Consider the following 72,089-nt stretch of genomic DNA (forward strand, 5'->3'; position numbering starts at 1 on the left):
GACATGTTCCTGCCTGCAGACAGGTGTTTTATGACCCCATTCCCTGACCCAAACCAGTTACAATGCAGCTCTAGCCAGGACAAGGGCACACAATGAAATGAACTTTGGCTAACTAAAGGGAAGATTTCAGTGTCTGAAAAGTCTGAGGGATGCACACCTGACAGGGCCTGTGACATTGTTGCATGTGCCATATTACACAACATTGCCAAAAAAAAAAAAACACTTTTCATTAAATGTTTAATAAAAGACAAATATGCTTAGTTCCTTGAGTTTTACTTCAATTGTTCTTTGTAAAGAAAAGCCAGTGGTCAAGTGCCTGCAACAAGAGATATTAGACACATACCTCATGCAACAAATAAAAAGGAAAAGTTGTCTATACACTGCCCACCTGTAGGCCTATGTCTCCTCTGTCTGTGCAGACTCTTCTGTAGGCCTTTCTGTAGATGTGGAATCCTGCAACTTATATTGCAGCCATAAAGCATACAAGTATAAATTAAAGGTATAGCGGAGGATGTTTTACTTCCTGGTGGGTAGTCTAAACTATTGGTCCTCCTAATTGTCAATCATTCTGGTGAATCAATCAAACTTTTCAAAAAGTGGATAGGGCGGGTCTTATCTAAAATTTGGAAAGATCCTCCGCTATACCTTTAAGTAAAGTTATTTATACACTTGCAGGTAGGCTAGTTCCTCCATATGACAGTTATCTGAGAGGGTTTATTCACTGTCCAGTGCAATGGAAACAAATGGACATTACAAAGTCTTATACTTTCTTTCCTTTGGAAAGTTAGAAAATGTCCACTTACTGCACATATTTCAGCCACCACTTTGGGAACAGATACAAGTGTTGGTGTATTGTGTAAAAGTGCACAAAAGAGGAAAACACAATGTCATTACAATGAACTACACTGGGGAAAAATGTGATCAATAACTCATGGCAAAATATTTTTACATTAACATAAGTTTATCAGTTTTCACTTTCACAAGTCAAAGCAATTCATCATTACTCAAGATTTAACAGTTGAAATGACTATACGGCCTTAATTTAATGCAGCAAAAATTATTTTACAGTGTAGGCTACTAAGATCTTTTCTATTTTTTTCTCAGCCTTTTTCTTGGTTGCTTTTATAAACAGAACACCATTTAACAGTGCCTTTTATAAAAGAGACGATAATATAACAAAAAATTACCATTATGTAGAATATTTTTGTACTTCACTTTTATTTGTTCCCATGTTCTAGTGTGGTGAATGACATTACAATGAACAAAGTAATTATGCAATTATTAAAATACAAAAATATAGGCTAATAAGTGATAAAAACATCTAACATGGCCACTTCTAACGGATTTAAATTGTCTGCTACTTTTTGCCAGCCCTCTCTCCTGGCTTTTGCAGACTTTGAGGTGTTCCTGGCGTTTTGATAAAACATTAAAATTCCGAATAAACTTCGACTATTAGTTCTTGCTCTGCTGAGGAGAAAAACTGAGTGCGTTCTTTGGCCACGCTGAGCAGCCAATAGCAGCGTTGCTGATCAATGTTTCTACTATCGATACATATCCCCTTTTAACCAGCGCATGAACGCGCAATTATCTCAGATAACTCAATCCAGCGATACTAATCATATCCGGCAAGTGTGTTCGAAGAACCGAGTTAGCCAGATCATGATTCGCACGATGATATCATCTTGGATGTGTCATTTGATCTCGGATGTAATAAGCAACGTACGAAGAACGGCCCCCTGGCCCACCCACTAAGCAAAATGATGTCCGAAAGACGTCTTTTCAATGTCTTTGTTACAAAAATCGGACGTTGAAATGACGTCCACTGAGGAGCCAGAATGAAAGTTTTTATGACGTCTTTTTTTGACGTGTTCTGCACATCCGATATAGACGTTCATCGAACCTTCGTACAAGTTTAAAAACTAGTTCAAGTGTGGGCATTGTGGACATATTTCAACATCATTTATGGTCTCATTTAGACATAATTACTTTGACTATTGCTGTCAGATGATCTAAGTGAGAATTAACAGAGGTTTAGATGTTGATATTTGTTTAATTTGAAGTGTCACCATTGTGGTGATCAGTGTTTGCTTTAGTTGGTCTCTTGGTCCCCTTTCTTTATACTTTAACTTTCCTTTGGCTGCTGTAACAGTGTGTTTGTGTAACACAATTGTTGTGGCAGAGAAAGCCTAGAAAAAGTTTGAGGTGTTATCAGCTCAATGTTGATGATGACATAATCATCGCAAAATGGACCTATAATATTGTGTTTAAAGTTTTGTGTTTGTATTTGGCATTAACCCTTTCACGCGTAAGTTTAAAATATTCTGACTGACCCCCCAGCGACCGTTATTTAGAATGTGTCACTTTATGGTTTCCGTGGTGACGCGTCATTGCTTGTCACGTGACACACCGCAGCAACAACAGAGCTGAATGAATGATGATCTGCTTTTATGTCATTTTTCCTTTTTTATTCAAAATATTCACAAATTTGTTAGATATGGCATGAAATATCTGATATTCCGGTTGTCAAATATATGCAAGTGGAAGTGTTTTGTTGTTTAAACACATTTATAACGATCGCGGACCGCAGCAAACGAACCCAGTGGAAAAACGCCCTGAGTGTGGACTCATATAAACACTGAGAGTGTTAATTTAACACTGGGGATTTTGCTGTGTCAGCCAGAGATGGGTCATGTGTGGCAATGATGGCACAACATGATCACGGCAATACACATGAGGGACAAATGCTGGTGGGAGGAGTGTGGCCCAGATCAGTCCATTGATTATCTGTCCCAAATCAGGTTTGTGACCATGCACTGTAAAAAAAATTTAATCTTACAATAAAAAAACAGTCAATGACTGTCAGCTACGGCTGCCAAACAAAACACTTAAAAATAAAGTAAAATATCCTCATTTAAATTGTGCAAAAGACTATTACAGAAATCTTCATTAAACTTTTTAACAGAAACACAGTTATTCACATATATTTCCTGAATTTTTCCTAACAAACACATTTACTGTAAAAAGTGAATCTCTTGCAGTGACCGACATGCATGATTTACTGTGAATATACGTCACTGCATCAGCAACTACACAGTTACTGTCTGTCAGATAAAGCAACACACAGCATAACATCAGTGTTTCTCTGCTCAGCCTGGACTGAAGCACAGGCTCTACTCTTCAGCACAATGATGACTCACAAAAGAAGTTGATGTTTTATTGAAAATAATAAAGCACCATTTTGGAGATCAGTGTTTGCTTTAGTTGGGCTCTTCACCCTTCAGATTTTTTTCATTACTTTTTCTCTGGCTGCTTTAACTGTGTCATCACGTAGTGGTCTGATATATTGAAACCATATGAAATCTAATTACATTGTAAAATATTTTACATGCCAATATTGGAGTGGAACACCCGGCAGTACTGTGATACTTTTATGAAGATTTTATGAAGTCATTATACAAAAAATATGTTTTGATAGGATCATATAGACTCACAAAGACATCAAGAATCACTGTGAATCGCAAAAATGGTGACAAAGAAAAAAAATACTGATCACCTCTGAACTACTAAGTCACAAAAAGGCTTTTTTGATTGTCACCATTGTTGAAATTCATATGTTGATTCTGGATATCTCTATATTCCTAAAGAAAAGAAAAATTAAGCTCAAAACATTTTCTGTTTAATACATTTATATTTTTTTTAATAAAAGAAGTATACAATGTAGCTAAAAGATAACAATGCTGTTTTGGGACTGGGCTAGATTAGGCTCAGTTGTGGCTCTGTTTTAGTTATTATTTAAGGCTGAGAATTGCAAGAATAAAACCTGTTCTGTCTCAGAGCAGGGCCAGTTGTGGGTTATTAAATGATGAGGGTCTGGTTAAAAGCTGGTGTTGATATGGTTTATTAATAGCTGAGAATTGGTGCCACTATTAAAACCAGTTCTGGACCAGTTCAGGCCCTGTTATGGTTATTAAATAGCTGAGACTTGGGCTAGTGTTGACCGATGTGTGGTCCATGTCTTCAGTCTGGATCTGAGCCACTACAGGGCCGTCATTCTTTGCAGTATGTGGGTTTCTGTGGAGCTGGGCCAGATAAAATTTGCTATGTGGGAAAATGCCTCCTACCTTAAGGGCTGTTTACACGACACTGTTTTCAACTAAACATTTTTTTATGCGTTTTGGCCGTTCTTTTACACGACAGCAGCGTTTTGGGTGCCTGAAAATGCAAACTTTTGAAAACGGGTTTCAATGTTTTTTTTAAAATTATTATTATTATTATTATTTTTTATTTTTAATCGGTCTCTGCGTAAACAACAAAAACGTGACTCTTTGAAGACGATGATGTCATGCACATGCGTATTACGTGTTCAGTCTAGAGTGTTTCATCGCCATCTACTGGCCTGGCAGCAGAATACAGCGTTTTTTTTGTCGTTTTTGCAGATCCGTGTGAATGGGGATCATTTTGACAATGGTGTCGTCTGTACGCGGAAAAGTCAATGGAAAAACGTCTGTTTTAAACCTATCGTTGTCGTGTAAATGTACCCTTAGAATGCATCCTCTGAAGGCAACGTTTATCTGTTTTTAGACACAGCCGCTGTATTTCTCCCTCACTCTGCTTGCCTTTTAGTGAATTAGACACAGCTGAAACCCCTATAAGGAGAACACTGCTTTAGGGAGATTCACGTCTCCCCTGCACCAGACTTGTGTGTTGCAAAAGTTATTGAGGGTGGAAACTTGTGTGCTGTCTTTTGAATTGCAATTAGTATGCAGACTTTGTGGTTGTGCGCTCATGTGACTTAGTGTCATCAGTGCCTTTTTTCTATCAGGTATAGTAACTTTTCTTTTGATCATTCTATCGGTATCTCTTATGAGTTCTGCTTTTGTTTTATCGGAAGCTGTGGAGAGATGGTGGCATTTTCTTTTGAAATACTAAATGTTTATCCCTGTTTTTTTTTTTTGTTGTTTTTTTAGTTAGGGAGTAATGTTAGAGGGAAGCCTTTTTTGTTTATTTCTTTGTTTTCTTTTTATTGGCCATTTAGTTCCCTTAGTTGTTAGTAACCACTCTGTTTGTTGTTTTGGCCAGGCTCCATCCTGAAGACATTGATCGCTTCCATTTTCTTTTTCTAATAAAAAATAATATTTTTTACTTGTTACAAGTGGTGGGGGGAATCTTAACTAATGTAAAGTTATAGTTTCCTCTTTTCTGAGGCAAAGCAGTCAGTTGGAATATTATGACAGACAGCAGACGTGATGCATGCTTATAGTTTATTATGTAGATGTACAGTATATCCCATTTTCATTGAGGATAAAGAAGACACACAGAGGACGAGAACAGTCTCATGCCCCGGCAGCAGTCAGATGTGAGTCACGGTCCAACAGGTCCATGAGAGAGCGTTTGCCTGCCCTGTTCTCTGGTTCCTTTACAATATGTTTACGTAAATGTTCTGGTAACCTGGTTCCTCTCTGTCAATGGGAGAAACCAAAGACAGATGTTTTTTTTTTTGTTTTTTGTTTTTTTCATTGGTCAGTTAGAGTAGATGATTTATTTCAATATCTAAACTGGTCTCTCACAATCACAGTAACATCAACCCTGTACAAAAATGCAACTTAAAATATCACATTCACACCAGCCAAAGCAAGCACTGCATGACAGTTACACACATTACAAATAACAAACACATTCTAATTGACCGAATATTAATTACCTGTTCACAGTTTTGAAATCCGTAGAGAATTGAAGTGGCTACATGCTCACAGTTATGCGAAAATGGCCACCACTATCCACACTTCTTATGTAAGTCATTCATTTTCTTTATCATTTCTTCTCTACTTTTGACATCATGCCCATTCCCATTTTCGTCTTTGTCAAGGTAGTTGGACTTGACATATTCTTCATCTCCCTTTTTACCAAATACACAATCAGAGACCTTGATATCTGGGACCCCTATTGAGGTAGAACAGATGGTTAAGAAATATTTCAATTTGTGAGTACATTAATGTTCAATTAAATAATAATGATTTTGGCACAGTTTTACATTGATTGTCTAGTTCTAAATGTAATCATACACAATTTTTTTACACTATTTTTTCAAACTTTTTGATGCAGGTACTCCCAAATATCATGATCCCCTCGTGAGGCTCTCTCTTCCTAAAATATATTTTTTCATGTATAAAGTGACCAATTAATACTGTCTGAGAAAAGTTGTGGTATTTTAACAACTCAGTAATGTTAAATGTGTAAACCAATTATTCTTCTTTGACTGCCCTAAAAATGCATTTTGTAAAATCTTTCTTTATCTCTCAGATTATCCACAGAGAACCCCATTGTGAGCTTCTGGGTGTCCCTGCCTGGACTACAGTTTGAAAACATGCTTTACACTGGTGACAATGAAATGATGCAGTCATGAATATGTTGGCTTACTATTTATATGGAAAATGTCTTCGTCATCTTCTTTCCCATTCAGGCCTTCAACATGACCTTTCCCCACGTATATAGCCCAGTGGGTGTAATAAGGTATTTCTTCTTTGTTTTTGCGTCTACCAACTGCAATGATATCCCCAAATTCAAACTGAGAAACAGAAAAAAAAAAAAAACATATTATATCAGGCAAAATGATGAATACAAATGTATATCTCAAGGATTTTAACAGCTAATTATTGCACACATTTATGTTAGAATTCAAAGATATGTGTGTATATGTGTGGTCCAGAGTTTCCGCTAGAAAAAAATGGCGGAGGTCAAAGTGACCGGCAGAGGTTTCGTTTTCCGGACATTTTGATGATATGCCGGTCAAATATCGCCTCTTAATTAGTCAAGTTGAGGAAAACTGGAGGCAGGCTATGTAACTTAAAAAATGACATAATCAGGCCGAATGCAAGTTTCTTTGGTCTCCACTGCGCGCGCCGGGTCTTTCTTGAAATTAAGCATTTCAGGGTAAAAAAACACCATACAGCTGATAATACTGTATATGTCGCTGTGTGTCATCCACACAAGTCACGAAAGAAAAAAACTGTAACAAAAAGCCTTTGTTGCTTCAAATATACAGCATGACTTGCTGAATTCACCTTACAATAAAACAAGGTTGGTCGCGAATTAAAGAGCTCTGTATCTGCTAAATTGAAATTGTGTGCGTAAAACCTTTAAATACAATCAATAAAACTACAATATTTATAATTTAATAAGATATAGGGCCTACATATGGACTTTTGGAGATTTTGAGATTAATCCTTAAAATAATTTTGCCTTTGCCTGCTCATCAGGCTGGCTATCCGACACTCTCCATATGAAAGACGGAACATTAACACCTCTTATATATATATATATATATATATGTGTTTTTGTTTTTATGTTAATGTTTTTATATTATATATCATATTTTACATAAAAAGGGGCTTACAGTTTTAACATTTACTTTGCTTAAATTCAATACATTTATTTTCAGTAAGGCATAATAAATTTGTAGGGCTGTAATTTCAGCATGCTTTACCAACGCTATGTATTCAATTAAAGTCCCAAGAGGTCTGGTCTGTATATTTCCTTCCCAGCGAACACTAATATGCAAGTGCACAGCAAAAATCACAACTTGTGCTTAGTTATTTAAGGTGTCACAACTGTACACAGTCTACAGTGTGAATTCGTTTAACTACAAGGTTTCATGAAATTAAATTAATGTGCAGCAGTTTGTACAAGAGGCCCACCATACTGTTGTAGCCATTAAATAAGCTCATTTAGTTTCATATTTGTTAAAATATTATAATGTTATTTTTTTTCCATCTATGTTGAATATGAAAAGTGAACAGCACGAGTAAGATAGGATGCGCAATTTATCGAGAGACATGGAGTTGGACAGACATGATTTTGACCACTTCATTAAGTTTTGTTTTGCAGAAAGCCTTTCTTTAAAGTGAATTTCGTTTTCTAAAAATGTTATCTTAATTTTAATCAATTTTTCGTCAACCAATTGCCTGGATTTAATAAATAAGAAGCAAACAGACAATTTATAATCATGGAGGCGCCCGCGCGGTCACTTGCATTGCACGTCAGCTGGAGCGCATCTCATCCTAACTTTAAAAAACTCAGCGTATGCCTCACACAGACATGAGAAATACATCAAATACACCAGCTTGAAATGTCTTTAAACAAAATAATTCAAAACGAAAAAAGTCAACACTGTCAGAAAACACTTCTGTTTCTATTAATAAAAATCGATGCACGCATCCCCGGATTTACATCTTGCTTGTTGCACGCACACATATTATGTCTAAATAACGAGATATTATGTTGAAATAACATTATTAATAATCAATCTTTTAGAATATTTGATTGAATGCTGAATGTTGCGCTTTTTCAATTTAATAAAATTAAAACTTTAATTGTGATAATTAAAATAATTGAATATTAAATATTTAGTGGCCAAGTTTTGCTCATTTATTAATAGTAGCCTATAGCCTATTATATGCCTAAGTAGGTCATATTAAGACAAGGCCTATATTAAGTTATTTTAGCTGTTATGAGAAAAATAAATCTAACGAAATCTAAAATCTAAATCTAATAAATCTAAAAAATTTCTAACGCCAATTCAACATGCAAGAAAAAAACCTGATTTTTGAACAATACGTGACGTCACTCGGCCTGGTGTGCCAAAACACTAAATTTTAAACTTCAATATTTAATTCAAAACAATCTCAAAACGCGTTGTGACATTTTTTTTTTTAAAGCAGTAGCCTATATACATTAAGGGCATTGAAACTAGGATCTAGGATCTTAACTAAAACGCGCTCCGCGTAATCTCTAAAAAATTATTTCTGTAGGCTATATGGTAGGGCTATAGGCCTACCCCATGTAGTTTTTTTTTTTTTTTTTACAGGACTTCTTTTGAAATCACTATAAATTACAATGCAAAATGAGTCTGAGTCTGTGCAGTAGTGATCTCGGGACCTGAGTCTGCGCAGTAGTGATCTCGGGATCTGAGTCTGCGCAGTAGTGATCTCGGGACCTTCTCGGGACCTGAGTCTGTGCAGTAGCGATCTCGGGACCTGAGTCTGCGCGGTAGTGATCTCGGGACCTGAGTCTGTGCAGTAGCAATCTCGGGACCTGAGTCTGCGCAGTAGCGATCCCGGGACCTGAGTCTGAGCAGTAGCGATCTCGGGACCTGAGTCTGCGCAGTAGCGATCTCAGGGATCTGAGTCTGCGCAGTAGTGATCTCGGGACCTTCTCGGGACCTGAGTCTGTGCAGTAGTGATCTCGGGACCTGAGTCTGTGCAGTAGCGATCTCGGGACCTGAGTCTGCGCAGTAGTGATCTCGGGATCTGAGTCTGCGCAGTAGTGATCTCGGGACCTTCTCGGGACCTGAGTCTGTGCAGTAGCGATCTCGGGACCTGAGTCTGCGCGGTAGTGATCTCGGGACCTGAGTCTGTGCAGTAGCAATCTCGGGACCTGAGTCTGCGCAGTAGCGATCTCAGGACTTGAGTCTGAGCAGTAGCGATCTCGGGACCTGAGTCTGCGCAGTAGCGATCTCAGGACTTGAGTCTGAGCAGTAGCGATCTCGGGACCTGAGTCTGCGCAGTAGCGATCTCGGGATCTGAGTCTGTGCAGTAGTGATCTCGGGACCTTCTCGGGACCTGAGTCTGTGCAGTAGCGATCTCGGGACCTGAGTCTGCGCGGTAGTGATCTCGGGACCTGAGTCTGTGCAGTAGCAATCTCGGGACCTGAGTCTGCGCAGTAGCGATCTCAGGACTTGAGTCTGAGCAGTAGCGATCTCGGGACCTGAGTCTGCGCAGTAGCGATCTCAGGACTTGAGTCTGAGCAGTAGCGATCTCGGGACCTGAGTCTGCGCAGTAGCGATCTCGGGATCTGAGTCTGTGCAGTAGTGATCTCGGGACCTTCTCGGGACCTGAGTCTGTGCAGTAGCGATCTCGGGACCTGAGTCTGTGCAGTAGCAATCTCGGGACCTGAGTCTGCGCAGTAGCGATCTCGGGACCTGAGTCTGCGCTGTAGTGATCTCGGGATCTGAGTCTGCGCAGTAGTGATCACGGGACCTGAGTCTGTGCAGTAGCGATCTCGGGACCTGAGTCTGTGCAATAGCGATCTCGGGACATGAGTCTGGGCAGTAGCGATCTCGGGACCTGAGTTTGAGCAGTAGCGATCTCGGGACCTGAGTCTGCGCAGTAGCGATCTCGGGACCTGAGTTTGAGCAGTAGCAATCTCGGGACCTGAGTCTGCACAGTAGCGATCTCGGGACCTGAGTCTGCGCAGTAGCAATCTCGGGACCTGAGTCTGCGCAGTAGCGTTCTCGGGACCTGAAGCTGCGCAGTAGCGATCTCGGGACCTGCCAATTTACTTTATAAACTAATATTTATAATGTGAGCATTTTATTATTGTGAACATTTCATTTGAGTCCACAAAAAAAGTTTGTCCCTCAGGTTGTGTTCGGGTCATTTTGACCCAGATAAAATTTTCTTTTTCCCGAAAATACTAGTTAATGTTATCGCATTGGACTAAAACTTAGTGAATTTATTCACAAAGGGTTTAACTTCTTCTCAAATCTTTTTTGAGAATTTTCGTGCTTTTTTAAAGGGGGTTTTGTCACCTTGTTACACTTGTTGTGTTCCCGGTGAAAAATGACCTTTTTCTTTGTTTAATTTGCACACTGAACATGGGCTGGAGGTCTTAACTTTCTAAGTGCACCAGATTAATTAATTTATCTTTAAAATGTTAAGACATTCTTCCGGGGGAGCATGTGTAACAAGGTTAAAAAGGGTATTTAATTGAAAGAGTTTTGATGTGTGAATTTCATAAAATAAGCATTTGGTTATATTCATTGGTGTTCGAAGGCTCCCCTCCTGTGGCTATTAATGGTACTGCAGACAGTGTATTTTGTCGCTCTTCTCTTGCCGTACCGCAGCAGATTCGAGTGTCGCTGCTGTGGGCATAGATATCATATATAAACGCTAGATGTCTTATGGCGCAGTCACTTCCGGCATCACCGTTCGGCCATCTTACCGCAGTGAAGCTGTGCATTAGGTGAGTGATCAGCATGCACACAAATCCTCATATCTCGCTGAAATATTGACGGATTTACAAACGGTTTGGTTTCTTACAAACGTTATTAACGTGGCTATTATTCCAAATGCTTGAACATGTATTTTATAATTATTCATATGTATGCAGTGTATGTATGTAGTGTCATAACTACATCTCTGACGTTTATAACAAACCAAACCGTTTGAAAATCTGTAGAAAATTTAGCAAGTTATGGTTATTTAAAAGTATATGCACCATTAAAGAGTGAGCGAGCACACTGTGGCAAGATGGCCGCCACGTGCGGACGTCGACCTCCATTGGCCAGCAGCACGCACGAGACATCTAGCCTTTATATATGATATCTATGGCTGTGGGTACTAGCAGAGTCCGTCTACGGAGAGCCTGCCCACTCCCTATTAAGTCCTATTGTACCGAATTTTGGTTGTAGTTCCACCAGAGTTCCACTGGGGGCGATCGCCCATGAGTGCTAAATGAATGGGAGTCTATGGTGCTAGACGGCTAAATTTGTCTCTTTCACCCGATTGCCATTGAGAAATCTTAGATTTGATTGTAGGTTTTGCAAGTTCAACATGGGTTATAGGTCGAAAGTTGAATGAACAAGTACTTATGTCCTTTCGATTTCTTACAGGTTGAGTTGTTGTTGCCCATAACACGCTAGCATTCTGCTAATGAATGCTGATTGGTCAGTGATTGACTGATTATGACCAGAGATACCGCTTGATGCCATCATGTGTGTGTGTGTGTGTATTTTCGCATGGTCTTTTAAAACAACAAAACAAAACAACTGTGTCTGCTGTGTTGTCGATGCCTCGAGAGAAAAGAAAGTGCAGAGCGTGAAAGCACCAAAGTGACTGAAGGATTGGCGTAAAGCAGTATCTCTGGTTGCATGATGTGTATGACGTCATTGACATTTTTAAAAGACTTTTTAAAGCAAATTATTCTAAAAAAAGTGACTCTAAAAAATCTAACACCCAGTAATGTGTAATTTCTTTGCATCTCCTTTCGAATACAACATTCAAATTAGACAAAAAAATATATCCTGAGAAAAGTGGATTTTGATGTGTATAGCGCCATAGACCTCCATTCATTCTGAACTCGTCCTGTGAGCGCCCTCGTATGGAACCAGAGTGGAACTGCAACCAGTTCAGAAGCCGGAAGTTTACTGAGTTAACTCATTAACAGATTAATTGTGATAATAATATGTTTTAAGTGAATCTTTTCGATGCAATTTCTTTCATACATGTATTTAAACGTATACTTAATTAATTTAACGCTTTAACATGATTGTTGAGTATGGAAGTAGAATAATGTCAAATGTTTTTGAAATAAAAAGCCTGTTGAATTGCACTACTTGAAAAAAAAATAGGCATTGCATTAACCATGCTTGCATTTTAATGCATTGTATTTTTAGTGCTTACATTTTTATGGGCTGAAATTCAACATGGTTGAATATTTAAGCTGTGAATATTTCAATTAAAAACATTTCAAACACCTTTTCATTATTAAAAATTTAATAATCCATATTCACCTTTCATATTTCACTTCCAAAATATTCAAACTGTTTAAAAATACAACCAATAATATTTAACAGGCAATTTTCGGTCCATTTTATTTCGCTTTGCAAATTCACTTCCACAAATTCAGTGGTTAAAATTCGACAGTAAATTCAACATTGACGTCCAGGAACTGCAGGAAAAGCAGTAGATTGCCGAGCATACTCTCCATCTGCTGTTAGTCGACCTCACCATCAGATGGTGCAAAAGCGCTTGTTGCTGACGAAGACATTCATTCATAAAATGAAAATGATTATCTGTGTCAGTATATGCGGAAAAGATGATAAACACACAAAAGCTGTGTTTATGTTTCATTCAATAACTTCATTGTTACTTTCCCTGTGTATTCTACATGTCATCAGCTTTCTCTACCATGAACAGGATTATAATCGGTTTCCCTCAATACCTCATACTCAAGGATTTCCCTTCCGTTGATAGTGATATGAAAGACCAATCTTGCACCTTATTAGGGAAGTAGGCTGTAGGCTATTATATAGGCTACAGGCAAGAAGATGGACTCAGAATATGAACTTAACGCGCAAAGTTTCATGCTGAGCGTTTCGTGATATACTGCCATAAAATCAACACATACATAGTATGCATACGTGTATTGCATTAGCTTAAACTGTCACAGCACTTGCATATTGTCCTCCTATTGTTAGTTTAACTGTAAATCGCTTTGGATAAAATCGTCTGCTAAATGACTAAATGTAAAAATTGGCTTGATATTGGACATTAGCACATTTAGGGACCGTCTCTAAAGTTGCATACAACATTGGCATACACGTTTCTAACTTCAATAGCAAACTTAAATTTATTTGAATAAATATAAAAAATCCAAAGGGTGCGCATTATGCCTGACACTAAATGAACACTTTACAGTTGGTTTTATGACTGTAAGTCGTTCTATTCAAATGCGATCGGAGTTAGAAACGTGTATACCAAAGTCGTATACACTTTAGAGACGGTCCCTAAATGTGCGAATGTCCAACATCAAGCCATCTGTATGCCAATCTATCACTGGGAAACGCTCAGCATTAAGCTTTGCGCGTTATTCTGAGTCCATCTGCTTGCTTGCGAGTTTGGTCTTTTACATCACTGTAGTCCATTAAGCTACGTTAAGAGTTGTATATGTCCAGCAGGGGAATCCTTAAGTAATGAGGGAAACCCTAATAGCCTGCATGCAGCACATCCACAATATAAAGTTAAGGCAACTAAACAACCAAGAGAAATATATGTCAACCTCAAAAATGTAACATTGGATCTGTATATCCGCATCGGGGAATAACATTATAATCTCGTTCACGGTAGAGAAATGCATGTAGGCTACACAGGAAAAGTAACCGTGAAGACACTGAATTTAACATAAAACTGCCGTCATAATAATCACAAATACACTTACATTGCTGTAAATGAGTTTAATGAATGAATGACTTGTTCTAACTGTTTCTGGTCTTCAACACGCGCTTTTGCACCATCTGCTGGTGAGGTAGACTAACAGCAGATGGAGAGTATGCTCGGCAATCTACTGCTTTTCCTGCAGTTCCTGGACGTCAATGTTGATTTTACTGTCAAATTTTAACCACTGAATTTGTGGAAGCGAATTTGCAAAGCGAAATAAAATGGACCGAAAATTGTCTGTTGAATATTATTGGTTGTATTTTTAAACAGTTTGAATATTTTGGAAGTGAAATATGAAAGGTGAATATGGATTATTGAATTTTTTATAATGAAAAGGTGTTTGAAATGTTTTTAATTGAAATATTCACAGCTTAAATATTCAACCATGTTGAATTTCAGCCCATAAAAATGTAAGCACTAAAAATACAATGCATTAAAATGCAAGCATGGTTAATGCAATGCCTATTTTTTTTTCAAGTAGTGCAATTCAACAGGCTTTTTATTTCAAAAACATTTGACATTATTTTACTTCCATAGTTGAGATTGTTTTAATATGTAGGCTACTGAATTTCCACATGCGTCACACGAGTGTGAACGAGTTCATTTCTAACGAGTTCAGAAAAACATGCTGTCTGAACGACGCCTCGGACATCGTAACGTTAGCTATTTTCCCTTACCTAGCTGCTTTTATGCTCTTATCCATAGCTCTTATCTTATACTAACTAGCATGGAAACAGGCTATGGTAAAGTCAGTGAATAAAAGACTAACACCATGATGAACAAGTAAAAAAAACGCAATAACATGTGGTTTTACTGAATAATTAAGTAAATATAATTTAATATAAAATATAATATAATATAAAGAAACCTCATTGCTTGACTTGCTACTCTCTGCTGACTCAGACGACGACATCTTCCGATCCTACGTCGGCCACCGTAGCTTCTCCTTCCAGTTTGCAATTTGAGGAATGGGCCATGAGTGTTTGCAATTCGCAAATCTCACCACTAGAGGCCACTAAAAATCACACACTGCACCTTTAACATTCTGACAATTATTTGTATACCCACCCACCCACCAACCAACCAATATATAAATAAATAAATACATAAAAATCAGGTTTAAAAAGAGTTTTTGTGTTCAGCAGGTGATGGAGCATAATAGAGCAATATCAAAAGTGCCACCATGAATATTGTTTTGACAAGTGCATGGGAACTAGCCTGGGAAAACCCAGACAACTTCCGGCAAATTTAGATTTGCTCTGCAAGTAAGTCTGGCAAAGAGCTCATTCAAGGCCATTTCCCCATGCCGAGAAATCGTGGCACCAATCAGAAACGTTGAGGCGGGCTTTACACATGACGATCGCTCTGATTGGTTTTAGGTCTAGCCTATCCAATTGCGCCCAGAGGCATTTGAGTGACGTCCGTTGGTGAAGCGCATCAACTTTTAAATGCATTATTATATTCAAATTGCAAACCAATAATATCTGTCTGCAGAGCCGCAGAGCCACAGTTTTACCCCAGCAGTTTTACCCCGCGCATGCGCAGTTTCATCACAACAGTTTTACCCGCAGAGTCCGTTTACCGTTACATTAACCCATACAATTTGTATTATGCATTTCCTTATCATGTACTTGCTAATCAAACCCTTTATATGAACAAACTACTAATCTATAAAACACAATCGGTCTTCCGACCTTTTACTATTGTGTTGATATGCACGAGGGAGAGAGAGCAATACAGCGCTCGTGTTGTTTGAAGGCGGTGAGAGTGCGCGCGCGCGCGGCCGAGGCTCTCTCTCTCTGTTTGTTCTTATGCGCCCTGTCCACTGATCTAAATAGTTGTTACGACGACTTATTTGTTGCCTCGTTTTAATAAATCGTGGACACGTTGAACTAATTCCCTCCCTCATTTTGATTTAACGAATTGCAACGTGGCCAAAAACAGTTTGATACTATTAATTAGTGAATGCTAAAGACCTATTTTTGTGAATTGGTGAATATTCAGGTGAATTATTTCGTGGCCACGAATTAATAATAATTATTAAACTGTTTTTCTTACCTGTGAAGATAGCCTTTCAGTGAAGGCCGACTATTCTCGTACAGCTTTTTATTCCTTTTTTTTTTTTTTTTGTGAATTGGTCAATATTCAGGTGAATTGTTTCGTGGCCACGAATTAATAATACCTCAGCACGTTTTACAAATTTGAGTACAACGTGGCCACAATATAGTAAAACGAGGGAACAAATTAGTATAACCTGCTGAGGTATTATTAATTCGTGGCCACGAAACAATATTCACCGGAATATTCACCAATTCACAAAAATATAGGTGTTGTAGCCAATTTTAATGTATTATATGTTTTTTGTTGGTGGTTAAGTGGCATGAGGGTGACATTCTTTCACCTGCACACCAGGGGGCATAGGCAGGGCATCACAGGCTATATGAGGAAGTTACAGGTGAATAGCATCAGGGAATTAGGAGCCAGGAAGCCACACAGTTTTTCAACCGTGCTTGTGTGCGTGTGTGTGATGGATTTTGTCATGTCCAGCTGCTAACATCATGTTTAATGTTGCTTGCAAACTTACGAGCTCGAGTTACATCAGCAATGCAAGCAGCAGTGTTTGTAAGTAATTTTACTCTGCATAAAATAAAGTGAAAAAAACGAGTTCCATGGCAGACCTGATTTCTTGCACCGTACGTGTTGGAGACGACTTCAAATTCCCTCAAGTGGTTTTTTTTGTGGTACGATCGCCACTACACTAAGTTGAAAAACCTACGCTTCAATGGACGGATCGCGCGGATGTTGGAGGGCAGAAGCACAGCGCTCCAGCTGATTTCAATGAGTGAACGCCGACAGGAGAAATTGGACACTGAGAAATGAAAGTGGGCTAAAGCAACGCTGGAGAATAACGGTAGGATTGTTTTGGAATTGTTATAAGCTGTGTGGAAGAGATTGGACTTCTCACAATCAGGATATAGGTAAATCCTGTTTAAATTTTAAAATAAAGACTTCGGCAGCTTGTCTAATCATTGGCATAATGAGTAACGTGGATTTGAATGCACCAGTCAATCAAAGTGAAACGGTGAATGAACTTGGTAAAAGACCAGTTAAACTCACGATTAAAGCTTTGGAGGAAAAAATATTATCACTTCAAAAGGAAAGGAACCTTAGGATAAAGAAACTTTATAAACTAAGAAAGGAAGTTGAGCAACTGATGCTTTCAAAAGAAAATGTGTCCGAGGTACAGATTCTATATGATACTTTTTTTAAAGTTGAGTGTGGAAACAACAGAACTGCATGAATCATTGAAACCTTTGCTACCAAAAGAGGAAATGTCAAAACAAAATAAATGGTTTGAAATCGAAATGAACAGTAATACAGAAATAATTAAAAGAATTAAAGAGTGGTTGCTTGACATTAAGGAGCAATGCAAGGATGTTGATGATGATGGTGATTTTGATGATGATGATGAAGTTGACAGTGCTGCGCCACATATGACTGTGATCACTGATGAAATCGGTCCAAATGACAGTGTTTCAAATGTTGGTGGTAAAAAGTGTACATCAGCTTCTTGCTCCAGCCACAGGTCTTTAAAGTCATCAACCTCCTTTGCATACCTAAAAGCAGAGGCTGAAAGGGCCGCTCTTCTTGCTAGGGCAGCTACCCTAAAAGAAAAACATGAACTGGAGGTACAGGAGGAACAAATTAGACATAAGAAGGAGGTGCTTGAACTGCAAAGTCAAATTGCTGCTCACACAGCAAAGGTTAAGGTGCTTAAGTACAGAGGTTCTGATGTGCAAAGCTCCAGTGCACATTCTGATGGAATGAATTCATATCTGAAAAGGTCAAAGTACAAATCCTCTCTTAGATCCTATGCTATGGAATTTGTTCCACAAAGTTCAAGCTATCATTTCAATCATCCACCAAAAGGAGGCAGCAAAGCAACAGTGTCAATGGAGACATGTCTCAAGGATTCAAGCCATCAGTTCAATCATCCACCAAAAGGAGGCAGCAAAGCCACAGTGTCAATGGAGACATGTCTCAAGGATTCAAGCCATCAGTTCAGTCATCTACCAAAAGGAGGCAGCAAAGTCACAGTGTCAACGGGGGCACGACCTAAAGAAACTATTTTTCAACAAGGTGGAACAAAAGTTCATGTTCCGCTTCACAAACCAAGCATGCCTCAACAATCCCAGCAAACCAATCACACCATATATCACACACAGGAAACGGCCATGCTTTCCACGCAGAAGTCCATACAGCGTGATGGTTTAGTGCAAACCAACGTGGAACAAGGAAATATTCTCACTATTATGCAAAGGCAAAACGACATAACTGCTTTGCTAGTACAGCAGCAGTCTTCACTATCATTACCCCCAAGGGATATACCAACCTTTGATGGAGACCCTCTCGAATACAGCACGTTCATTAGAGCATTTGAAAATGGAGTAGAAGGAAAGGCTGCTAGCAATCAAGATTGTTTGTACTTTTTAGAGCAGTATACCAAAGGACAACCTAAGGAGTTGGTCAAGAGCTGTCAACACATGCCACCTGAAAGGGGGTATCAAAAGGCCAAGACACTTCTTCAGAAATGATTTGGAAATGAGCAAAGAATTGCCACAGCTTACATGGAGAAAGCTCTGGGATGGTCACCAGTGAAAGCAGAAGATGTCAAGGGCTTGCAAGCCTTTGTTTTGTTTCTACGGGTTTGTTGTAACGCAATGGAGGACATTAGTTACATGATAGAAATGAATATGCCATCCAATATGCGTGCTATAGTCTTGAAGCTACAATATAAGTTGAGGGAAAGGTGGAGAAACACTGCTTATGAGTTGCAGGAAAGGCACTGTCGTCAAGCGGGTTTCAGTGACATTGTCAGTTTTCTTGAGAGGCAAGTATCTATTGCCTCTGATCCACTCTTTGGAAACATTCAGGACATATCCATCTTACCATTAAAATATAACGTTGGACATAAAGTCTCACAGGTTCGCTTCAAGGGAAGGGGAAGCAGTTTTGCTACCTCTGTGGAAGCTGTTAATACTGGAAACACACATCAAGTGCAACAAGAGAAAAATGTTACTGATAAGTCAACAAAGGTGACGTGTCTGCTGTGTGAGGAGGGCCACAGATTGGAGTGGTACCCCAGAATGGAGAAGAAGCTGCACAGAGAGAAAATCGACTTTCTAAAGGTGAAAGGTGTTTGTTTTGGGTGTTTGACTGTTGGACACATGAGCAAAGAATGTCATAGACGTCTAACTTGCAAGTTGTGTAACCTGAAACATCCTACCTGCCTCCATATCCATTCAAAGGAAAGGGAAACCAAATCAGAGGACACACACCAAGAAACAAGTCATGTAGTTTCTCCTAAGACTTGTGGCCATATAGGGGCCGGTGCACAAGACTGTGTTTTGCCAATTGTGCCCGTACAAATCAAGGCTGTGAAAGGTAGTAAGATGCTAAAAACGTATGCATTTTTAGATTCCGGTAGCACAGCCACTTTCTGCTCTGAGCGACTCATGAGGGAACTAAAGGTGAGAGGAAGAAACGCCAAGATCCTGTTGAGAACCATGAGCCAAGAAAAGTTTGTTGACAGTCATGTTATCTCAGGACTGGAAGTATCTGCACTCAATAGTAACACTTTCTTTGAATTGCCTGATGTATTTACACAATATGAGATGCCTGTGACTCGTGATAACATTCCATGACAAGAAGAGTTAAGTGCCTGGCCACATTTGCACTCAGTGGAAATTCCTGTCATCAATTCTGATGTGGAGCTATTGATTGGAACCAACGTTTCAAGAGTAATGGAACCATGGCAAGTGGTAAACAGCAAGGATGGAGGACCCTATGCTGTCAGAACCCTATTGGGATGGGTTATCAAGAGGAGGCAATGCTATTGGAAGCAGCTATCCTACCATTACAGTCAACCGAATATCTATTGCTAACATAGAGGAACTGTTGGTGAAGCAATATAACCACGACTTTAATGAGAAATCCACTGAGGAAAAGCCATAAATGTCCAGAGAAGATCTCAAGTTTATGGAAATTCTGAACAGTTCAGTTGAACTCCGCAATGGTCATTACTGCATGAGATTACCTTTCAGGGAGGAAAATGTTATCCTGCCTAACAACCGTCATGTTGTTGATCAAAGGGCCCTCTGTTTGAAAAGGAGATTCAAGAAAAATGCTACCTTTAAAGAAGAATACACTCACTTTCTCAGTGATGTCATAAGTAAAGGATATGCAGAAAAGGTCCCAGAAAATCAAAGGAAAGGAGAAGAAGGAAAAGTCTGGTACATCCCGCATCATGGCGTGTACCATGCGAAAAAGGGAACCTTGAGGGTAGTATTTGACTGTGGTGCAAGCTTTAAGGGGATGTCGCTTAACAGTTAGCTACTTCAGGGACCTGATTTGACGAATTCATTGCTTGGAGTTCCGTTAAGGTTTCGTCAAGAAGTTGTAGCAGTGATGGCTGATATCCAGGCAATGTATCATCAAGTTAAAGTGACAAAACAGGATGCTGATTTTCTACGCTTCCTGTGTTGGCCAGCTGGTGAATTAACACAACATCTTACTGAATATAGAATGATTGTTCATCTATTCGGTGCAATATCATCACCCAGCTGTGCCAGTTTTGCCCTAAGAAAAACTGCTGAGGACAACAGGGCAAAGTTTCCAGTACACGTGGCGGACACAATCAAGCACAATTTCTATGTGGATGACTGTTTGAAGTCCTTGCCTTCAGAAGTAGAGGCCATAGCCCTGGTGAGAGACCTGACAACTGTATGCCAATTGGGGGGGGTTTCGGCTGGTGAAATGGATTAGCAACAGCAGGTCAGTGTTGGAATCTATTGATGTGGAAAAAAGAGCTAAGGAAGTGAAACAATTGAATCTCGACAGAGACAATCTCCCTGTTGAGAGAACACTTGGACTGCAATGGTGTGCAGAAACTGACACCTTCAGGTTCAAAATGGCAGGTCAGGAAAGACCATTGACAAGACGAGGTATATTGTCTGTAATCAGCTCAGTGTACGATCCTATTGGATTTTTAGCACCCTTTGCCTTACCTGCCAAGTTGTTGCTGCAAAATCTCTGTAGGTTGAACTGTGGTTGGGATGATCACATTTCCCCAAACTACCAACTACAGTGGGTGGGGTGGCTAGAAGATCTAAGAAAGCTCAACACATTTAGCGTACCAAGATGCATCAAGCCCAAAGATTTTGGACAGCTTACAAGTGCCCAATTACATCACTTCTCAGATGCCAGCGAGGATGGTTATGGCACAGTATCGTATCTGAGAATGCAGAATGACAAGAAGAAAATTCATCTTGCCTTTATTCTTGGAAAAGCGAGAGTTGCTCCATTAAAGAAAGTGACAATCCCAAGGATGGAACTAACTGCTGCCGTACTTGCAGTTCGAATTGATAGGATGTTGAAAACAGAATTGCAGCTAGAGTTGGAGAATTCAACCTTTTGGAGTGACAGCACAACTGTGTTAAAATACATCAGGAATGAAAAAAGGCATTTTCACACCTTTGTGGCCAATAGGATCTCCACAATAAGAGAAACCACTGCTGTCTCACAGTGAAGGTACGTCGATACAAAGCAGAATCCTGCTGATGAGGCTTCACGTGGGGTGAAAATTGATTACCTGCTCACGAGCAGCAGATGGATCCATGGCCCAGGTTTTCTTCTCAAGAATGAAAGGGAATGGCCTGTTAACATTGTGGATTCTGTCTCTATCAGCAGTGATGACCCAGAGGTCAAAGGAGAGGCTACAGTAAATGATGTAGTCATTGAAGATGTCCTAAATGTAACAAACACTGTCAACACAGATACACAGAATGCAACAAATCAGTTGATGACTTATTTCTCTTCATGGAAAAGGCTAAAGATCTCAGTTGCTTGCTTTCTACAGGTGAGAAAGATGTTGTTGCTGTTGAGTCAGAAGGAAAGAAAAATACAAGCTTCTGTGTCCAGCAGTGGACTTGATAAAGTTCAACAAAAGAACAAAGTGGAAAAGGAGATGCAAAGATTCAGAACCACACTGACTGGTCAAACCATGTCCCCTGAAGATCTTGAAACTGCTGAAAGTGCCATCATTCAATACTGTCAACTAGATAAGTTCAAAGAAGAAATCACTGTTTTGAAAGGGGGAACATCTGGAGTGAAGAAAAGCAGCCACATTTACAAACTTGATCCAGTGTTAGAAAAGGGGCTCTTGAGAGTGGGTGGAAGGCTCCGTAAAGCAGCAATGCCTGAGTGCATGAAACATCCAGTCATTTTGGCTAAAGACCAACATATCTCCACTCTCATTCTTCGCCACATTCATGAGCAGTTAGGACATTGTGGAAGAAATCATCTGCTTTCTAGACTTCGTCAGCGGTATTGGATCATCAGCGCAAATGCTGCTGCTAGAAAGATTATTTCATCCTGCATCATTTGTAGACGTTTTAGAGGAAAGCTGGGTGAACAAAAGATGGCAGATTTGCCGAAAGACAGACTCCAACCTGACAAATTCACAAGTGTGGGTGTCGACTACTTCGGGCCTTTTGAAGTGAAGAGAGGCCGCAGCTTTATAAAACGCTATGGTGTTATCTTCACCTGTATGGCCAGCAGGGCAGTGCATTTGGAAATTGCATATTCATTAGATACCAGTTCTTGCATCAATGCACTGCGCAGATTTATATCTAGAAGAGGCCAGGTATCGCACATTAGATCAGACAACGGAACTAATTTCGTTGGAACAGAACGTGAGCTGAGAGAGGCTCTGTCTGCTCTTAATCACCAAAAAATTCAAAAGGCATTACTTCAGTCAGGAGTGAAATGGAGCTTCAACACTCCTACTGCATCACATCATGGGGGAACATGGGAACGAATCATTCGCTGTCAGGCAGGTACTGAACTCAGTCCTTCATCAGCAAAGTGTGGATGATGAAGGGTTACAAACTCTTCTATGTGAGGTGGAAGCCATATTAAATGACCGTCCCATCACCAAAGTGTCAAATGATCCTAACGATCTGGAACCCTTGACCCCTAATCACATCCTCCTGTTGAAAGGCAAACCTGCACTTCCACCTGGGCTTTTCGAGAAGAGTGATTTATACACAAAACGACGTTGGAGGCAAGTTCAGTTCTTATCGGATCTCTTCTGGCACAGATGGATCCGGGAGTACTTACCTCTGTTACAGGAACGACAACGGTGGTCTAAGGACAAGAGAAGTTTCATCATTGGAGACATAGTCATTGTGGCAGACTCTACTGCCCCTCGTGGATCGTGGTTATTAGGGAAGGTACTGCAGACCTTTCCTGACTCACGAGGACTTGTGCGGTCTGTTAAAGTCCAGACCAAATGCAACATTCTGGAGAGACCAGTCACAAAGATTTGTCTTCTGCAAGAAGCTGGATAAAGACTGATATATTAGACATATGTATGCTCACATGGACATTATAAACTGAAAGCACGTATGTGCATGATGAACATTTTTTGGCTCCATTGTTTGTATGGTTTTTAATTGTTACATTATTATAGAGTAACAATTGGGGGCCGGTGTGTTGTAGCCAATTTTAATGTGTTATATGTTTTTTGTTGGTGGTTAAGTGGCATGAGGGTGACGTTCTTTCACCTGCACACCAGGGGGCATAGGCAGGGCATCACAGGCTATATGAGGAAGTTACAGGTGAATAGCGTCAGGGAATTAGGAGCCAGGAAGCCACACAGTTTTTCAACCGTGCTTGTGTGCATGTGTGTGATGGATTTTGTCATGTCCAGCTGCTAACATCATGTTTAATGTTGCTTGCAAACTTACGAGCTCGAGTTACATCAGCAATGCAAGCAGCAGTGTTTGTAAGTAATTTTACTCTGCATAAAATAAAGTGAAAAAACGAGTTCCATGGCAGACCTGATTTCTTGCACCGTACGTGTTGGAGACGACTTCAAATTCCCTCAAGTGGTTTTTTTTGTGGTACGATCGCCACTACAATAGGTCTTTTTAAATATATTTACATATTAATATAGACCAAAACTGCGCATGCGCGGGGCGAAACTGCTGGGGTGAAAATGTGGCTCTGCGGCTCTGCAGTCAGACCCTTCTCTTGCAAACACGTGAGGATAGTGTCCATGAAAGACCCACTGGCAGATGAACGTGCTACTACATTTCGGTAGGAAATTAAATTAGATTTAATAGAGGATTTTAACTGTGACAAGATGATTGACAGGGCAGTTTACATGACGGGATGCACGCGACAGATAAAGTCCGATAAAGATGATGAAGTAGTATGTCCCAAAGTTGCCTACTTTTTTGCTACACATTCAAAAATAAATACATTTTCTTCACAAAAAGAGTAAATACTTTTTTCAGGCGAATTGGGTCGCAGCATATGGCTTTACACATGACGATCGCTCTGATTGGTTTTAGGAGTTTTAGGTCTATCCAATTGCGCCCAGAGGCATTTGAGCGACGTCCGTTGGTGACGCCCCTTTGGAAATGAGTTATAAAAGGAGCTTTGCCAGACCAAGGGGGGCAGGGTTTTATATTATTTTGAAGTTTCCCAGAGCGCCGCCATTGGCTGGCGGACCATCACCTGCTGTTAGCATCCCATTGACTCCCATTCATTTTGGCGTCACTTTGACAGAATAACTTTACATCTAAGGCATTTAAAGACTCCATTTGTCCATTATTTATTTCTAAAGAAACACGAAAATGTATAAAAGGCTCCATTACCTTGTATCTTACGTTATGGCCCCGTAGATGCAGTTTTTGTAAAAATAGGCTAACGATTGCATCATAACCACGCGACTCTCTGTCGCACAGTAGAGAGATTACCGTATGGACGGGAGGAGAAGCTCGCGGGCAATCGGGGGGACGTGGAGGCAAAATGACAAAGTAATTAATCAGAATACTTAGAACAAGTTACTCCTGCTCCTAGCTCATGGACACCTCCTACTCACACTCTCCGTCTCTGCAAGTTTCGGAAGGGAATGATTCAGATTTCTCTTGACACAGCTACTAGAAGACAGACGGGTTGCTCACGTCACATCTACGTCGTCAAGCTCAGTTTGAGTCTGCGCAGTACGCTCGACCATCAGGAAGTTAGTTGTTCTAATTGACTTCATTTTTTTTCCGTTGAATCCAATGGGGTCGCTGTGTCCAGTTTATATACTGTCAATGGCCAGACCCTAACTCAGTTACTACTGAGAAGGGCCTGGTTTTAACCAGGCTACATGGGAACCAAAACCATGTAACAAGCATTAAATATGAACTGTCTTTGTAATACATGGTTAACATCTTAAACAATATTCCATGAGAAACTGTTAAGTTATATATTTTATAAATTACAATTGGATTAAGGCGACCATATATTTATATATTTTTTTTATAGTGTCAACAGAAACAGAAACAAACAGGAAACACAGAAATTCAGTATACAAGGTTCATTGAAATCTGCTGAATTAGAGAAATATCACTGGATTCTGTGTTGTCACAGTTCAGCTAAGATAATTATTCAGGTCTGCTGTCCAGTAAATGATGATGATGATTGAGGAGTGTTTCAGTTGAGTAACTTTTAAACGTTGTCAAGTTTAGGGCGTCACCTTCAGATTGAGCTCCTCCTCCAGCTATTTAACTGAGATGTCAGATAAATTTAGATCTATGTAGTTTTTGTGGGAGTGTATATTGTATTATTTAAATAAGATGTTGAACAAATTGCTATATGATTGTATATTACAATATGTAATATCATCTTATTGTAAAGTTCATGTTATGTTTCATGTTCACACCCATTACTTGCACCATAACCAAGCTTTTAGACATAATCGTTTGTAAGAAAATGAATTCCTCCAAACGATAAGCGCCTTTTTCTCTCCGTCCTTTATTTGGTGTAATGAATGAATAAAACAAAAAGAAAAGACCAGCCTGGGAAGCTCAGAAAATAGCTTATCTTCCCATTGTTCTAGACAAAGAATATATACTGAAAATGTATAGGGAGTATCACCATCTCAACCAATGAGAACATACATGACATCATAAATATCATATATACTGTTGTATAAGATATCTATAAATGGTCAATATCCGGTCAGATCCCTTTCCTTGCCTTGCGGTCCAAAAGGCTTTTGTAATACACAATGCATAGAAAAAGAATAGGACCCTTTCTCCCCCTTTCTACAATGGGGTGCTTCTTAATATGAAACAGATGTTTAACTTACATAAATGTTTGAATTACATAAATGCAAAGGAATGTGCAAGCAGGACATGTTTTCTCCTAGAGAGAGCTGAGATAAGAAAATTATATTTCTAACATCATTGCACAAGTCAGTCTTTCCATTGTGTTCTTGGTTTCATTATCATTGACTTTTAGTTGGTTTTCATTTTCATCATGTTCCTTTGTTCAGTTTTCCCACTCCTCATTATTATATTCATATGTGTCAGCTGCATCCTCCTCATTTGTGTTTGGTATATAAGTTGGTCCCTCACATTCGTTCTCTGTCTGATCACTGTAACATTAAGTGTGTGTTGCCCTGCCTGTTTGCCTGTCATGTGGATGTTTCTAATTAAACTTTGTGTTGGAACTTTATTCTTCTGTCTGCCTGAAACCACACGTGACAGTGCAAGTCTTTTACAAGTCACTGAGTCTTTATACAGTCTTTTGAAGAGGAAGGGTGTTGGTTGTTTCAGTTCTGTAAATGCTGATCTGAGTTTAAAACATTACAAACTTAGGAAACTGTGGTCAGAAAAGTCACTTGTATTTTATGGGGACTTCCGCTATCTACCTCAACCTCTTTTGATGATGCATTAATGTTTGGGATGTTAATGTTATTTACTCTAAAAAGAGATGTGTTAAAAAACAACACACAGTAGGTGTTGATGGTATTTTGACATATGTTGTGTGTTTTCTTTTACATGTTAATATCTTATTTAGCCTCTGAATGGCAGTACTAAATTAATTAATTAATACATTTTTAAACAAAATAAGAACAATTTACACCAATTTACACGCCCTGGCTTTTAATGGATGTTTCCTTCTTGAGCATCACTGAATGTTTGCAGCGTTTGTAATAGTTGTGTCTGAGTCCCAGTGTGAAAATATGGATCTCAAAATCATACAATCACTGCTAGTAAGGAGTCAAATATGCAGAAGATGCTGGAAAAGCAAAGAATGTGCAGGAGCTGGAGGATTTTTCTGAAGACCATTGAGCAGTTTAACTGTTCGGGACAAACAAGGGACTCATGAACAACCATTACAAAAAACAAAAAACAAAAGTTGTGGATCATTCAAGTTAATATGTAGTATGTCTTAAACATCCAATCCAATCCAATCCGCTTTATTTATATAGCACAATTTAAACAAACACAAGGTTTCCAAAGTGCTGTACACCACACTCTAAAAAGTGCATATGGCTTGTCATTAGTGTGGTACGGTGTTGCCTCCAGGCAACATAGTCTATTTTAGCTTTTTTTTATAAAAACATAATAAAATGTAATTGTTCAATGCTCTCTAAGGGGAGGGGAACTCAAATACTAACCAAAGAAAATGCAAAAGAGTGGTCACATGACCCACAGGGGTACATTTAGTTCCCTCTTTCAACACACGTGCACATGTCACATGGCTCCATATTTTCTCCACTGAAAAGGGCATTTTTCACTAATTTCTGTCCAAATAATCAGCCACAAAAAATCAGAGTCACCTTCATTGGTAAGTAAAGAAGTATTTTCAAAAAACTTTACAATATATATCATCAAATTTATCATAGGAAATTACATAAAACTGCTTGTTGCCTCGAGGCAACATTGTACCATAATGGAATCACATAGGGCCATGCCAGGCATACTACGTATGAATACAATTATATTTTATTTGCAAGGAAAAGAGTTTGAATTATCTAAATGTATCTGTATTTTTGCAAACTGAAAACTTGGCATGGTTCGACGGGACATTTGGCCACTATAGTGGGTAATCGGACAAATAGTGGGTTCGTGGGAAAGGGGCGTGTCTTGGGAGTGGTCAGCGGGGGTCGATGGGGTATTTGGCCTCTATAGTGGGTAATCGGACAAATAGTGGGTTTGTGGGACAGGGGCGTGGCTTGGGACTGGTCAGGGGGGTCAACGGGACATGTGCCTACTATAGTGGGCAGTCGGACAAATGGGTTAGTGGGACAGGAGCATGGCTTGGAGCCGGTCAGGGTGAACAGGACATTTGGCCACTATAGTGGGCAATTGGACAAATAGCGGGTCCATGGGACGGGGGCATGGCTTGGGACAAGTCAAGGAGGGTCAACGGGACATTTGGCCACTACAGTGGGCAATCGGACAAATAGTGGGTTAGTGGGATGGGGGCGTGGCTTGGGACAAGTCAGGGAGGGTCAACGGGACATTTGGCCACTATAGTGGGCAATCGGACAAATAGTGGGTTAGTGGGACGGGGGCGTGGCTTGAGACCGGTGGTGGGGTCAACAGGACATTTGTCTACTATAGTGGGCAATCGGACAAATAGAGGGTTAGTGGGACTTGTAGGGGTCTCTTATTTCGGGGGGTTCCCGACGGGCCCCTGGAGGACCCCACACGGGTCATTAGGTCGGCCGGGGAGGGCTTCCAAATGTTTGATCTTGCTGTTGTTGAGGCCTGGCCTTCATATTAGGATAATGTTATAGTGATTGTAAATGTTTTACCTTGACACAGCATGTTTTGATGTTTTTTAATGTTTTGATATGATAACTTGATGCTATAATGGTTTGTAGTACTTGCGTTCCACGATGGTACAATGTTGCCTGAGGGCAACAGCTGGATAATAAATGTTACTTTTTGTTAAATATGAAATGTGTAATTCAATAAAAACTTGATAAATCTGTTTGTTCAAGTGTTTAGTTAAATAAATTGATATTTTCAATAAATATATATTTTTTTTTCTTCATGAAAATGTCAAATGTTTCAATTTGTCCATTGTGGTACAATGTTGCCTTGAGGCAACAAACTTATAATTAATAAATCAATAAAAAAAATAATGATAATGTTTATTGATATTGCTGTAGTGTCAAATTTTAAGCAGGTAAAACATAACAAATATTTTTTTTCTCACTGATATCATAATGCGTACCATAGAGGGTTAAAGAACTTTTTATACTTGATCTGACTCAATAAATTCACTTTTCTGGCTTGTCGTTGATCTAATGTAATTGAGTTTAGTTGTCTTGAAGTAAAACAAATTTTTGGGGTGTAATTTAAACTAATTGCTTTAAATCAAATGACAATTTTACGTCCACGTCCAAACCACGTGACTACTGACGTCATCAAGCTTGGGTCGAGAATTTTCTGTTCGGCCGCCATCTTGTTTTGCTGTATGAAGACTGTTGCGGATCCATTAAGTTTTATTGCCGTTGATATACATTTGTATAATATTAAAGTAGAATTCAATGCATTCATGCATGTGTTTGGTTGAATATCTGTTTTATTTTGGTCAGAGTCATCTGAAGTGTACAGTTAATGTTAGCTATAACTGTTAGGCCTAGTAACGATGGATAGCCATTAATAGATACTTAAGTAACGTTAGATAATTTGTGGACTTTTAATTACATTATTTATTTGGGTTTTTCCTGCTTTGAGAATTACAAGGCGACCGCCTCCGTCAAATGGCGTGCCCTATCCGGCTGTCCTCAAAACTCAGACAGGCTCAGATAAATAATCAGAAATATTGTTACTCAATCATTCACAAATTCTAATATAATGATTTAAGTGGTGTAAAGCCATTTCATATCTTGTTGTGAGGGACAGAAGAAATGTTACATCGTTAAATTAAAGTTTACGCAAACTCGTCTTCCCTCCGCTGCAGCTGTCAATCATTTGATCCATTCAGCATTCAAACAGCGCGTCGCGGTAAAACTCCTCGTCTAGACGTCTACCAAATTTAATAATCGTGACAGCCCAAGTTCAGATACCTATTTTCCAAGCAGGATTTTACCACAAAAACCCTAAAATAGTATATAATTGTTACTATCGGTAGAGATTGTAACGTTATATATAATACATTGCGTATCTGCATTTCGTTCAGTGGATTGCATAACGTTACGTTTCTGACATTTGATTGATGTAGAAACATTGGTGAATGAGAAAAATAAAGTAGCAAGAGTGGTTAATACTTTAAAATGAGTCAAGCAACAGTTAAGTTGGTGTGATTATGCTTCAAATCAAATGACAAGTTTGCATTCTGTTTAAGCCACGTGACCACGGACGACCACGCACGGACAAAATTCTAATCGACCATCATCTTCTTTTGCTGCAGGATAACCTCATGGTGGACACAAAATTACATATGGTGAGTAATCTTACAAATTAAGTTAAGTTTGTTTCTATCATACATTTATAATCACATGAGGATCAGTTAACTGATTAATGCAAACGTGTTTTATCAAATAATTCAAAGTTTGTATTCAAAGTGGACATCAGAGAATTTACATTTTATCAATATATTGCACAGCACTGAATTGAGTTCTTTTTAGTGTCATATGGCGTTTGAATGGTCATAGATATTTTATTTTAATTGAAAATGTCTACCTTGCCAAGTATTCACTTTAACACATTTGAGAGAGAATAGAGGGCACCTTTAGTCAAAAAAACGGACAGTTTTATTGCTTTATGGCCCTCAAAGCCCCGCCCCTTTTGACCGTGGGAATTTCCCACGCTAGCTCCTCCCACTTATGGGCTGTACAGTACACCGTGGGAATTTTCCCACGCTAGCTCCTCCCACTTATGGGCTGTACATACACCGTGGGAAAATCGGACTTGTGGCACGCCTCCTTAGGGGTTGAACATCTAAAGCGTGAGAAAATTTCCCAGCGCATACAAGTTCTAAACGATAAAAACTTTTTAAAGAAATGTACAATAAAGACATAGAGTGTGAGATCAGTGTTTTTTTTTTATTTATTAAAGAAGACAGTTGTACATTCATCACTTTTAAAACATTAATGAAATAAGTTTAAAATTGCATTTTTCTCTTAAAGAGTGTTATTAAAAAATGAGTTAGTGTTATTTAAAGATGTTAAAACATTAAAACAAGGTTTTTTAATTTACAAAAACATAATTTTTTACAAATTGTAAGCCTTTAACTTTCACATAGTATTTTGTAAAACTTTTACATGAAACACAAACTAATTTAAAAAGTGTTATGTTTTTACATACCATTCGTTAAAGGACTCAGAGCTTAAAAGATATATAAGTGTTTCGTTGTGGTGGAGCAGAGTGGAGAGCGTCCATTCACTCCGGAGGTCAGTCAGAAATGAAGCTCTGTGAGGCCTACAGAGAGACACACACAAACCCCGCCCCTACCCCCGCCCCCAACAGATGTCACCGTGGGAAATTCCCACACCCCCTTCAAGCTCCCAAATAGAAAACACATCCGGTCATCTCGGTGGCCAAACTTAAATGACCAAAGAAAACCGATGCAACGGCTCGAAGAGACCACACCCCCTAACACACCCCTCTCAAAGCTGAGAGGTCAATTTTGATTTAAGGGCCTCCCTAAAATGACATCACTCACGGGAATCCCCCTCCCACAGCATCACAGTCACGTGAGCTGTTTTAAAAAGGAGCGCAAACATGACAAGAGCTACTTGTGGTTTTATTCAAGTAGAACACTATGGCTACGTCAGACCACAAAACTCCTGAAACATTGATGAAGCTATGGAGGATTCGCCCTTAGAGCCGCGAAAAAAAACATAGTTACCAGGACCCGTTTAACGCGATTTCTCCACGAGCCGGCGGAGCGCAAGTGAAATACTTTTCTGGAGGACGTGCGTGCGAAGTCAGATTGGTTAATGGATAACGACGAGCAATTCACAACGAATACAACAGAGGATCCCAATTTGTTTTTTTACGGAAAGGGATTGGATTTTATTTTATACAGGAGTATGGAGAGATTTGAAAGATGATGGGAGTGAACCGGTTTTCATAGCAGAGTGGGCTGGATTAACCACGGTTGCAAGATACCGACTTCTCGCAGATTATATATAAAAAATAAAAAAAAACACTCAGAGGATTACGTTTACATACTTTTTTGGAATGGATGTACCCAAATGTTCGTAGCCTATTTCTGAGGATGAGCATTTAAAATAGCCTACTACGATTTAAAATTCATGTTTCAATGGAAGGTTTACATGTGTTGGAACAGATTTTTTCTAAAATCACGTAGCTTTTTTTTTTAAATGGAGCGACGCATTTGGATCTGTTGATGGATACGCACCAATAGGATTACCGGCTGCAACGAATGGAGACCCACAGAAAAGCATCGATTGGCTGAATACATTTTGTGATTATTTAATCCTTTCTATGTAAAGTATTTTGAATTGCCAGTGTATAAAATGTGCTATATTAATAAACATGCTATTCCTTGCTTCGCCTATGTCATAGGAGAAATTATATTTAATTCACAACTCTATGCTCTCATACAGACTAGAACTGTCTCACACTCACACAAACACCGACCCCCAAGTTAGGCCTACTGATTTATTCACTCTTCGATAGGATAATCCACATCTCCCAATGGAGAAATCTGATCATTGTTTGAGAATGCGTTTTGGAGTAAAAAATAATAAATCTGTTCAAAACTATGTGATTTAAACCATAAAACCGTGAAACGTAAGCGGCAGGCAAACAGTTTTCTTTTCACAGACATGTAACACTTTCACATACAACTTTTTTAAAATGATACAGACCTTTAAAATACAAAGGTGTAGTATTTAAAACGTTAGGCCTATCAGAAAAATTTAAAACAAGTTAGAATGTTTTCCTTCACCTACAGATTTTAAAACCTGTAAAAAAAAAAGAAAAAAAAAAGTCAACATTAAATCATTTAAACCAAGTTATAGAATGTCTTTCACAAACGACTTTTAAAGATACCAGAAAAATGGAAAATTATGTTTTTTAAACAATGTTTCAAACGTGAGCAACATATCAAACATATCAAACTACAACAGTTAAAAAATACATCAAACAAATAGATTATAAGCAAAACTTTTTAACATAAACTTTTGTTTAGTTTTTAGCTAACAATATCTCTTACGCTGTCCCGCAAAGCACATGAATGAGAAATAGAGTCTCCGCCCACCTAAAACTCCGCAACGTATGGGAATACACATGCTAGCCTATAGCTACAGATTTAAATCTTGGTAAAAAGGACTTATCAAAACAACGTTTAAAATTTTTACATTTTTTATTTAGGCTAATTTAGTTATTAATTCACTATTAGATATTTCTAGCCTAATATTTTCAAGCATCTGTCCACACACACACACACACACACACACACACACACACACACACACACATACGGATGAACGTCTTAACTTTTACGACATCATAGAGAGAGAGAGCATCACTTTGTACCATGCTGTGTTATGCCTAGATAACGAGAAATGATCTCTTGTGAACTCTGAATGGCATTGTGAGCTTTGGGTGATACTGTAAACTTTTGGTTTTCTTTACAAGAAATTGATGAAAGCTATTTTTAGAGTCGACATGAAATCAAAATTGATCCTATTTACTTTGTTAGCGCATATTACTAGTCTTGTGGTGAACAATTAATCCGTGCAAGTTAATACACAGGAAAAATTGTTGGTCATGGTAATCTTTAATCAAAGTCTGGAAAGTGACTTCCGGTCTGGAAATGGCGTTTCTTTTCTGATGACGTCAGTTTGACGGCTTAACCACTCCTTAAACCGTCTGCTATGAGCAGAGATGGACAGGAGGAGTCTGTTCAATATTCCCTTTCACTTGGAAATACGTCACAACAGTGGAGAAAAGTCGTTTTGCATTTGTGTGTTGCAAAAGCAGAAGTCTATCTTCTTTAAATAAAGAATCACCTTTATTTATGCTTTAATTTCTTTAAAACAATCTGGTGACCTGCATTATTTCTGTGATTACATGATTAGTAATATTGCGAGAGGTTTCCTCACACGTATAAAAACTCTTTAGATGTCTTTGTGACAAACACAACATCTTCACTTAGAAGACTTTTTTTAAATGTATGGCCGATCCTTTTTCTTCTGACAAACTTACATTTCATATTAATTACCTGAGGCGTTTAACAACCACATATAGGGAATGCATGTTAATTAAATGTTCGAGAAAGCTAATATTGGTGTAATCTCTGAGAGGTCTCACCCCCAGATGCAAAACTATGCGTTGGGATAATCCAGACATAGCTTTACTAAAAGAAAATATTATGGAAGTCATTTTCAAACTGTGCGTAGGCTATGCTTCAACATGTAATTATACCATATTTTATATATTAATATCATGGTTCCATGTTGTTTGTTTGTTTGTTTGTCTGTTTGTTATTAACTAATACCTTTATCTTTTAACTAACACTTCAACATCCAGAACAAAATGAAAGAGATGTATGAGCTAAGGATGTTCTCTCACCCCAAATAAACGGATAATGGAATGTTCACAATCTACAATATACAGTTAGATATTCTCCTACTTAGTATGTGTGTAAATAGTTGTGCTTAATTCTTTGGGTGTATTTTTACACACCCTATGGACTAACTTTAAAACATAATCTTTATACAGGAATCACACATGTCCTTATAATCCATGTAAGATTCAAAAGACCAAATCACTAAGAAAAGAGCCGTTTATAATAAATATACAAAAGTTTCCAAATGATGGTTTTATTACTCCGCTAGATTTAGTCATCTTGTTCAGATAGCACAACGCTGTTTCATATGTTGTATGTTGGACTGTATGTGTTTTAGGTGAAGACGTTTCTTTGAGAGCTGAAATAAATGACAATTAAGAATTTAAGTGATAGTCTTTCTGTCTGACTAAATTGATACTTCATTTAGTGCAACTTTCTCTCTATCTACGAATTACACAAAGTGCATGCTGTTTTACACTTAAACTATTACAACAGAACTATTGCACTGAGAGAGGCATATTCATCCAAGCTCGAGGCTGTTAAAGTTCCACACTTTGGTAAAACCTAAATTCTAGAGGTCAATTGGGTTAAAAGTAAATGCATCATCATGAGCCATTTAAAACAAATACAGAAAAGCCACTATAGTGACCAGTTTTAGCGTGTGAATTGACATTTTACATATTACGCTGTTTACATCTTGTTTTTGTACAGTTTTTGTTCATATAGGAATGTATGAAAAACATGAACAAATATTGCATAAAGATAATTAAATGACGGTCCTTCAAGTATGAGAGTGACTAAACAAATCATATTTATTTTAGAACATCTTTCTGCTATGTCTACGAAACATTGACGTGAAAGATGAGCATTACACTTCAAACTCGTCTAACTATTACACTTATTTTGTTATTATTACACGGTTATTTTGTGTGTGTGTCACTAAACAACATGGTTAAGCTTATGAATTATAGTTGATGCGTGGTATTTTTACGTGAAAGGAGGAAAAGGAATATTTAACATGTAAAAATAAAAATATTTTAACCTATCGTCAATTTCAATTGTTAGATAAATCATCTAACAATCAACAGTTATATGTGAAACAATTAGAGTTGGTGTAAATTTGCACATCCAAAAACTGTTGTTACTTGGATGATGAATATCTTCACTTTATGATAGGAAAGTACGGACAGCGCCTTTGACCAAGCCTCTACATATGGGACACTTGCGCAGAGAAGGCGCACATACTTTGCACACAACTAGGTGACCACAGGGGATGAAGACAATGTTCACTTCCTTATCCATGCAAACTTTGCATGTGCGCTCCTCTTGAAGTCTTCTTAACTGTTCCTCCATAGACAAGTCTGAAAGATCTTGACTCTGGGATGCAGCTTCACTTGTCGGGGCCATCAGTTCTCTCAGCAGGCAGACATCATTCTTCTTGATCCAGTTGCGGAAGACTTCTGCTGCTGCATTTCCTTTCGACAGGACTAACTCAATGAGCTGCCCTGTCTGCTGCCTGACTGTAGTGCAGTTACGAATAATGTCATACTCTTTCTGTGAGATGACGTTCTCCTCTAGAAGATGATCCATTAAGCTCTGCACGCTTTTTAGCTGCTGTGAGATGACATGATGATGTTTCTTAAGAAAAATAAAACCATCTGATGCCATTTCCTCAGCAAGAAGCTCTCGCTCCTCCTCTCTCTTCTCATTTTCTGCACTTAGTAAATCAGACACCAACTCTTGAACGGTTTTGTAATTTTCTCCACTTGCGAGAATTTTGCTCTGCACGGTTTGCTTCACCAGGCCACGCTCAAATCCCATCTCTAAAGCAGACTTCACCACAGGATTGTTCATCATCACTGCATCTTCTGAACGGTCTTCTCTAGGACCCAGGTGTACAACAGCTGGATCAACAAATTCTCTCGAGTCACTGTCTCCATTTGTCAATAGCTGTTCAAATAGTCTTGGAAATCTTGCTTGAATCTGATGAACAAACTCTTGGCCCTTTTCTTGCAACAGGTATTCACATCTTGGAAACCACTTGGCATGTTCTACCCATGGATCATCACCAGACTCCCAACATCTGAGTCCACCATCACAACAAAAGCACTTCACGTCATCACGACGACCAACATAGTAAAAACCAGCCTTAGCCAATTGGTCTGGTCGAACAGTTATTCTTGAGGGCCAGTAGACAAATGTGAGCAACCTTTCTTCACACTGTTGCATTGCCGAGTTAGATACATTGGAAAGGTCGCCGCCAGATAAAGGTACATTATCTGCACGGTCACCTCGAACGAAGCGGCAGTTGGGGTAATGCCTCTGGTGCTCTGATACTGCCCGATCTCCCGGTTCCCAGTTGCTAAGCTGGCCTCCACAACTGAAGCAAGCCACTCTGTCGCCCTGGCCAAGGTAGTAGAAACCACTTTGGGCAAGCTCGGCTGGAGTTACTGTACCAAGAGTCCAATTCTGAAAGGTGTCAAAGCGTTCCTGTTCCCGACCCATGTCAGGATTGTGACAAACCGGAGGTCGCTGGTGAGACATATCCTCAACTCCTGAAATATTTATCAGGACAACAGCTCACTCCGCCCCGCTGGAGGGGTTGTCATCATGACGCCGTAAACCGCTGTATAGGATTACATATAATGCCACATTGAATCAGAAGTAGCGTCATGGAGAAGTTATGCATATGCCACCGGAGAAATGTCTATAATTACACCAAAATATTTATATATAAAAATATACATATATTTTTAAAACATACAGTATGCATGGGTGAATTGTACGTCATAAGATCTGTAACAAGCATGTAGAAAGTAGTTAGGATGTATTTCATTTTGCCTAGGCTTTAAGTTAATTTGACCAACTATTAAGATGTTAAAGTTCATAGACCTTTAGCACATTCAAATGTATTGAGTTAAAATGAAAACGTGATATCAATATCGCATTACCGAATTCATGGGTGTTTAATAGCTTCAATAGTTATCAAGCACCAGCTGATTTAAGTTTTTCTTCAAACAAAGGTAATTTTCTGATAAATCATTGTACACATACCCATGTGTTTTGTTGTATGCACAGATTTTGAGGGTCGCTTATAGAAAGATGTGTCCTTTGTTTCGCTGTATTTTTAAAAACATAGATCTACATAGATGTTTTACACGATAAGATATGTCAGAGAACCTTGTGCGGCATTCTATATCCGCATAAAGGGTTAAAATGTAAAATATAAATTTTAGCGCTTTAAAAACTAGGACGGTATAATAATATAATGTAAATGTCTCATGTGAAGATGATGGTTTAAACCATAATTTTATCAAATCAAGTCAATTCATGTGAATACTGTCGTAAATGAACAAAGAGAAGACCTAGAGTTCACTAACATCACAGCTAACTGTAGGAAACAGATATCCGGGGGAAAGTGAAAAGAAAACGCCATACAAAACATTACAATCACACCCGACAATATGATAAGTGTTACGCTAGTGATGATAAAAATTGTTAAACAATTTCAAAACAGGGTGTTTCAGAAGAAATGCAAAGATGCCTAAAAACAAAGGTGTCCAAAATGTTACATGCTAATACTTGGTCTTGTTTCAGAGTCGGTATGCTCCGGTGAAAACTGTGTGAACTTTGATGAGGCCGAGAACAATATCGCTGTTAAACATGCGGTAGAATAACAATGTTCAATATAAACAAGAATCCTGCTCTAATGCGACAAATTTACACCAACTCTAATTGTTTCACATATAACTGTTGATTGTTAGATGATTTATCTAACAATTGAAATTGACGATAGGTTAAAATATTTTTATTTTTACATGTTAAATATTCCTTTTCCTCCTTTCACGTAAAAATACCACGCATCAACTATAATTCATTAGCTTAACCATGTTGTTTAGTGACACACACACAAAATAACCGTGTAATAATAACAAAATAAGTGTAATAGTTAGACGAGTTTGAAGTGTAATGCTCATCTTTCACGTCAATGTTTCGTAGACATAGCAGAAAGATGTTCTAAAATAAATATGATTTGTTTAGTCACTCTCATACTTGAAGGACCGTCATTTAATTATCTTTATGCAATATTTGTTCATGTTTTTCATACGAACAAAAACTGTACAAAAACAAGATGTAAACAGCGTAATATGTAAAATGTCAATTCACACGCTAAAACTGGTCACTATAGTGGCTTTTCTGTATTTGTTTTAAATGGCTCATGATGATGCATTTACTTTTAACCCAATTGACTTTTTTTTTTCTTTTTTTTTTACAGGTTTTAAAATCTGTAGGTGAAGGAAAACATTCTAACTTGTTTTAAATTTTTCTGATAGGCCTAACGTTTTAAATACTACACCTTTGTATTTTAAAGGTCTGTATCATTTTAAAAAAGTTGTATGTGAAAGTGTTACATGTCTGTGAAAAGAAAACTGTTTGCCTGCCGCTTACGTTTCACGGTTTTATGGTTTAAATCACATAGTTTTGAACAGATTTATTATTTTTTACTCCAAAACGCATTCTCAAACAATGATCAGATTTCTCCATTGGGAGATGTGGATTATCCTATCGAAGAGTGAATAAATCAGTAGGCCTAACTTGGGGGTCGGTGTTTGTGTGAGTGTGAGACAGTTCTAGTCTGTATGAGAGCATAGAGTTGTGAATTAAATATAATTTCTCCTATGACATAGGCGAAGCAAGGCATAGCATGTTTATTAATATAGCACATTTTATACACTGGCAATTCAAAATACTTTACATAGAAAGGATTAAATAATCACAAAATGTATTCAGCCAATCGATGCTTTTCTGTGGGTCTCCATTCGTTGCAGCCGGTAATCCTATTGGTGCGTATCCATCAACAGATCCAAATGCGTCGCTCCATTTAAAAAAAAAAGCTACGTGATTTTAGAAAAAATCTGTTCCAACACATGTAAACCTTCCATTGAAACATGAATTTTAAATCGTAGTAGGCTATTTTAAATGCTCATCCTCAGAAATAGGCTACGAACATTTGGGTACATCCATTCCAAAAAAGTATGTAAACGTAATCCTCTGAGTGTTTTTTTTTATTTTTTATATATAATCTGCGAGAAGTCGGTATCTTGCAACCGTGGTTAATCCAGCCCACTCTGCTATGAAAACCGGTTCACTCCCATCATCTTTCAAATCTCTCCATACTCCTGTATAAAATAAAATCCAATCCCTTTCCGTAAAAAAACAAATTGGGATCCTCTGTTGTATTCGTTGTGAATTGCTCGTCGTTATCCATTAACCAATCTGACTTCGCACGCACGTCCTCCAGAAAAGTATTTCACTTGCGCTCCGCCGGCTCGTGGAGAAATCGCGTTAAACGGGTCCTGGTAACTATGTTTTTTTTCGCGGCTCTAAGGGCGAATCCTCCATAGCTTCATCAATGTTTCAGGAGTTTTGTGGTCTGACGTAGCCATAGTGTTCTACTTGAATAAAACCACAAGTAGCTCTTGTCATGTTTGCGCTCCTTTTTAAAACAGCTCACGTGACTGTGATGCTGTGGGAGGGGGATTCCCGTGAGTGATGTCATTTTAGGGAGGCCCTTAAATCAAAATTGACCTCTCAGCTTTGAGAGGGGTGTGTTAGGGGGTGTGGTCTCTTCGAGCCGTTGCATCGGTTTTCTTTGGTCATTTAAGTTTGGCCACCGAGATGACCGGATGTGTTTTCTATTTGGGAGCTTGAAGGGGGTGTGGGAATTTCCCACGGTGACATCTGTTGGGGGCGGGGGTAGGGGCGGGGTTTGTGTGTGTCTCTCTGTAGGCCTCACAGAGCTTCATTTCTGACTGACCTCCGGAGTGAATGGACGCTCTCCACTCTGCTCCACCACAACGAAACACTTATATATCTTTTAAGCTCTGAGTCCTTTAACGAATGGTATGTAAAAACATAACACTTTTTAAATTAGTTTGTGTTTCATGTAAAAGTTTTACAAAATACTATGTGAAAGTTAAATGCTTACAATTTGTAAAAAATTATGTTTTTGTAAATTAAAAAACCTTGTTTTAATGTTTTAACATCTTTAAATAACACTAACTCATTTTTTAATAACACTCTTTAAGAGAAAAATGCAATTTTAAACTTATTTCATTAATGTTTTAAAAGTGATGAATGTACAACTGTCTTCTTTAATAAATAAAAAAAAAACACTGATCTCACACTCTATGTCTTTATTGTACATTTCTTTAAAAAGTTTTTATCGTTTAGAACTTGTATGCGCTGGGAAATTTTCCCACGCTTTAGATGTTCAACCCCTAAGGAGGCGTGCCACAAGTCCGATTTTCCCACGGTGTATGTACAGCCCATAAGTGGGAGGAGCTAGCGTGGGAAAATTCCCACGGTGTACTGTACAGCCCATAAGTGGGAGGAGCTAGCGTGGGAAATTCCGGTCAAAAGGGGCGGGGCTTTGAGGGCCATAAAGCAATAAAACTGTCAGTTTTTTTGACGAAAGGTGCCCTCTATTCTCTCTCATTTGGTTGTGTCTTAAACATTTGCCAAAAAATCGAGTTTGTCTTTGTTGGTATGTGTGTTAATTCTTAAAGTGACAGTAGTACATACTACTGTATAACCTTAAAATAATAAATATATGGTAAATACTTGATTGATCAATTACGTTGTTGACGTTTTAACACACTGCAGTAGGTTCTGATTACGTCATAAAAATTTAAACATGCATACACGCGTGCAGTGACCTATTACATAATACGTTACACAAAATACATTATTTTATGAAATCTGTATGACATGACATCTTTGCAACTTTGAAAATAATTATTGATAAACGTTCAAATTACACCAACTTATTTAACGTATTATTTATAAATATCTAAACTTGCAAAAATGTTGGCTCTTAGGTGCAAAAGCATATCCATGCATTTGAATTTTCTTTATGCAAGTTGGTGATTGTTGTGTTTGTCTTTTTTTTAAGATACAGATGTTGAAAGACAACAGTTTGGAGTCATTGTAGTCCAGTCAGAAGATGACGGTAAGTAATTGGTCTCTTTTTGGTAAGAGCAGTTGAATTTATGAATTAGCTCTCTGAGTAAGAATTGTTTCTTTTTTTTTTTTTTTTTGCTTGTGTGTCTTTCAGATTTTGTGCTCTGTGAAAGTGATGGTCTAAGCACTCCCCTGGACATCAGCATTGTCATTGATGGTACTGAGGTTTTACATGAGTTGTCCTCAGTTGCATCTGCTTGTGCCATGATGTTTGGAATCACGTACTGAGAACTTGAGGTATCCTGAAGTACTTAAATATACCTTTGAGGCCTTTCAAAAAAATGTCATGGACATAGCGAAGATGCAAATGGTTTTAAAGGGTTAATTCATCCAAAAATGAAAATTCTATCAGTATTTACTCACCCTCAAGATGTTCCATCCCTGTAAGACTTTCGTTCATCTTCTTGACGTGTTCACAAAAGCAACACAACGCATGCGCAAGAACTGAGAAGATGCCGCGGATGGGTCTCGATGTAGTGTTTAAAATGGTTCTAAAGTGTACATTTACTGGATGTCCGACCCAAACTGAAGAAAATTAATAGTTGAATAAAGTCAAAAGTTTTGTTTGTTTTTTTGTACACAAAAAGTATTCTCGTCGCTTGATAAACTTAAGGTTGAGCCACTTTTTTTTAATGAATTGATGTTACACTGGATGATTTATCAATGCCATATTAAGGGCTTTTCAATGTTTTCTGTTACATTCCTAAATTGAATGCAAGATAATCTGAAATGTCAAGTGACAATTTTACTGTAGCAAATGGAATTGATGTATACATTTATTGATGGATGTTTTTTTTGTTGTTGTACAAAATTACAATGTTGACGGTTTTATTATTGAATGTATTTTTTATTTTTATTAAGTCATGCACTAAAACGGTTTCAGTATTGACTTTTGTAAATCAAATGAATTCTTCATCAAATGTTTTTAGAACAAGTGGAAATTCTGGTTTCTGTGAATTTGTTGGAAGATTGCACTAAATAAACAGTTAAATGTTTGATTCCAGAGTGTAAAAGGCTTATTTTTTCAGACAAAAATTCTGTGATATTTCATGTTTGTCATTTTGTTTTGTATTTATTTTGATATTTAATATATAAAAGTTAAAAAAATTAAGTTAATCCAAATAATAATTTATAATTTAATGCTAATTAAACAAATCTCTTTGGTTGAAAGAGTATTTTTACTTTAAAGGCACAATATGTTTTTTTTTTTTTTTAAATATAAAAAATCACTATATCTATGTTATATATTTTTTGAAGTTGTGTATTTACATTATCCCGACAGTTCCAATTAACTTCTAAATCCAGAGAAATTAATATTTTAATTCGAAGACACGGACCGTGTCTTTATTTCCGTTTTGTCGCCGTCAATGCCGTCATATCCGTGTTGTCTCTGGTTTCCGCTCGTGCTGCCATGGCAACCAGAGCTATGAACCAGAGCCCTCTGATAGTAACCAAACTGACACGGACAACTGTGTAGTTCGCAATGTCTATTTGCACGCTGTTGTTGTTTCGTTCAAACATTATGGACCATGGCAAGCAGACTTTGGATAAAAAAGGAGAACTAAACCGAGAATCAATATCAGTGCGGTGTTTTCGAGATGTCGAGAGCTCCCATGGACACTATATAAACGAGAGCTCCACGTCCGAGACTTCGACAACTCCTACATGTACTTTATTAAACAGGTGAGCACATTTACATAAAACTAATCAAGGTTATATAGTTCAACAATGATAAAATGTTAGAATATGATCTGTATGTTATTCTAATGTTGATCTAGCTAGCTTACTGCTAGTCTCATACAGACAAACTAACGTTAACACATACATTTCAACACATTCAAATGCAGTTTAGAGTGATAGTGTAATGTTAGACCAAGTGAAACAGCGCTGCGTTACCTCTCAAGTTTAATTTGTCGAATAAACTGACCTGTGAGTAGTAATTCTGCGTGTAGTTCGGTAGAATGAAATGTCCATATTCCTTTTGTATCCGCGGGACTCGCATCGCGTTTGGAGCTGATAGCTGTCTCTTAGCAATCCCGAACTGCTTCATATCACAGTCATGATAAAAGCATCGATGTATTCAGTAATCCATATACATTATTAGATCGGTCGGCTTGACGTTGACGACAAAATCCATAATTCATAGCAAATGTTGCGTCATCAATCTACGCCTTTGTTATTGTAAATAGGTTAGCGACCCCTAGTGGAGAAAAAATCCCATACTGTACGTTTAAGTTGACTATAGAAATGTGATTTGAGTAAATGAATTTTTTTAAGTTGAGATAAAGTAAACCGATTACTTGTAACAAGTTGAAGTAATTTTTTTACTTTGATCCAACGACTAATTTTTATCAGTGCACAACAATAAAAGACACAATAGAATAAAAAGATAAACACAATAAAATAAAAGGGGGGGGGGGGGGGGTGCTGTTTCATGCATACTGAGTTTTTTACACTGTTAAAGAGTTGGATTCCCATGCTAAACATGGACAAAGTTTCAAAAATGAAGTTGTACGTTTGATGGAGTATTTCTGTGTCAAAAATACTCCTTCCTGTTTGTCACAAGTTTCGGAAAGTTTTTTTTCGAGTATGGGCCTGTGTGACGTCAGATGGGGCGGAATTTCCTTATACGGTCCTAAGGGCACTTCTCCCGGAAGGGCGCACGCGCGCGTCCGTCAGTAGACCAGACCGAGAGAGCGAAAGCAGTACACCCATCAAAGCGCTGTGCTCGCTGCAGTCGCGACTTTGTTTATTCCCTGCATTTCGACGATGATTGTTTTATAAACAAGGCCCAGTTCGACGCCGGATTTGCAGATCATCTAATGCTTAAGGATGGAGCAGTCCCAATGATAAAGGTTCACGGTCGTGCGTTTGAACCGCAGGCGGTGGGTAAAACTGCTTCATAGGGCTGGGCGATATATTGTATGACATTGTTAGGCGCATATCTCATCAGTAAAGCCGGTTCCTTGACTAGTAGTAAATCGCCTTCACCTGCCTTCAGATGGAGCGGCATTTACTACACAGCAAAAACTCCAGTGTTAAATTAACACTCCTGGGAGTGTATATGAGTCCACACTCAAGAGTGTTAAAGTGTTAAAATATGAGTGTTAAATTAACCATTTAAGAGTGTTAAAGTTAATGAGATAATTAAGTGATAAATTGAGTGATGATTGAGCATTATTGAAGACACCTGATGTTAACAAGCAGAATCACTGAAGGAGAAAATCACAAATTGTTACCATTATGGTGATCAGTGTTTGATTTAGTTGGACTCTTGACCCTTATACATTCACTTTCAATTTTGTTTGTCTGCTGTTATTGATTTATAACAGTCAAATGAACAAAGAAAAGTGTGATCTGGTCCGTGTAACGCTTTGCAGTTCTTTGTTCAATTTGCACCATCAAAATGAAACAAATGAAAAATTGGCTTCAAACTTTCATTTTTCATTTCTTTGGAATAATTCACAAACGGATAATTGTTTCTCAGTTTAATTTTCAATTCTACAAGCTGGGTTGTTGCGTCCGAGTCTGATTTTTTAACAAACATAAAAAAAATTACTCATTGCTCTGATTTTCCATTTCTCTGTGTTTTGCTCGCGGTTGGACCGTACCAGTTCCACTGGGGGGTGGAGCGGGGGGTGGGGATGTGGATGCATTAACTATAGGCATTAGAGCGCTGTAGCTCACTTATTATGTGTAGGCCTATGGCATGTCTGAGTCTGACCATGATTTAGCCTATCGTCTACATGTCAGAACCAAACTGTGTGACTGCGCGCATTAGAGCGCTGTAGCGTTGTCTGAGTCTGACCATGATTTATCGACATGTCAGACAGTGGCAACACGCCAGCTTTCACACACGACATTCTTCTCTTCTTTAGCTAGTTCCTTTGAGGCAGTTTCTTTCTATCGAGTAATTTTAATAACAACGGTCAAGAGCGTATTATTGTAACACTTGAGTGGTTGTTATTGCGCAAGAGCGAATCTCTTCCTTTTTTACAGTCTATGATCTCTTCACAGACGAATTTCCCTCTCACGAATGTTGGGTCGCGCTTTCAAAATTCGCTCTGCATTCGCTGACTCGCTGAGATATTGCGCGTGCACGCTCAATCTTGTTCCTTATTTTGACTCAATCTCAATCCTTTTTATATAATTATCTAACCTCTTTTATTTAATGTGTTTATAAGTTGTCGACAAACAGAATAAGCCATCACTGATTAAATAATATAAGGATTTATTAATAGCTATTATAAGTCATCATTAGTAGGCTAGCCTAATTATTGTTTTAGGTTAGGCTACTTATTGTATATAGGCCTAGGCTATAGGGTGAATTCGGGGTTTTCCAAGTCACTCCAAGACACATTTCTAGAGAGAGAGAGAGAGAGAGAGAGAGAGAGAGAGAGAGAGATCAGATAATACTAAAATGCTAGACAATAATGATGTTGGATAAAAACTGGTCTCAATTGCAGCTCTGGTTGTAAAATGGGTAAATGTATTGGCTATATACAAATACAGACAGATCAAAATATCCAAATTGCAAGAACCACAGGAATTTCAGATCTTAGTATAGAAAATCCATGCAAACAGGGGTTCCTGAGGGCCACAACCCTGCAGAGTATAGTTTCAACCCTGCTCCAACACTTTTTAAATAATATTCTGATTTATATACATATCAGAGTAGTGATATGTTCTGGTTCAGCATCATCATTAAAATCAATATCTGCTCAGAAATCGCTTAGAAAAGATTTGATGAATGAAATATGTATGCTTTTGAAGGACAGTCAGATTCACTAAGGTATAAAAGAAGGGTTTGACTTAGTTCCTGGAGGGCCAGTGTCCTGCAGTGACAGTGACATGAGGTGTCCCATATTTGGAATTTGTGCTCTGCACTTATCCCATCCAAGTGCACACACACAGCAGTGAGCAGTGAACAAACACACAACTTTAGTGGGCAGCCATTTTTTTGCTGCAGTGGGGAGCTGTTGGGGGTTCAGTACCTTGCTCAAGGGTCTCACCTTGTGGTACATTCTCTCCCTTCACCGACAATTTCTTCCAGTACTGAGACTTGAAGGCATAACCTTTGGGTTATAAGTCTGAGTCACAAACCATTAGACCACGACTGCACCGTAGCTATCTCCAACCAGCTACAAAACCCCACCCTGGAAGTTTCTATAATCCATGAAGAGCTTGATTATCTGGTTCAGATGTGTTTAATAGGGGGGTTGGAACAAAACTCTGCAGTGACTCACCAGGAGATGTGCACCTGCTCTGTAGGCAGAGTGAAATATACAATTTTTTTTATAACATTCAAAACAGAATAGAGAAAGAAAGGAATAGATCTATATATTTTTAAGAAAGAGAAGGATTTATGAAAGAAATAGGGGGGTAAAGAGCGAGAAACAAAAGGTTAAAAGTCCAGTAAGCCTTAATACATTAAGCAAATTTGAAATCAAAGGGTTAATAAAAAGAGCAATAAAAGGAATGTGGCAAGAAATGTGGGATATGGAGGAAAGAGGTAGCCTGGCAAGCTTGTATTACAAAGAAAACGGTGTGTGGAAATAGAAGGGACGATATACAGTAATTTCTTGTATCTGTATAGGACATACCACACTCAATCATAATTGGGAAACATGATACAGGCCTCTGTAGTACATGTGTGCACACAGAGACAGTGATGCATGCTTTATTTCAGTGCATCAGATATAACAATGATAGGTTAAAGTTAGAAAATCAAATCAAGTCATATAAATGGTTTATCAATTAAGAATGTATTAAGAAATTCGGTGATAGGCTCATGACTAGTGGAAGCTTCAAAGATGTTACTATACTTTTTAAAGGCAACAGACCTAAGAATTACTTTCTTTTTTGTGATTTTTTACTCCACATCATAGCTCCACATTGATGCTGTACACTCCATCTCAGTAGGTGGCAGAAATGCACTATAAGTTTGTTTGCCAAATGCCACTAAATCGACAGAAGAAGAAGATGACGAAGAAGACCCATGAGAAGACCTGCTCAGAACCACAGCTCAGAACAGTAGGTGGCGATGTGTGCTCCTTCTGACTCTTGACAGAAGAAGAAGCTACGCAACGCAATCTGTGCCGCGGGCCTCGTGCCACTGCATGCAAAGTTAACGTTAAAGATGGATGACCTGTACCCGCCGCAGTTCAGCCTATACCACGGGGCAAAAAGGTTGACAATGTCAGCCCGAGATCTGTCGAGGGACCGATTGGAGTGTATTTTTAAGGTGATTAACTGGTTGATTTTAATATTTTCGTGCATTTTTTTGTCTTTAACTTTCATTAATGTTAGCTTGATAATTAAGCTAGCGTTAGCCACTAGCCAGCATATGCAAGTGATCGCGCGGGCGCTTCCTATATTCGGTTTATATTGGAACGTAAAGTCTTCACTGGAGGGTTAGTAAATTAACTAACGTTATTTTGTAACTAAGGGTATGTTTAACGTTACACAACAGCCATGTCAAAACTATCCCCGTTCACACGAAAATGCCACACAAAAAAAAAAGCTGTATTATGCATGCTACACCATAACGTAGTTGGCGATGTCACTTTGTCAAAAAAACATCCGGCGAACATGCTCGTTCACAAAATTACGTTTTGTTGTTTATGGATGTATATGGAAATGGCATCGTTCTCAACCTTGCACTTCAAAAGCTTGCGTTTTCAGGCCACCAAAACCTCGTGGTCGTGACTCGTGTAAGTTAATGAATGGCCAAAACGCATAAAAGGTTAAAAAAATTCGCGTGTAAACGCAGCATTTGCAGTGTTCTTCTTATAATGCAGTCTTTTATCTTCATTACCAGCAGGCCAATATCAGCCTTCAAATTCGTGGGCAGGATTTTTGTTAAAATGAAATTCATTTCTGTTTGTCCTGTTAAAGTTGAATCTTAATTTTTTGCCTCATATCACGGTAAAATTAGGCCTACGTTTCCACTGAACTATATAACGTTACTTAATCATTCCTCACTGCAGTACAGGAGATCCGCTGGGAGGAGTTGGATCTGGATCCAACTCCTACCTCTGGATTTCGTGTTCTGCTACTTAATCATGAAATAACTTCTACATTCTTGAGTGTGTAAATAACATTCAGAAACTGTATTTTTTATATATATATATATTAGAGGTGGGCATAGATTAATTTTTTTAATCTAGATTAATCTAGATTAATTTTGAAATTAATCTAGATTAATCTAGATTAAAATGGCTCATTTGAATTCTGCCGAAGGCATTCAGAATATGTGTGCTACCCAAATAATGACTATAAAAGTAAGTCTTTGACAACGGGTTTCTCAAGCCAGGTGGCGCATTAGACCAGGGGCTCATCTCCTGTTTCCAAAATGCATCACAAACTGCTTGAGAAAGCTGTTCTACTCATAGACTGTAAAAGGTTACTACTGTACTGTTACCATCCGTAGGCAACATTAGGTAGGCCTATGTTATTATCAACTACTATAGGCTATCAATTAGGGATGGGCGATATGGCCTAAAATCTATATTTTGATATACATTGCAGCCTCTTGCGATAACGATATACAGTATATTATAATAAAACCATTTCAGAACAGATTACACAGACCCATGCTAAACAACTGCTAAATGTTTTTTTTTTTAAAGGGTGTATGTAGTTTTGAGAACATATATTGTGCAAAACTGTAAGTATACAACATAATTTTGCAGATAAATAAAATTTAAGTACACTAGCTGCAGAGACTTAAGTAGGTCTAATGTTTATTATGGCTTGGAGCTTATGAAACCCCAAATTTAAAATTAGAATATTGTCTAACTGATGTCTTTTCAGTTAAAAAGAAACACAACAACGATTCTTAAAATCGAGATTATGTGCTACACCACTAAGATATATTGGAATGGGAATAATATGCGCGCGCTGGTATTCAGTGATATCATGTTTCGTTTTGAATTTGAGGTGGTCGAACGGATTAGTCGTGTGTTAACTTACCGAACTGTTACCCCACACACTCTGTATATAGTTTGCTGCTGCTCGTCTGACGGCTTAAACCCGAACCAAGTCCAAATAATGGATGTTGCACCGATCTTTTTCACCAGCTTTCACTTTCAGCCGTGTTTACTTAAAGGTGAACTAAGTAACTTTTTTACCTTAACCGAACAGCTTTGGAGTCATTGTAATGGTTATATTACTGATTTCGGGTTGAATGGTGGTCGTCTCGCACCCCCCTGGTGCCTGTGAGCCGCAAAACCACCCTTGCAACTTTGGGCCGGCGGGCCGCCGGCCTCAGTGTTAGGAAGTATCGTGTGATATCAGGTCTCGCGAGGTAACGAATTGCTTTACGGCACTGCACACGTACACGCCCTCATCCATCCAGTATCCGGCTAGCTATAAGAACAAGGTAACGCTAGATATTGAGTTCTTCAAGTTTTCATAATGGCTGAACATGTAAAAAAGAAGCAGAAAGCTAGGAAATCTTTGTCAGAGGACCAAAGAAAGAGGAAACGGGAGACTGACCGAGCGTGAAGTCAGACTAGAGTTAATATTGGACCGGCTTTTTCAGAATGGAGAGAACTGAAAGAAACCGAAGCCTGCAAAACCGATGCTGACCTGGCCTTCTTGCTGTTGCACTTGTATCTTTAGAATAAACTGTGTTTAATGTTTGTATTTCTTGTAATTGTGACCTCAGGATGTTTGTTATTGTCTGTTTAGGTTTTTATTATGGTCGCTGTCTGTTACGGGCTTACTAGTACGCTACTGTAACTTAGATGTTAGCATTTTCAGTAGTAAACAAACGTGTTTGTTTTCTGTAGTGTTTTGTCCGTTCCTCTATCAGGTTTTATTTGTGTTACTGAGATCGCCTATAAATCGATATGAAATTATTCAAATTATGCTTTAGTTTAGCTTGCCGCCTGCCTCAGAATTAGTAACGTTATATGTTGCATGTTCACAGATCTAGCATGTTAGGATGCTAGCTAGCAATACAACTTATTATGAAATTTCAAACCAAACGGTATGAACGAATAAATTATAGCCTTATACCATACACGTATTCTTGCAAAATAAATAAACAAACTAGGCTACGTGTTTGACTTCGTTTGGTCAATCGTTATGATGGACAACTCGGATCACCGTCAAAATTATAAAAGAATGTAACGTAACATTTATTTTGATAATGTATAATCTAAGTGTCTATAGCTATAGTTCAAACTTAAATAGAAATAAATAGCGGGATATTTCTTATAGTATTGTTTTTCGCCATAATGTTACGGATTACGTTTGGCAACACTATACAAATATACACTATCTCAACATTTATATGATATTCTTCTGAGAATCATACATACTTCAGTTGACATGGCTCCGTTTGTTCGCCGGCTTCTCTGAAAACAAATGCACATGGCCTGAGCGAGATGGGAGGGGTGAGTGTTGACAACGAGTTTACGACAGTTTTCTCATAATATATATATACTCCGAAACTGTAGGGGGAGCTCGAGAGAGAAACCTGCGAGAAAACAGCCAGTCTTACTGAGCGCTGCTTTAAGATGACGACGAATATGCGTTGCAGCCGGGTTTACCTCGCGGCCGCGGGTAGATTGCGTCATCATAGCTTGTGTAGTATAGAGCCATCTCCCAACCCAACTTGGAGAATAGATTAACGGCGATATTTTTTTTATCGTGCGATAAGAGTCTCGCGTTAACGCAGCACGTTAACGCCGATAACGGCCCACCACTAATATATATATATATATATATATATATATTAGTAGAAATATAGACATTTAGTAGTGACATTAATCTAACTTTATTGTATCCTTCTCTTTAGGTTGAGCCAGACAGTCTTTATTTAGAGGACGACATAACCAGAGAAACATTTTTTCCAGATCATTCTGGACAGTTTCAGACCACACTCATGAGAGACCGGGGATCATTTGCTGTGTCAGGGACAAGCAAAGAACAAGTTTTGACACCAGTTGCAGGCCCTTCAACACCATTATCCTGTCGCCCAAAAGGGACCCCTGCCTTTACACACCCATCTAATACGTTTCAAAACCCTCTCCGAAGGGCCAAATCAGCAAGAAAACAAATTTATGTAGCAGACATTGAGGACAGCGGGAAAATATCTCCATACAGTATGTATAATTAGCCCCATCTTTGTTCATAAATTGTACTTCAAATGCTGTAGCTTATGTTAAACTGGATTAGTGGTTCCCAACCCTGGTCCTGGAGTACCCCAATCACTGCTTATGTCTCCTTAAAGTCCTCATGAATTTAAAATGGAACATTTTCTTTGCTAGCTCAAATTTCTAGTTTGAATATCCTTAATCACGCCCCTCCAACCGTCAGTCTGCTATGAGCCATGGATAAAGATGAGCTAAAATGTAACCCCTTTTCAATACTCCGTTTCACTCAGAAATGCGTCACAGCACTGAAGTCTGTTGCAAGATCCGGTGGACTTTAATCAAATGCACCTGATTCAACTCATCAGCTCATTAGTAGAAACTCCAAGACCTCAGAGTCAGATGGGTTTGTCAGAGAAACATAAAACAAATGTGCAGTATTGAGTGTACTCCAGGACTAGGGTTGGTAACTGCATAACTAGATTATTAGCGCCCAAGCCCTGAAAGGGCGAAGGCCCTATTGTTTCCGGTAGGATTATTTATTATTATTATTATTATTATTATTATTATTATTATTATTATTATTTTGTCAACCTTTCGGGCACTTTTGGGGCCCTTAACATGCTCGAAAACTCTTGAAACTTTGCACACGGGTCAGAACCTGCGGCCATCAGGGCCTGGCTGAAGCTGGTACCCGGGCGTGGCAGGGGGGCTCGACAGCGCCCCCTGGAACGGGATCCGAACACTTGTCCATAAATCAAACACACTTGCATGTAATAATATGAAACTCGGTACACATATAGATCTCATCGGGCCGAACAACTTTCGTGCTCTAAGTTTTACGCCAGCCCAACAGGAAGTCGGCTATTATGGGTTGTTTGGAAACGCACGCTGTGGAATTTGATCTACTCCTCCTAGGGAATTGATCCATTCGCCTCCAAACTCGGTGTGCATGAAGTCAAGACATTGAGGATGCTAAATTGCGGACGGATTTTTGATATCTCGAACGGTTTGGCCGTGGCGAGGAAACGAATTTATGGCGAATAATGCAAACAGGAAGTGTGTTATAACTTCAGCATACATTAACTGATCTTGATTAAACTTCAGCAGTGTGTTCGTTGTAAGAGGCCGATCACATGGATGTGACTATTGTGAGTCAAAGTTATAGCGCCACCAACTGGCAGCAGGAAGTGTGTCCCTTTCAAAATGCTTTGAAATCACCCTCTTATTTTTACCCGATTTGCTTCAAAGTTTATGTGTATAATGTAAACACACGGCAGATGTAGACCTGTGAAAGGATTTTTGATATCTTTAATACTGTTGCCATGGCAACGCTTCAAACTTTAATATTCTTTTTTGATGCTTTTGAGACTCTTAACATACTTGAAATTGGATGAAACTCGACAGACACATCACATTTATCAGCCCGTAGACATGTGCAAAGTTTCAGAAACGGGCGTGGTGAGGGGCTCAGTAGCGCCACCTTTAGTCATAAGTGGGGGGGTTAGTTTTATCAACAGCAACAAAACTTGGTATGTGTATTGTTCTCATCAAGACGTACAACTTTCTAATTTACATTAACGATCTCCGACCAACAGGAAGAGAGATATTTTGGTTTGAATGTGGATTTTCTGAAGAATTTTCTCTCCCCCTCTCTGTGTCTCTGTGTGTGTGAGGGGAGGGGGGATTTGACTATTGCTTTTATATTGTTAATCAAGGTTTCAGGGGCTTTTGGGGTCCTTAACGTGCTCAAAAACTCTTGAAACTTTACATACAAGTCGGAACCCCCTGCCATCAGGGACGGGTTGAAGCTGGTACCCGGGCGTGGCAGGGGGGCTCAACAGCGCCCCCTTGAACGGGGTCCCAAAACTTGGTCCATAGATCAAACACGCTTGCATGAATTAATTTGAAACTCGGTACACATATAGATATCATCGGGCCGAACAACTTTCCCCCGGTCAAGTTTTATGCCAGCCCAACAGGAAGTCGGCTATTATGGGTTGTTTGGAAAACGCTTGCTGTGGAATGCGAAGTACTCCTCCTAGAGAATTCATCCAATACCCACCAAACTCGGTGTGCATGAAGTCAAGACATTGAGGATTCTAAATTGCGGACGGATTTTTGATATCTCGAACGGTTTGGCCGTGGCGAGGAAACGAATTTATGGCGAGAAAAGAGAAACACGAAGTGGAATAACTTCTGCATACCTTAACTGATCTTGATGAAACTTCAGCAGTGTGTTCGTGGTAAGAGGCCGATCAGATGGATGTAACTATTGTGAGTCAAAGTTATAGCGCCACCAAGTGGCAGCAGGAAGTGTGTCACTTTCAACATTCTTTTGACAAAAGTGGGCGGGTTAGTTTTAACTACAGTAAAAAAAAAATAGTTTGTATATTGTACTCATCAAGCCGGACAACTTTCTAATTTACATTCATTAGCTCCGGCCATCAGGAAGTCAGATATTTTGGTCTGAATGTGGATTTTTTTGCAAAATCAGCCTCTGAATGTTTAGCCACTCCTCTTAAACTATTTATTTTATTCCCACCAAACTTTTTCAACATGATGAAAATACATTAAATATGCTAAATTGTGAACGGATAATAAATATCTCAAACGGTTTTGCTATGGCGAGGGATTAAAGTAATGTCCAAAAAGGAAACACTAAAAGCCTAAAATCTTCTAAAAATGTAAAAGCCTAAAATCTTCTAAAAATGTAATTATATACCATTTATTTCTATATAAAAGTATACAAATATTACAACTAAACCCGTTTTTTTCTGTTTTTAAAAAGAATTTTATTCTAATTTTATTCTAAAATGAAAAACAGTAAAAAAATAAATAAAATAAAAATCATACATAGGGCTATTCTGCCCTCTTGTGTCCAAAAGGACATCAAAATAGTATATAAAACTTTTTACCAGGTAGGCCAATATTGTATTTAAATATACATTTATTAGGTATGTGTCTGAGGATATTTTCCCACCGGTTAATCGACGTGTGACACGAGCGGGTGCTTTTAAATTGCTAATATAAAAGTGAAAGAAAAATACGGACGTCCGCACGGACATTGATAATGTTGCACACACAAATCACACACACGTTGGAAAGAATGATACTTTTAAACATAACACTAAACCGCCATTAAGTGTCGCCAGGCGACCGTCTTAATGAGTGAGTCATTGATTCATTCGTTCAAACGATTCGTTTGAATGACTGAGTCATTCATGATTAAGACATATGTTTATGGATTGATCATTCAATCTTTGAGTCAACCGATTCGTTCAAAATGCTGAATCATTCAGAAATGAGAAAACACATTGCTGAGAGATGCGCGTGATAATTCTGCTGTGATCTTTTTGTTTAACTATTTTCGCTGCTGAAACAGAACAAAAACAGTCAATATTGCATCTAAAATGTAAGTGACTTGATTGTAACTGTTTTTTAACCTGTTGTATGAAATCAATGTCACAGTTTCAATCGTGATTGTATTCAGGAAACAGCCTTCTCGTCAAGTGAGGTTGCTTAACTGTTATAAAATATATCAAAACTCCATATTTATAATTTTTATAGTCAGTAAGTTGTTAATTGAGTTTGTTTTTTGTGTGCTGATCTCATTTGTTTACATTTCTCCTGGAGAAGCTGCATGAGCCTCAGCAGCGCAACCTTGTTACCATTGATCAACTGATTACTGGTAATCCATTTATTAACAACTGTTGATTGCAACTTAAAATGAATGTAATAAAATTAGAATAATCTCTCGTTTTAGTGATTCCCAAGTTATTTTTTTGTCATTGACGTTCTAATCAGGCTACTCTGGTCGGGCAAGTAAAATTCTCTTTCAGGTTGGCCTATTGTATTTATAAATAAATATATTAGGGATGTGACTGTGGGAAAATTTTCCCACCGGTTAATCGATGTGTGACACCGCTGGGGGCTTTTGAATCGGTAACTTAAAAACGAAAGTAAAATATGTTCGTCCGCACGGACATTGATAATGGTGCAGAGCGAGCGCATTGCAATCTTGATATCGCAGTCTGTTCATTATAGCCTTTATAAAATATAATAATAAAATAGTCAACCTAACATATAAAAATTACACTGCTCTGAATAGTATGAATTGTACTGACTATTTAAACACAGTAATCACCGCTAAACTGTGATGTTTCCAAGCACATATTTGCGCATGTGAAGAGGATAATTTTTCCCTTCAATAGTGGAACGTGAGTGAAGTACAAAGCCTATAATAAACAAATGTTTAGCATCCAAAAAATGTTATATATATATATATATATATATATAACAAAAAAATTAAATAAATAAATATATATATATATATATATATATATATTTTTTTTTTTTGTTATATATATATATATATATAAATAAATATAGCTGCGAGCAGCGATGGAGGGCCCAAGCCGGTGAAACCGCCACCTCGGTGCCTTTAGTGTAACTAAAGGCACCAGGGTGGCGGTGCCACCGGCTTGGGCCCGCAATCGCTGCTCGCAGCTATATTTAACTTTTTTTTCTTTATCACAGCTACAGTACATGTCACAATATCCGAAGGCCAGGGTGTGCAGGCAGTGGGACAAACTGTGCAGGAATATTTAAATTCCGCTGACAGCTACAGTATCTGCGATGCCAAAGGGCTGGCAATTGCGGATACATCAGAGACCAAAGGTATTTGACTGCAGATGTCCACATGTTTATCAACTGCCCAAAGAGTCTATCTGAGGATGATGGTGGTGGTCACCCTAGTTGTACATAAGTTTGTTTTTTAACTGCATGCAGGCAAAAGGGATGTGTTGGTTAAATGTTTCAATTTGTTTAAATTATCATTTTAAGCAAACTATTGTATATTCTGGTACACAATGTAAAATGTGGTATGTGCAAAGGTCATAGACTAAAAAAAAAAAAAAAAAAAAATTAAAGTACTGTATTCTAGTGTTAGGCTCTGTTGTAAGTGGGTTTGTCAGGGCATTATGAAGTGCACTGCAACACGATTTCTGAAAAAGCCCAACAAAGAACATAGTGCAAGAGTTAAGGTGTTCCTCACATATTGTGTGTGCAGTTTTGTGAATTTTGTAGAAATTTGAAAATTATAACTGTTTTGAAAATTTAAGTAGAAACCATGAAATATAATGTGGGCATTATTTAATAATTTTGTTGCATTTTTAGATTTGGAATTTTGGAAAACATCAAGCCGGAAGGTATACGCCATCAGAACAGCAGACCTGGCCAAGCTCAAGATGGGAAGAGTTGAAAGTGCCTCCAAAAAGAAAAGGCAATAAAAAAATAAAATAAAAAAAAGATTTTCTGGAATCAAAATTACCTTTTATGCAGTAGAGGCATAACCATGTAAACACCACTCACTATATGTTGACTGCATCATCACAGCTAGTGTTGTCACTGTACCAACATTTCAGTATTTAGCATGAGGCAGACTTTGCATGATGTTTTAGATTGGTAAGGTTAGGTATACCTAATGTCCCAGAATAGCCCTGTGTGACTGATAAATAAATGATACAAATTAAGGGCTGCTAAGATGACACCATTTTCTCTACATAGAATTTAAACGCTAACCTGTGAGAAACGCTGATGGCGTTCACATGCACATTAAGAATTGGTTCTATAGTTGTGTTTGAATATATGTGCATGCACAGTTAGATTTGGATTTAGAACTGATAAGAGAATCTAAGATTTACCCTGAGCGTTTAGATAACTGTGTAAAACAGAGCCAGAGCCTTATGTGACTTACCAGACAAAGGATGATGTTATTGGTTTTAACTCACTAATACAGTGATCAATGAGTGAATGGGAATTACAATTACTTACTAATTTAACACTATCAGTGATAAAAGGAAAGCTTCTCAAAGCCTTTAAAGCAGGCAAAGTTAAGTGACATGCTTAAATGTATGCAGTCATGCAACAATACACTGTATAGAAAAATCGTATCTAATGGTTACCTGCAAGTCTGTAACAGTAAAGCTGTAATGAACTGCTGTGATCTCCCTGATCAACTGTTACTTACCACCTTTCCTTCTTTCCTCCTTTAAATAAAATATTTAGAATTCTAACACCAGATTAGCGTTGCACTGATAGACAATAGTATAGTGTATTTACTATAGTTGGAGAGATTGCCAATAACTGATGTCTTTGTCGATGGTCAAGATGATATTGGGGTTGTTTTCTCATTGTATATTATTATTAAGCTAGTATTAAAATTGGCCTGGCATAGTTTTACTTAAGCATCATAGCAATAGCTTGAACATTTGTGAAAACGGCATCGTCATTGGTCAGCATTTTGTTTTCTTTGTATAGTCAACATAAAATGTTAAGCCTAATAATATAATGCAAATGACAACAACACTAACAAATTCTTATTATATAAAATTGTATAGCTCGTAAGTCTATAATGGGTTCATGCAATCAGTCAATGAAAATTAAAAGCAGCTTCATTTCAAACACCAACAGGAAAAAAAAAACTTGTTTAACACCAAAAACAACTGAAGGAAAACAGATTGAAAACAAAGACCATAAACCTAATAGCTTGCATTGGCCACATGCAATAACATAAAGCATCTATTCATGGTGGTATCATTTTAAAGTAACATTTTAAAATGTGTAATAATAGAAATAAGGATGATGCTTTTTACTTAACATCTTGATAATGTTAATGTTTCAGATAGACTGCAGTATTGTCTGTGAAGTAATGGACATGTCTTTTTCACTTTTTTTTCAGAGTGGACCCCGAAGAAAATGAAGTTCTAGATGGCCTGCTTGACGTTGAGCTTGAGATAAAAAAACTCTGCATCAAAACTAGCTGAAAACATCGATGAGAAATTTAACGAGCTAACCATTTCAGTCAACCACATTAAGGCTAATGTCTTACAGGTAGTGCAACAGATTGATGGCTTAGCAGAGGTGAAGGAGAAAGTTTCTCAAGTCTCAAAGTCACTGTCCATTGCTTCCTCTCTGCGAGATGCGTTGGCATGTAGGATATGCACAAACATCCCAAATTCTGTGCTTGTTATAACGGCATGCTGTGGGCAGGTTGCAGGGTGTGGCACCTGTATCCAGACCTATCTAAATGATAATGACAGCTGCCTTTTATGCAAGGCAAATATGTTCGCAGGCAAACTGGTGTTTTTAAGAGGCCTGAGTGAGGTACTGGCAAAACTGACAAATGCAGTGATTTAAATGTGGTCTGGCTGACAGTTTGGCTCAAAAGGTCAGAAATAATGTTGAAAACATTTGTTATTTTATTTTAGCACCTTGCTTTTTTCTTTTTTTTTTGTTAAGAATCTTGAGCATGGTGTTCAGGGGTTAGTATGGCATCTGACTGAGTATTTTTTTTCTTTTTCTGAATCACATTTTTGTATGTGTATATAGGGGCATAAGTTAAAAAAAGCCAGCTGAGTTTATCTGTGTAGCTCGGTGCCACATGCAGTGTCTTAATCGCCATTACTGCTTAACAGCAGTATCTGTTCCTGTTCTTGAATAGGCCGTTTAAAGAGAGACACTCTCCCTTTTCTTCAACAAACACTTGTTATATGAACCATAGCACATTTTTGCTTTCCTAGCAGAATATGCTGGCTAAGGGTCATTTCACTGTTACAGTTTAACAAAAATAGCTCTGATACTTGAAATAAAGTCTGGTTTGAGTGTCTCCCCATCATTGTACATCTTGTGGGGCATTATAAGAAACTGAATTCTGACTTTACCAAATGTTACAATGGTTTACAAAATAAACCAGTTCAACTTGCAAATGTACTTATGTCATTAATACCAGTTACGTGTGACCCTGACCCCATTTTTAGTGTGTATCTTGTGACAAAACAATGACAGTGACATATTGTATATTAGTATGACTTATTGTAAGTTGCTGTCAGTTAAAACGGCTCAACCATGCATTTTAGTCCAGGACCAGTTTAAGCCTTGTCTGTGCAACCAGGGGTTAAAGTATTCTGCGAAAACTGTTTGTTGTCAGCATTGTTTGTTTTATGGATTAATAATTCTTCAGCATTAATGTGTAAGTTGTGTTTTATTACCATTAGATACAGAGTTATACAGCAATGCATCTCATAATCTTGCATGATTGTAGCGTTGCTGTCCTGTTACTAGAACCTCTTCTAGTAACTAGAAAAAAAAACTGACAACTTTTAATGAGACTTTAATAAGAAATTACTATTTGAAACGTAACCAGTAAAGATGTCAGACAAAAATAGTGAAGTAAAAACAAAAAAAAATGTTTCCCTCTGATATAGTGGAGCGGAAATCTTAATACTCTCAATAATGTACTAGGCTACTACTTTGTTTAATTTGAACAACAACATAACACCACACTAGCCTATTGCTCCAGTCTATGTGTAATGTTTGCATATGTCTCCAAACCCTCCCAGAATAGGCCACTGTGACCTAAAAGACAATCGTAAAACATTTCATCACAACTACAGGTTGACAACAGCAATGTTTCCCTCTGCTCCTGAAGGTCAGGGTGACCATCGAGGGGGTCTCGTCCAAAGGACGCAGGATAAGTCAGAGTTCCTCCATTACTAATGTATTCAGCTGCAAGTTCCTCAGCAGGTGGAAGGGAACTGATGTGGTATTCGAGCGGTCCTGAGATGGGCTGCAAAAAGAGCATCGGGTATGCCCTCGGATGGGATTGTATGTGCATTCCAGGCAGGGATGAAATTATGTAGCCCAACCATGCAGCATTTTGAAGCAATGGCTGAAACACAGTGCTTCCAAAAGGGGTCATCAATGTCCAAAAAACCATTGTTGACCAAGGCACACAATGTGTACTTAATTGGGTAGTTTATTCTCGAGTTGACTTCGACCCACTTTCTTTCAGCAGCGTGGTTCTGTCTTGACTGACTTTGAATGAAAGGGGGTCTATTGACATTAGTGCGAAAGTCCCTAAGATTGTCTTGTTGATACAGACATAAATAAAATTCACGTCCATGATCAACTCTTAGCTGATCAAAAAGGCCATGTCTCAAGCAGATTTCTCTGTACACATCGTCATAAATTATCAGATTATTTTTGATCGGCATTACAGAAAATCCCAAAATTTTCCCACTGAAACCATCAGAGGCAACAACTTCAGTCACTCCAAAATCCACAAGCTTTTCGTTTTGGTCCATGTGTATTTTGTGACCGGCATACTCAGCGTAATAGACATGTGGATTAGTTTGGCGAGCAGTTCCCTCTCTTCGCATCTGTGTGTACTGCGGGGTAATTTGTGCCAGTGCACGCCTTACAGCTCTTTCACCTAGCCTGTATCCTGAAGCTCTCAACATCCCGGTCATCATCTTTCTACCGTACACAGGGCCGCTAACAGTAACTGCTGGTCGAACGACTGCATCCACACCATCTCTCCCTAGCCGTGCATAATCGAAACGATGAATGTTCCTCGTTGCGCAGAATTTAGAAATGGAGGAAATACTGGAACCTCTCCCAAGTCCATATTGCTGCTGTAAGACCTCTTGAACTTGTGTGCATGTGTATCCCTGCTCCTCTACTAACCTACGAATTTCACTTTCATAATCATCAAGCGCACTCCACTCACACATCGTTCAGAAAATCTGTTGTTAACCGCAGTCACACAGTTTGGTTCTGACATGTAGACGATAGGCTAAATCATGGTCAGACTCAGACATGCCATAGGCCTACACATAATAAGTGAGCTACAGCGCTCTAATGCCTATAGTTAATGCATCCACATCCCCACCCCCCGCTCCACCCCCCAGTGGAACTGGTACGGTCCAACCGCGAGCAAAACACAGAGAAATGGAAAATCAGAGCAATGAGTAATTTTTTTTATGTTTGTTCAAAAATCAGACTCGGACGCAACAACCCAGCTTGTAGAATTGAAAATTAAACTGAGAAACAATTATCCGTTTGTGAATTATTCCAAAGAAATGAAAAATGAAAGTTTGAAGCCAATTTTTCATTTGTTTCATTTTGATGGTGCAAATTGAACAAAGAACTGCAAAGCGTTACACGGACCGTGATCTGATAGTGTTGGTTATGTTTTGGCATAATCATGCTGTGATCTGAAAAATGAAACTTATTGAGATAGTTTGGTTTAACTTGTTAGCAGCAGCTCTGTGATTCTACAGCATATGATTATCAGTATTTTTCTTATAATCCAAAATATTTAATAAACATTGTTCTGATTAAAACACTTTCAAGTGAATTTATTTAGAAACACAGACATCAGTAATCAGCCTGTGAATCTCAACAATGGTGACAATAATAAAGCATGTTGCAGTGTTGTGTAACGGAGAGCAGATCACCAGTTTGCATGGTGATTAAATCAAATTAATTAATGCAGTCTAAATCTACAAAACCCCTGTCTCGCTCTGACTCAAGCTATTCTCACATTCCAAAGCACTCTCATTTACGACACCTCTGTTGTTTTGAGATTGCTCTGCGCAAGACGTGCAGCCCAAACGGCGCCGAAAAATGGTGTAAATCATTGACTATCTCTCTCTCTACATGATCTCTTACGTCTAAATCAACAAAGACCGTCTGTTTAGGGCTTGGAGAGCCTAACGCTGACCAATGAGATCTTAGAACGGTCATTCGCGGTATTGCCGTGTTCCACAAACCCCAACGATGCTGAATCTTTAACACAAAATATCAGAGAATGCATTGTTTATTAAATACCAGTGTTATTAAGTTATGGACGAATTCATCGTTTCAAAACCCCGCGGGAAGGGGGCATATAGACCTCGAAACGTCAGGAGGTGGGCCCATACGTTGTTAAAGACGATTGGCCCACGTATATGGAAGTAAAATAATGTCAAATGTTTTTGAAATAAAAAGCCTGTTGAATTGCACTACTTGAAAAAAAATAGGCATTGCATTAACCATGCTTGCATTTTAATGCATTGTATTTTTAGTGCTTACATTTTTATGGGCTGAAATTCAACATGGTTGAATATTTAAGCTGTGAATATTTCAATTAAAAACATTTCAATAATCCATATTCACCTTTAATATTTCACTTCCAAAATATTCAAACTGTTTAAAAATACAACCAATAATATTCAACAGGCAATTTTCGGTCCATTTTATTTCGCTTTGCAAATTCGCTTCCACAAATTCAGTGGTTCAAATTCGACAGTAAATTCAACATTGACGTCCAGGAAAAGCAGTAGATTGCAGAGCATACTCTCCATCTGCTGTTAGTCTACCTCACCATCAGATGGTGCAAAAGCGCGTGTTGAAGACCAGCAACAGTTAGAACAAGTCATTCATTCATAAAACTCATTTACAGCAATGTAAGTGTATTTGTGATTATTATGACGGCTGTTATATGTTAAATTCAGTGTCTTCACGGTTTCTTTTCCTGTGTAGCCTACATGCATCTTTCTCTACCGTGAACGAGATTATAATGTTATTCCCTGATGCGGATATACAGATCCAATGTTACATTTTTGAGGTTGACATTTCTCTCTTGGTTGTTTAGTTGCCTTAACTTTATATTGTGGCGATGTGCTGCATGCAGGCTATTAGGGTTTCCCTCAATACTTAAGGATTCCCCTGCTGGACATATACAACGCTTAACGTAGCTTAATGGACTACAGTGATGTAAAAGACCAAACGCGCAGGCAAGCAGATGGACTCAGAATAACGCGCAAAGCTTAATGCTGAGCGTTTCCCGTGATAGACTGGCATAAAGATGGCTTGATGTTGGACATTCGCACATTTAGGGACCGTCTCTAAAGTGTATACGACTTTGGTATACACGTTTCTAACTCCGATAGCATTTGAATAGAACGACTTACAGTCATACAACCAACTGTAAAGTGTTCATTTAGTGTCAGGCATAATGCACACCCTTTGGTTTTTGATATTTATTCAAATAAATTTAAGTTTGCTATTGAAGTTAGAAACGTGTATGCCAATGTTGTATGCAACTTTAGAGACGGTCCCTAAATGTGCGAATGTCCAATGTCAAGCCAATTTTTACATTTAGTCATTTAGCAGACGCTTTTATCCAAAGCGATTTACAGTTAAACTAACAATAGGAGGACAATATGCAAGTGCTGTGACAGTTTAAGCTAATGCAATACACGTATGCATACTATATATATATATATGTATGTATGTATGTGTTGATTTTATGCCAGTATATCACGAACGCTCAGCATGAAACTTTGCGCGTTAAGTTCATATTCTGAGTCCATCTTCTTGCCTGTAGCCTATATAATAGCCTACAGCCTACTTCCCTAATAAGGTGCAAGATTGGTCTTTCATATCACTATCAACGGAAGGGAAATCCTTGAGTATGAGGTATTGAGGGAAACCGATTATAATCCTGTTCATGGTAGAGAAAGCTGATGACATGTTGAATACACAGGGAAAGTAACAATGAAGTTATTGAATGAAACATAAACACAGCTTATTGCGTGTTTATCATCTTTTCCGCATATACTGACACAGATAATCATTTTCATTTTATGAATGAATGTCTTCGTCAGCAACAAGCGCTTTTGCACCATCTGATGGTGAGGTCGACTAACAGCAGATGGAGAGTATGCTCGGCAATCTACTGCTTTTCCTGCAGTTCCTGGACGTCAATGTTGAATTTACTGTCGAATTTGAACCACTGAATTTGTGGAAGCGAATTTGCAAAGCGAAATAAAATGGACCGAAAATTGCCTGTTGAATATTATTGGTTGTATTTTTAAACAGTTTGAATATTTAGGAAGTGAAATATGAAAGGTGAATATGGATTATTGAATTTTTAATAATGAAAAGGTGTTTGAAATGTTTTTAATTGAAATATTCACAGCTTAAATATTCAACCATGTTGAATTTCAGCCCATAAAAATGTAAGCACTAAAAATACAATGCATTAAAATGCAAGCATGGTTAATGCAATGCCTATTTTTTTTCAAGTAGTGCAATTCAACAGGCTTTTTATTTCAAAAACATTTGACATTATTCTACTTCCATACACGTACGTGAGGGAGGCGTGAGTTTAGCCCTTTAAAATTGCGCGCCCCTCTCCTCTCAATGCAGTCCGCCAGAGAGAGAAAGACGACACGCCTCCTTCCCTCAAGGAAGCTTCGCTCGCTTTTATTTTCCTTTTATTTCCAAGTCTTTTCTTAGAACTACTATTACTTCGGTATAGTCTTCTGAAACCAACCCACGAAACCAACTTAAGGCTAAGATAATCTTTGCTGAGTCTTCGCTCGCTTCAAGTCGCCATAGCAACCAGAACGCTGTGACCACGTGATCCAGGTGCCTTTATATCCAACACAGACGAACACATACACAGAAGGCCGATCTTCCAAACAGAGTAACGTAGATCTTTTAAATTTGCAATCTGAAGGAAATGCTGTTTAAAGTTGTCTAAATATTACTGAGAAACGTTGGGGTTTTGACTCACGGAGCCGCCGACACACCCACCTTACAAACGCTACCATCTCCACATCTCACACGCACACCTAAAATCATTCGTATCTCAACTATTAGTTTCCTCTCGCTGATTTTCTCTCTCTCTCTCTCTCTCTCTCTCTCCCAATCTCTCTCTCAAACCTTTTTATTTTGTTGTATTTCTGTATTACGATCGTTATATTGCCTGTTTTGTTTATGCATTTTTACTCCTGCGTGATTTAAAATAATTGTGTAATCGCTAGCTTGTTTAAATAAACTTTGTTAAATCATTTGAATTAAGTTTGCCTGTTTGTTTCAAATTCTGAGTCCCTGATGAGTGCAGATTTTACCTTATAAGCTCTACGATTGTCTTTTCTATTAAAAGAAATCCAAAAGTGTCTAAAACACGAAGATAATTATCTTCTTTGTGGCCACAAGAAAGTGTTATCTATCAGTGTTAAAGACGCCCGATTTCTGTTCATAAATTATACATTCTGTCCGCTGGACGGCCAGTCTGCATGGTAAATGAACATTCTTCAACTTCTACCTCAAATTCCCCCAAATTGAGTAAGTGCTACCCGTCTCTATCAGTGATTATTACAAGTAATTGTGTAATCGCTGATACAAGCCGAGGTTTTGACCTATTCCCTATTTTGAATAAATTAATTTATGGAAGCAACAGATGCATATTCACATTGATGAATATTACCGCTAATTTGAGCTAATTAATTCCAACACAAAGTCATTGTTGTTACAGTTGCTAATTAAATATTTTGTTTGTCACCATTGTTGAGATTCATACACTCATTCTTGATGTCTGTTTGTGCCTAAACAAATGTTTTTATTTTATTTTTTTTATTATCAAAACAACTTGTAAGAAATCCTTTGGAATAAATAGAAAATTCTGGATCTTATGTTGTAGAATCACTTGATGATGTAATCAACAATATAAATCTAAATCAGAGATTAGGCTCTAAATGAGCTTTGTGATTCAGATCAAATGATGATTATATCAAAATATAACCAACAACATCTGATCATCTTTTTCTCTTTGTTCATCTGGGAGTTATAATTCAGTTACAATAGCCAAACAAAATTTAAAGTAAAAAATGTAGAGCCCAACTAAAACAAACACCGATCACCATAATGGTAACTTAAAGCTGCCGTCGGCAAGTCTGGCAGATTGGGTCGATTAGCCAAAATTTTGAATGTTTACAACTCTCATGCCCCTCCCCACTACCAGCGAGCACCCTCCAATCGAGGTCGTGCTCGTCAGTGCGTCACTGTGCGTGTGTACCTGATTTTCTGTGAACGCGTCCATCTCTTCAGCATCTATCAACACCATGGACTCGGAGGTAGGCTGCCCTGGCTAATCTATCCATAGATAGCAATAACCGAGGAATTGGAAGCTTGTTAGTAGATTTTCTCTCCGCCATCACGCTTCATGCAATCTCCAGGCGAACTTCAGGCGTGGCGTGTGCATGTGATATTAACGTGCGCGAGTGAGGGGGGATCTGTGGCGTGTGCACGACCTGTGATTGACAGTCAGATCTCACACTCCCCTGCGCTGATTGGACCTGATGAAGCGGGAGCGCTGGATTTTTGCAAAACAAATAACACGCTCCAGGTGGAGTTAGAAGCTCGGGGTTTTTCTAAAACCACATTATTTATGTTGTTCTGTCGGATTATAGTGTCGATTACACTGAATATGATCAAAAAAATGTTGCCGACGGCAGCTTTAAAATAGTGATTTTCTCCTTCAGTGATTCTGCTTGTTAACATCAGTGTGGATGGGGCCTCAAACTACCCGCTGAAAACATTATTAGACCTTCATGGTAATGTTCTCAGAACGTTTTTAGAACAAAACATTTCTAGCTTGGGAAGACAGATGAGTTCGAGGGCGATTTCACTGTTTTATATGATTTGACTGTAACCACATACATGGATATAATAAAATGATGCATGGAAAAGAAACTGTAAATGGTCTCAGTGAGTTTAATTCATACATTTATAGTTCGAGTGTTGTAATTTTATGAGGTTTAGCACTGTTGCAGTTCATTTTACAGATTCACCTGCATTATGTTGACTATTAGGGACAAGAAAATTGATTATTTGTCAAATTCGAATGACGTTTAGGTAATTTATTGACAGTATGAGTGAGTTTTATTTGTTGATTGATTGATCGATCGGTCGTTAAAGGGATAGTTTGCCCAAAAATGACAATTCTGTCATCATATACTCACCCTCAAGTTGTTTCAAACCTGTATGAATTTCTTTTTTTCTGCTGAACACAAAACAAGATATTTTGAAGAAAGTCGGTAACCAAACAGTTGATAGACCCCATTGACTGATATAGTAGGAAAAAATAAAAATACTATGGGTGTCAATGGGGTCCATCAACTGTTTGGTTACCGACTTTCTTCAAAATATCTTGTTTTGTGTTCAGCAGAAAAAAGAAATTCATACAGGTTTGAAACAACTTGAGGGTGAGTAAATGATGACAGAATTGTCATTTTTGGGCGAACTATCCCTTTAATCTAGTAAATTATTTAATCCACTGAACACTGCTGTGGTAATATAAAAACACTCTCCAACAGCATACTGTTTATTTTTAGCCTAATTCCTAGTCAAATTAAAATGATATAGTTGTATATATGACTTGTGATGGTATTTTGTAAAGATATGGCCAGACGTGCAGTCTACCAATAACATTAGAGCGACAGTACTATGAACGCCCTCAAGCAACTTCACAGTACAGAGACTAGCAACATACGCTGGCAGTGTGAACGAGGCTTCATTCCAGCAAATCACATGACTTTCAGGAAAAAGACCACAGTGGAGGGGTGGGAAATGAATTCCAACACTTCACTGCATGCATAACTATTTGTTCCTCTTTCCTATAGTGTTTTTACTCATCAACAGAAGTTGTCTTTTCTAGTGGTCAGTCATCACTTAATAATCTCATGAATTGCTTCAGTGTTGTTTTAATACTGGGATGGGGAATCTGTGTCCTGGAGGGCCCCAGCTCTGCAGAGTTTAGCTCCAACCCTGATAAACTCTCCTGTCTGTAGCTTTCTATAATCCTGAAGACACTGATTTCCTGGTTCAAGTGTGTTTCATTAGGGTCCCAGATAGCGAGCAACCATCGAATCAATGCTATGACAATGTTAATGTGTCATTTTTAAATGCATTAATTCAACATCACTTTCGCTCCCACAATTAATGTTGATTTTTTATTTTATTTACAAAAATTACATCTCATGTTTAACACAATAGAGCCAGAGGCAAGTTTCTAAAGGATTGGCCGAGATGAAGTTTTCTCTGCAGGTACATTAGCCTGTCAACACATCAACTGCACAACTAAATGAAACTCTGATCACCATAATGGTGACCACATATTTTCAATAAACCATTAACATCTAAACTTCTGTTAATTCTCAAAAAGAACTGTAGACAAATGACAGAAATAAAGTCAGTCTGGTTTGTAATAAGAGAGATTTTGCTGTGGGGGAAGGGCTTACTCGGATGGAAACGACTAACACATTCCTCAATGTACTTCATTTCCCGGAGAACAGACCTGAGTAAACATCTCTCCACAGAACTGTGACGGATAATCTAGAACAAGGCTTTTCTCAAGAATATTCTGTGCATCAAATTCAAAGACAGTCAACATAAAGAGGCAAAAAAGGGTAGGCAATTAATTTGCACATTAACCATACTAAAGTTTTGCTTTCTAAGAGGCACATGTATATTACTTGTATTTAAAATAATCAAATGAATATATGTAGGCCTTATGTGTTTACAATGTAAATGTAATTTCAATTATAATTTTTTGGTACTTGGTTGATTTTTAATTTCTATTCACTTTTGCACTTTCTGTCCCACATTTTGTGTACACACTTATTTTGAACAAAGATTGATTTTGCTGCACTACATAAGTGTTTATATATTGTTGTGTGAGTAGTTGCCATTTCAAGCACTTAAGTGTAAAATTGATTCATCAATTCTATAATAAAATGATTGAAAATGATGAAATTATACAGGTTTTATTACCTAAACCAGTGCTTTTTTTTAATCCCCATAAATCATAAGCAGTGTCTCAGAACAAGCGGTTTTCAGATTCTGGGCAAAGTGATGTAGATTTGCACAAGTCCCTCCAACAACTGTTGACTGACACTGCCGTATTAGTGTAGACCCGCCCGAGTGAGGTAAACACATTCTGCCATTGTTTCAACGCCGGAGCAGCTGTAGACAAGAATGTCTTCTAAGCAAATTAGGTGTTTTGTTATAAGATGTAAGAATAAACATAGCAGTCATCATTTTCTCTCGTTGTTACTCGAGGATGGATCTGTACCAACTGTTTGTGATTTAGTCTCTGGTACGATACTGGACACGTCAGTAATGAATGGTAAAGTGCACACTTGGTTGATTACAGTTCATCTGAGTTGTTTTACGTATATAAAGTTGACCAGTTTATTAAGCACCCCCTGAAAAGCTGTTTATATTTGTTTACTGTTAGTTGTAACAAGTGTTTTGTGTAATTCGCTACGTATGATGATGATAATGGAAGGGAGAGAGAGAGAGAGAGAGTTTATGGATAAGACTTTAATGCGCACTTCTTATACTGTGTTTATTCAGTTCTTAGATGATTTTCTGGAGTAAAACTGACGCTTCATCTGTGATGTACAATAAACTTCATTAAATACATCAGAATATTTTTGGCCATCATTCGGACGGGGTCTGCAACAACAGGCTTGTATTAAGAGTGAATTAAAGCAGATGACAAATACGTTATAACCATAATTTAACTAAACTATACCTGCTCTATCTCCATACAGCATTCTCTGACTCTGTAGGCATCATTGTCCGACTCCGGGTCAAAATGAACACCGCTACGAGAGCTTCTGTTTTGATATTATCATTCTGTAAGATGAGATTGTGCTGCCACTGAGCAAAAGCTTGTGAGGCTCTGCCCTCTGTGCCGGCAGCAGCAGCTCATTTGTATTTAAAGGGATACACACTAAAACTGCACGTTTTTCTCAGCCCCAAAAAGTTACAATTTAAACGTTATAAAAAATGATCTGTTGGGTATTCTGAGCTAAAACTTCACATACTCACTCTGGGGACATCAGAGACTTATTTGACATCTTGTGAAAAGGGGCATAATTGGTGCCCTTTAATGTTAAAAAATTGGACACAGGAATGTTATTTGTCAACAACATATACAGTGTGCTTCCCAGCTAACAGACTTTTGTTATAAGAACATTCTTTAAATATTCAGTGTTGGTTCTGGGAATGTAACAAATGTCCAGTTTTCTTGACGTTAGAGGAACGTGTTTTAAAAGGTATAATGTTCCTCAAACATTCTTTCAACTTAATTTTGATTTAAAATTCAACATTCTAGGAACGTTGATTTGTAACAGTCCAAGAAAATGTCCAGTTTCCTTAACCCTTTCACGCATAGTGGTCACTACAGTGGACAGCTATTAAAATATTTGCTATTTGCACAGGTTTTTATGGCAAAGTTGCACATCAATCTCTTCATTGGACCCTGGTGCATCATCCTATAAATTGCAACCAAGTGGCAAGCCTTTGTGTTTCGATTTTTTTCCCCCTCCAAACCAAGATGGCCAAGGGTCAGTCAGACATGCCAAGTTGCTCCAGAATATCCACCCATTCCTTCTATCCTAGGAGACTCTTGTAGGTAAAAAAAAATATTGCAGCATAAAGCAATATCTAATGAGTCATATCACAGTAAAATTTTCCAAGTTTTTGATTTTAGATTGAGAGAAAACTCTGATTAATCACATGTCCACTGTAGTGGACGTCATGCATGCAATGGCTATATTTCAGCTACAATTCATAATTATAATGTGAATATTGTTTTTGAAATTTAAAACTTAAAAACTTAATATGCATTGACTTTTTCTACTGTAAATAAATGTACTTGTATTATTAGAATGTAATTTTCATTGACATCGAAAAAAGTCATGTGATTACATAATGCATGACACTTGTAATGCATTACTTTACTTGTTAGATCAAAAAGTAATCTGATTTTATAATGCATGTTATTGTAATGCGTTTTTTTACTAATAACATCAAAAAGTAATCTGATTACGTAATGCATGTTACTTGTAATGCGTTTCTTTACTCATAACATCAAAAAGTAATCTGATTACATAATGCATGTTACTTGTAATGCCTTTCCTTTCTCATAACATCAAAAAGTAATCTGATTATGTAATGTGCGTTATTGTAATGCGTTTTTTTACTCATAACATCAAAATGTAATCTGATTACGTAATGCATGTTACTTGTAATGCGTTTCTTTACTCATTACATCAAAAAGTAATCTGATTAGGTAATGCACATTACTTGTAGTTAATTACTTGTTAGATCAAAAAGTAATCTGATTAGGAAATGCATGTTACTTGTAACACATTACTTTACTTGTAACATCAAAAAAGTAATCTGAATGTGTTATGCATGTTACTTGTAATGCATTACCCCCAACACTGATCATTTCAGATGAGATTGAAAAAACGTATCGCTAGGTTTTCTCAGAGGAGGGCTATGATAGAAATGTGCATGTCCATCTTGAACATAATCAGAATGATCAGCTAATAAGGGTAAATCTCCATATTCTGGTGCACTGGAGGGAGCATCTGAGTGGTTTCCACAGTTGTACCTTGACAGACTGTAGAAAATTCTGATGGAATCACGTCCTCATGTTCTGATATCAAAGATACGCGAAGTGCAACTTGTATGAAGTTGTATGAAGCCATTGCAATATTTTGCATTTATATTTTTTGTATATATTTTATAGTTTTCACATTATTTGATATAATTGCATTGATTAGTTTGTTAAATTATTTGATTATATTTGATTATTGTCTTATATTTAAAATAGTATATCTTCAGTTTAAACCAACCGCATGCTGTCCACTCAAGTGGACATCTGAAGATCTCTTTGAAAAATGTGTAAAAAAATAAAATAAAAATCAATTCTTGTTTTTCATGTCCTAAGAGCAATAAAAACACATAGGAAAAAAAATCTGACTGAGGTTATCATAATTCATGCATGAAAGGGTTAATGTTAATAGAATGTTATTTAAAGGTTAGTGTGATGTTCCTGAAACATTCTTTCCAATCTTCTTTCGAA

The 72,089-nt window shown here is 38.1% G+C and overlaps 3 protein-coding genes and 1 long non-coding RNA gene across 5 annotated transcripts in view; 3 read left to right on the plus strand and 1 right to left on the minus strand.

Annotated features, from left to right (window-relative positions):
- Positions 1 to 22,900: 22,900 nt before the first annotated feature.
- LOC309478267 lies at positions 22,901 to 42,424 on the plus strand. The gene is made up of 3 exons (XR_014198916.1): positions 22,901 to 30,302; positions 41,359 to 41,415; positions 41,521 to 42,424. It is a non-coding gene; the product is annotated as an uncharacterized lncRNA (long non-coding RNA).
- On the minus strand, positions 34,876 to 37,461 carry LOC309474677 (baculoviral IAP repeat-containing protein 2-like; the record flags this gene model as incomplete). The annotated part of the gene is made up of 2 exons (XM_082137238.1): positions 34,876 to 36,958; positions 37,458 to 37,461. 2 exons carry the CDS (start codon positions 37,459 to 37,461, stop codon positions 35,571 to 35,573), a joined length of 1,392 nt encoding a protein of 463 aa, XP_081993364.1. The 3' UTR covers positions 34,876 to 35,570.
- Positions 42,425 to 44,784: 2,360 nt separating the features above from the next.
- Positions 44,785 to 59,298, plus strand: LOC309477986 (uncharacterized protein). Its single transcript, XM_082141522.1, has 5 exons — positions 44,785 to 47,670; positions 51,235 to 51,541; positions 56,069 to 56,209; positions 56,708 to 56,813; positions 58,272 to 59,298. The coding sequence occupies exons 1-5, from the start codon at positions 47,566 to 47,568 to the stop codon at positions 58,354 to 58,356; spliced, it is 744 nt and encodes a 247-aa protein (XP_081997648.1). The 5' UTR covers positions 44,785 to 47,565; the 3' UTR covers positions 58,357 to 59,298.
- An 8,943-nt stretch (positions 59,299 to 68,241) lies between these two features.
- The window catches only part of LOC309477215 (interferon-induced very large GTPase 1-like), a 24,046-nt gene continuing 20,198 nt past the window's right edge, over positions 68,242 to 72,089 (plus strand). For both annotated transcript variants that reach the window (XM_082140382.1, XM_082140383.1), the window contains exon 1: positions 68,242 to 68,613. The gene's annotated coding sequence lies outside the window, so the exon portion shown is untranslated. The remainder of the gene's footprint in view (positions 68,614 to 72,089) is intronic.

This window comes from Leuciscus leuciscus (genome assembly GCF_965113295.1).
Source record: "Leuciscus leuciscus genome assembly, chromosome: 1".
In the NCBI taxonomy this organism is placed as follows: Eukaryota; Metazoa; Chordata; class Actinopteri; order Cypriniformes; family Leuciscidae; genus Leuciscus; species Leuciscus leuciscus.

Excerpts from the sequence above, each read along its gene's own strand:
- LOC309477986 (XM_082141522.1), top strand. The coding sequence starts at position 47,566 with ATGGATGACCTGTACCCGCCGCAGTTCAGCCTATACCACGGGGCAAAA. Across the intron at positions 47,671-51,234 it reads GATTGGAGTGTATTTTTAAG|GTTGAGCCAGACAGTCTTTA; the intron begins GTGATTAACTGG and ends CCTTCTCTTTAG. Across the intron at positions 56,210-56,707 it reads GGATACATCAGAGACCAAAG|ATTTGGAATTTTGGAAAACA; the intron begins GTATTTGACTGC and ends TTGCATTTTTAG.